At 36.2% G+C, this 67,147-nt stretch overlaps 5 protein-coding genes across 9 annotated transcripts in view; 3 read left to right on the top strand and 2 right to left on the bottom strand.

The window, feature by feature from the left end:
- The window catches only part of LOC132304416 (transcriptional corepressor LEUNIG-like), a 15,523-nt gene extending 6,066 nt beyond the window's left edge, over positions 1–9,457 (top strand). Inside the window, exons 9-19 of one of the 2 annotated variants that reach the window (XM_059802083.1) lie at positions 72–121; positions 1,948–2,259; positions 2,410–2,631; positions 3,105–3,350; positions 3,450–3,582; positions 4,407–4,516; positions 4,673–4,822; positions 6,731–6,886; positions 7,024–7,140; positions 8,449–8,655; positions 8,986–9,457. In XM_059802083.1, coding sequence (XP_059658066.1) covers positions 72–121; positions 1,948–2,259; positions 2,410–2,631; positions 3,105–3,350; positions 3,450–3,582; positions 4,407–4,516; positions 4,673–4,822; positions 6,731–6,886; positions 7,024–7,140; positions 8,449–8,655; positions 8,986–9,129 — 1,847 coding nt within the window. In that variant the 3' untranslated portion in view covers positions 9,130–9,457. The remainder of the gene's footprint in view (positions 1–71; positions 122–1,947; positions 2,260–2,409; positions 2,632–3,104; positions 3,351–3,449; positions 3,583–4,406; positions 4,517–4,672; positions 4,823–6,730; positions 6,887–7,023; positions 7,141–8,448; positions 8,656–8,985) is intronic. The other variant, XM_059802084.1, reaches the window with a different exon arrangement.
- Positions 9,458–24,229: 14,772 nt separating this feature from the next.
- LOC132304415 (pentatricopeptide repeat-containing protein At5g11310, mitochondrial) lies at positions 24,230–28,856 on the bottom strand. 3 transcript variants are annotated; one of them, XM_059802081.1, is made up of 4 exons: positions 27,948–28,856; positions 25,893–27,155; positions 25,584–25,706; positions 24,230–24,793 (listed from the first exon to the last, which is right to left on the bottom strand). In XM_059802081.1, the coding sequence occupies exons 1-2, from the start codon at positions 28,570–28,572 to the stop codon at positions 25,927–25,929; spliced, it is 1,854 nt and encodes a 617-aa protein (XP_059658064.1). In that variant the 5' UTR covers positions 28,573–28,856; the 3' UTR covers positions 24,230–24,793; positions 25,584–25,706; positions 25,893–25,926. The 3 variants fall into 3 exon arrangements, with proteins under 3 accessions (XP_059658064.1, XP_059658065.1, XP_059658063.1); XM_059802082.1 differs by having other exon boundaries at positions 24,230–24,790; XM_059802080.1 differs by having other exon boundaries at positions 24,230–24,765.
- Positions 28,857–35,202: 6,346 nt separating this feature from the next.
- LOC132304414 (photosynthetic NDH subunit of subcomplex B 3, chloroplastic) lies at positions 35,203–39,636 on the top strand. Its single transcript, XM_059802079.1, has 6 exons — positions 35,203–35,465; positions 35,693–35,806; positions 37,348–37,401; positions 38,237–38,299; positions 38,577–38,639; positions 39,362–39,636. The coding sequence occupies exons 1-6, from the start codon at positions 35,286–35,288 to the stop codon at positions 39,395–39,397; spliced, it is 510 nt and encodes a 169-aa protein (XP_059658062.1). The 5' UTR covers positions 35,203–35,285; the 3' UTR covers positions 39,398–39,636.
- Positions 39,637–40,029: 393 nt separating this feature from the next.
- On the bottom strand, positions 40,030–49,161 carry LOC132304413 (aromatic aminotransferase ISS1-like). Its single transcript, XM_059802078.1, has 9 exons — positions 48,781–49,161; positions 48,547–48,594; positions 46,155–46,283; positions 45,775–45,834; positions 44,252–44,408; positions 43,659–43,765; positions 43,418–43,476; positions 41,991–42,099; positions 40,030–40,915 (listed from the first exon to the last, which is right to left on the bottom strand). The coding sequence occupies exons 1-9, from the start codon at positions 48,841–48,843 to the stop codon at positions 40,463–40,465; spliced, it is 1,185 nt and encodes a 394-aa protein (XP_059658061.1). The 5' UTR covers positions 48,844–49,161; the 3' UTR covers positions 40,030–40,462.
- Positions 49,162–54,963: 5,802 nt separating this feature from the next.
- LOC132304412 (cyclin-A2-2) lies at positions 54,964–65,413 on the top strand. 2 transcript variants are annotated; one of them, XM_059802076.1, is made up of 13 exons: positions 54,964–55,144; positions 56,300–56,427; positions 57,433–57,779; positions 58,011–58,296; positions 59,309–59,439; positions 59,850–59,942; positions 60,703–60,836; positions 61,461–61,536; positions 63,162–63,238; positions 63,336–63,369; positions 63,463–63,612; positions 63,699–63,833; positions 64,953–65,413. In XM_059802076.1, the coding sequence occupies exons 3-13, from the start codon at positions 57,483–57,485 to the stop codon at positions 65,004–65,006; spliced, it is 1,467 nt and encodes a 488-aa protein (XP_059658059.1). In that variant the 5' UTR covers positions 54,964–55,144; positions 56,300–56,427; positions 57,433–57,482; the 3' UTR covers positions 65,007–65,413. The 2 variants fall into 2 exon arrangements, with proteins under 2 accessions (XP_059658059.1, XP_059658060.1); XM_059802077.1 differs by having other exon boundaries at positions 57,425–57,779.
- The last annotated feature ends 1,734 nt before the right edge of the window (positions 65,414–67,147 follow it).

Below are 67,147 nucleotides of genomic sequence, written 5' to 3'. Positions count from 1 at the left end.
AGATGGTGGAACTTAATGGCTAACGTTTAGTTGTTCCTTGCTTGTGGCTGACAAGGTGCTTGTTGTTTTAGGATCAAATCAAGGTGGTAATAATTTGACATTGAAAGGATGGCCCCTCACTGTAAGTGTATTATGCTTCCTTGCATCACTATCTTCCTTTCCTTTACCATGACAATCTTGACGTACCTGGTCTAATGCTTTATTAAATTATTTTTTTAAATATAGGGTTAGAATGTGGTTTGCTTAGAATTTCATGCTATGGGTATGTGTCAGTTTATTGCATTTGTGATGCAATAATTTTTAGGGAATAAAAAATATTCCGCACTTACTCTACACTCTTGACTTCAGCATAATAATTAAATAAATTTAGTAGGAACAAAGATAACTTAGTGGAGTTTTTCTAGCTGAATTGAGGTACAGGCTTCAGAATATTTGTCTTCTTTAAAAAATGGTCTTCCTTTGTTGGCAAACTACCTGTCATGGTTAATGAGTACATGAGTGAACAGATCTTAGTACATGAGTAAACAGGTCTGGGGCCTCTAGATCTCTTTCTTTAACTCTGAACTTTATGTAACCGGGGGGGGGGGGGGGGGGGGGGGCTTCGCTGAAAACTGTTATAACAGAGTTTCTCAATGTAACAGTTGGTAAGATTGGTGTCTACCTGAAGTTTTTAATTTCAAAAGGCAGCTTGAAATTCACCTTCTTCATCTCCTGTCCCTCAACCTCAGAATTTCCTAATTTTACGATTCCTGTTGGGAACAAAGGTAGCATTTCAAGTATTCAATGTCTCATCTTAGAGCTGGAGAACTTTGTGAGGTTTGAAAAAGTGAAATTCTGCTACAGGGTTCTTGGATGGAATATGAAATCGTTGTTTTAATTTAGAACTTGATTGAGAATGCATCGTAGAATCAGAATCTTCCTGTCCCGTAAAGTGGTGGGTGTTCTTCGCTGTTCATTGATTCTTTGGTTTTGTTTTCAAAGTACAATGGTTGTTCTTCATGGGCAACCTTTTATGTGTATAATGCAAAACATTATCACAGACATTTTTGATCTTTCTGGTTCTAGTTCTAGAACTTCTACCAACTTCTTTTTTTTTTTTTTTTTGGGTGATAGGTTCAGTATGGCCTTGTTATCATTTTTTCTTTTGAGATCTGGATTGAATTGCTGCCATGTAAAGTAAGATATGGAAATCATTTTTTGTTGGGTGTTTGGTTGCCTTACAGGATCGGGCTTTGCCTTGTGTTATGTTTTGAATTGGCCTAGTCATGGTGGAGGATATTGTCGTTTGTTTGGGCTTCACTTGTAATGCAATAATCAGTTTGCCCCATTATTTTTTATAACACATTGTTCATTTGGTCTTGGTGAAGGCCTTTTTCTTTTTCCTTCTCCTTTTTTGGAAACCTGGGACAGAATTTTATAGCTTTGCAGGTTGATAAGTTCTAGGTAATGTTTTTATTTTGTTTATTATTTTTATTTTTATTTTTTTATCATTTGGTCTTGGAGACGGTGTAGTCATGATTCATGTTGCCAACATTGTTGCAAGACTTGACAGGCCTACAAAAATTTCTTGCTGTATCCAAATTCAATTATTTAAAGAGCAGGCAGGAGAAGCACAGATCTCTGAATTAAATGTTAAAACACCCTGCTAAGTATTTTCTATGAGCTTGATATTCTGTTCTTATTTTTATTGACCCCAAGGCGGTTTTTGGACTATTACCTCATTCTTTCACCTATTGTTGATACCCAAGGCAATCACATGCATTTTTGTTTTGCATCTGAAGTAATTCATTGTCAGTAATTTTTCATGTTCGCTGGGTAATGCGTTATGCAAACTTACTAACTTGGCCTTGCAGATCATGCTTTTCATGGCTTTGAATATGTGATGTTGAAGTTTGTTTCCGCATTTTTATTTACTCTCTGTCTTTCTATTTAATCATTCGCCACTAGGGTCTCGATCAGATTCGCTCTGGGCTTCTGCAGCAGCCAAAATCATTTATGCAAGGTCCTCAGCCTTTTCATCAGCTTCAAATGCTGACACCACAGACCCAGCAACTTATGCTTGCACAGCAGAATTTGACCTCCCCATCTGCCAATGACGTGGAAAGCAGAAGGCTGAGAATGCTTCTAAATAGCAGAAGCATGGGTGTCGGAAAGGATGGCATTTCAAATTCTGTTGGTGATGTAGTTCCAAATGTTGGATCACCTCTGCAAGCTGGTTGTCCTGTTTTACCTCGTGGAGATCCAGATATGTTTCTTAAGGTTCTCTTTTCCCCCCATCAATAACCCCTCTATGCCGTTGAAGTTGTTGCATCTCTGGGGTTTCTTCCTTTCATAATTTACCTTGTTTACCTTGTATTCAACATAGGTCCAATATTTTTTGTGTTTCTAAATGTTCTGATTTATGTGTAGTTAAAAATGGGCCAAATGGCTCAGCTACAGCAGCAGCAGCAGCAGCAGCAACAACAACAGAACAGTAATCAACAACAGCAGCAGCAGCTTCAGCAGCATGCTCTTTCTGGTCAGCAATCCCAGAGTTCAAATCACAATCTTCACCAGCAAGATAAAATTGTTGGGGCTGGTAGTGTCACTGCAGATGGTAGCATGTCAAACTCCTTTCGTGGAAATGATCAGGTCTGTTAAATTCTGGTTACTCATAAAAAAATTATAAAGACAATCTGTTGAAAGTAGATTCATGCTCTTGGCATTCTCTCCACTCCATGTGGCCCTATCATGATTCATGGGCGAGTTCCTTTTTTTTTTTTAAAAAAAAGAAAAACTGTGGAGAATGAGAATGAAGTTGAAAGGGACAATAAATGGCAGTTATGGCATATTTTTGAAAATTCACATTAACAACTCTCCCTATTGTTTAAATATCCATCATAATTCTTGAATTACCCAAAATCAAGACACTGTAATATTTTCAACTTAAATATATTATAGAATATGTCGAGGTTGATGAACACTTGGCATTACAATCTTGGGAGTTGGGCAATGATATCTCTGGTGTTTTGGGTTGGGGATATTATTGTAAACTTCATAATTCATATGTTAGGTCTATATAATTGTTAAGTTGATTCCTAACATGGTTTCTAATGCATTTTAAGGCTTCAAAAAACCAGACTGGAAGGAAGAGAAAGCAACCAGTGTCATCTTCAGGTCCTGCCAATAGCACAGGAACTGCAAACACAGCAGGACCTTCCCCAAGTTCAGCACCCTCGTCGCCTTCAACTCACACACCTGGAGATGTGATCTCAATGCCTGTTTTGCCACATAGTGGTAGTTCTTCGAAGCCTTTGATGATGTTTGGCACCGATGGTGCTGGTTCTCTGACATCACCATCAAATCAATTGGTGAGCTATCTTTTCATTTTCTTTGTATTGGTGGAATTATTATTATTATTATTATTTTGTTTACTTGCATGATTTCACATTGACATTCCATTTTGACAGTGGGATGATAAAGATCTTGGGCAGGCTGATTTTGTGGAGGATGGATCTCTTGATGATAATGTTGAGTCTTTTTTATCACATGATGATACAGATCCCAGAGATACAGTTGGTCGTTGTATGGATGTTAGCAAAGGTCAGTTAGATGCTATCTTTTTACTTGGCTTGAGCATCGTGACAAAATCTTCAAAATATGGAAAATTTTGGAAACTATTACATTTCTAATCTAACTAGTATATCCTTTTTCTATTGTATTATACTATAGTGTTCAAAAAATTATAAAAATATGCCTAGGATTGCCCCGTCGATCATCTGGTAACTTCCATCACCACTCTAGCATAATAGTGTAGGCTTTGTCACCATATTCTTCTTAGATGTGGTATTTCCTAGAACAGAGATCTTAAATTATTTTTGTGATTATTCTGAACTTTCTGTTTAGAATCGCCCGAGTAGTTTTGACATTTTCAATTCTTTTTGGAAGCTAACATAATATATAGTTACTCTTGCATGTCAGTGTTTTTCTTTAAATTTCTTTCTCTGTTTGATTTTATTTCCATCTTTTCTAGGAAAGGAAAATTTTGCTGTAAAAATACAAGCAGACTGATAAACCAGCTGCTCTCTATGCACTGTTGTATGCAATATAATAATGATTATTCTACTTTTATATATTTTAAGGATAATTATGCTTAATATTTATCTATATAAGCTATAATGTTGAATTTTTTTCTTCGTTTACAATTTGCACATTTCATGCAGTTTTCAATTATTATTCTCTCTTCAGATACGATTTTTATCAAGTAAATCCTGAGAAAATCAGTACCAATATCATAAGGCATAAACTTCAACTAAATTCAGAACATGTAATAACTGAGTCTCATTCACGCAACAACTGAGAGTCCAGAATTAGTGATCAATAGTCCGTGTTTGGTCTTAATGGTACTGCTTCTGTATTTAATTCAGGTTTCACGTTTACGGAAGTCAATTCTGTTCGAGCTAGCACAAGCAAAGTTATCTGTTGCCACTTTTCATCAGACGGGAAACTGCTTGCAAGTGGTGGCCATGATAAAAAGGTGAGTAACAAGAGGCTGGATGGAATATTGTAAATGAGTATGAGAATGAATGTTCCGAAGAAACAAACTATGGCAAATTTAAATGCTTCTTAATTTTTACAGAATTTTTTTGGGAAGAATATTTTGAAATAATTTGACTGATGGTTTGTGTTACAGGCTGTATTGTGGTACACAGATACTTTGAAGCAAAAAACAACACTTGAAGAACATATAGCACTAATTACTGATGTCCGTTTCAGTCCCAGCATACCCCGTCTTGCAACTTCTTCTTTTGATAAAACAGTCAGGGTTTGGGATGCTGACAATGTTAGTATACGTTTTCTTTCCTTTCTTGGCTCAACTAATTGTGTATATATCTGCTCTGAAATATTCCTTTTTCGGACTTTGTATATTATTTTTCATCTGAATCTCCTTTCTGGAAATATCTCTGTTATTATCATTATATTTGTGATTTGACCTTGTCACCTCAGATCATTGACCTAACTGTGGTAACTTTGGTGGAGCTGGTAACACATTATATTTTTATGTTATTGTGGGAAGATTTGTTCATTACGGTGTCCACTTGAATGTTGTTTTTACCCCCCCTCCCTTCCACCCAAAAAAAAAATTATTTACTTGGGTTGGGGGAGGGAATCTGGACGTGTTTAAATGCTATTTCAGCATTTGGGGTTTTCTTTTCTGGGGGACACAACTTACCTCTTTCCTTCTGGTTTAAAAATGCATTGTGGCACACCATTTGTTTGGCACATAGATAAACAAGGAGCAGCATATGCATTTTTTTCCACTTGCTTTTTTCTTGTTAGATACATGAGTGCGCTTCCAGTGCCAAGGGTGGTTTTACCTCACAACCTTCATTGTGGGTCATATGGTAATAGTTAAATGACTTCTGAACACATATATTTGTGCTTTTTGCATAATGATGCAGTAAAAACGAGGGACTTGCTCTCTTATTTAAGATGCAAGCTACGGTCATAAACAGCCCTTCTCTCTTTCATATTCTTTGAAAATGCTGCTATCTGAAGATTTGGAAAGTTTGATAATTTATATTTTCAACCACAAAATTTGTGCACAAACTATTCGATATTGTTGGCTTGTGAATTATTGTCATCAAACCACGTGGTTTACAAATAAGTTATCAGATTCCAAAGCCTGGAATCACCAAGCACCTCTTGAGTCAGACCTTACGCAAGATCTTCTCAGATCATTCTGCAGATTCGTCAACAAATCCCTTTCCTACGCTATCTGCTTCTCCTTGGACTTTTCATCTCCATGATTAGTGAGGCCCATGCAATTTGTTCTTTCCAAACTTTCCAGTTGATGCTCTGTCTAGTAGTTTTCAATTTTGTTCCTTGCTTTGATTCTCTCAATCACATATAGTATGGCATTCTGTGAGGAATTGTAGATTTATTCTCAAGCTTTGCCCCACTAGAAGATTTAGATTCTCTCAATAATATGTAGAGTTAAAGCCCCAGTGAGAGATGCGTAGAATGACTATAATATCATATTTATAGCCATTATTGGAGTCCTATGTAAAATTGGAAAATAAATCCTTGTTAAATTTTGATTTGAGAGTGTTTCCAAAAACCAGGTTCTCAAAAGGTTCAATCGAGTCCTTGATCAAGCAAAAAAATTTCCTCCAAAATTTCAATCATTGGCCATTCAATTGATTCTCTCTGTTTTGGAAATTTTGATTAAATCATTTGATCAAAACCCTAATTTTGAAGACATAATTAAAAACCATACTTTGAGTCTTTGAGCCTTCTAAAGATCATACCTGAGTCATAATTGATCTCTAGGGTCTCAACTTGCCTTAACCTAGATATGTAATTAAGTAAAGATTTGTGATGTGTTCTATAATGATTTCATCTTCATCTTACAAAGAATTTATGACACTTTGACACGTTATAAACGAAGATTTGAGTAGGAAATTGCCAGTTCTTTTTGCCAACATTGAATTAATAAACATAGAATTAATTCTTGAAATTGTCAAACTAATATTTTCCTTTTCTCATTGTTCGTTCTGGTGCTAGAGTTTTGAATGACTTTTTTGTTTTTGTATGTGTACTTTATTTGTCTCCTTGAATTATTTGATTTTGATTGTCTCTGTTTATCTCCTTTTTGCTGTGGAGGCCCAATTCTTTTAGATAATTTTTGACTTGATTTGAATTCGTATTCTAGATATACTCTTAACTTCATTTATAAATTAAACTGCAGCCTGGATATTCACTTCGTACTTTTACTGGACATTCAAACTCTGTTATGTCACTAGACTTCCATCCAGTTAAAGATGACCTCATCTGCTCTTGTGATGGGGATGGTGAGATAAGATACTGGAGTATTAACAATGGTAGCTGCGCAAGAGTGTTCAAGGTAAAAATTATTGTTCTTGTTCTTTTGCATTTTATATATTTATGTGAATGCATCATTTTCGATTTTAATTTTTCCTTTTTTCCCCCTTGAGAAAGAGGGACGGGGATAATCAATCTTATAATATCTTTTTGTATTAGGGTGGCACGGCCCAGATGAGATTCCAACCCCGTCTTGGAAGATATCTTGCTGCCGCCGCCGAAAATATTGTATCTATACTGGATGTGGAGACTCAAGCTTGTCGGCATTCACTACAGGTCAGATTTTAGTTTTATCTCGCTAGAGAAATCCAAGGTTTGTATGCTAGTATTTAGCACATAATTATTGGTTTTGAATTCCATGAGTAGCAGTGAATTAAGTGTTACATGAAGTTGTAGAGATAAATGCTTTATAGAAGGGGGAAAAAAAAGAAAGAAGAAAAAGGACCCTAAGGTATGCCTCATAAACACCCGAAGTTATAGGATGTGATTAGGACTTATTATTGATGCGTATAATTCATCTGTGCCTCAGACTAGGAATGTGGAGAACAAAAAGGTGAGTACAAATGAACATCTAATGAAGTCCAATAAATGATGTGGGACAATAACATATGAAAAACAAAAAACAGTAATTGTCTTTTAAGTAATATTCTTGAATGCATAATAATATATGTTTCCACTGTGATTGAAAATTAAGGAGTGCATTCTTCTTGATCTGACCATTTTTGCCTTTGACATATTTCACCAATTCATCCCTCTATGGCATTTCAACAAAGTAATTCAGTAGATAATTGAAGGGTAAAAATGTTAGTTCTTATTTTTGCAACAATTATTCCTTTTTTCCCTCCTCTCTTCTGCCCATTTTTGGAGGGATGACAAGAGATTGGCCTCCCTCCTTTCTTCCTCTCTCTTCCATTCCTTCCAACCAAACAATGGAAGCATCCTCCTTCCTTTCTTCCATCCTTCCAACCAAACATAGCATAAAAGACTTTGTTGGCAATGATATACGCCCACTAACTGGAGCAGTCCACATTGATCCCTAATCTGTTAGTCTCTCTGATACAATGCTTCCCCCCACCACCTGGGGAAAGGAAAAAAAAACATTTGTATAAAGGTCAACTGTTTGTTGAAATCGAACAGTAGATCCATGTTGCTGCAGGTAGGTTGATCGGTGGCATAGTATACACGTCCTATTATGTTAGCCCTAGTCCAATGGAATTTTAATGTCGCGGCCACACAAAACTATGATATGCCTTTTGGATTTTCTTTTCCTAATTAGAGCCTTATTCCTTAGAAGTTTTATATGAGTCTTAATACTTTACCTGGTGCTTGAAGCAGAAGGCTTTTGTTTCAAAGAACAGTTGCACTTGAACAATACGAAAGTGGATACTTCTATGATTGTATATTTTATAGCATACGAGTCAGATGTAGTTCTTTGGGAAACTATTACTGATTCTATAATTCTTGATACATGTATTCTCGATGTTTATTCCATTTTACCTGCAAGGGTTTTACATCTAATTTTTGCTTTCTTAGTCTCTTTATGTGGCATTACTCCCTTGATTGATCTTGGATCCGTTATTACAGGGGCATACAAAACCGGTTCATTCTGTTTGCTGGGATCCTTCTGGCGAGTTCCTGGCATCTGTCAGTGAGGATTCTGTTAGAGTTTGGACACTTGGATCAGGGAACGAAGGGGAGTGTGTTCATGAGCTAAGTTGTAATGGCAACAAATTCCACTCCTGTGTTTTCCACCCTACATATTCTTCATTGCTGGTCATTGGCTGTTACCAGGCAAGTCACTCTGCTCTACTGTATTGTTTATTGTGAAATTGCACTTTTTCTTGTTTGTGTTGTCAATCTAAATCCACTTGAAGTTGGTTTTTATACAACACATAAAAAGTCAGATATTGCAATAATGTCACAGCCTTCGGAAGCTGAATGCGGCCTTTCAACTTCTACCTTGTTAACATCATTTTGGAAAAGAGAACTATTTCTTATTCAAAATTGATCATCTAAACCATTTCTTCTAATTTATTTTTCTCCCTCAATAATTTCTATACAATACACTGACATGGTTTTACATTACTGATGTGCTTAAATTCTTCCCGGCATTTGCTACAGTCACTGGAGCTTTGGAACATGACCGAGAACAAGACAATGACTCTTTCAGCCCACGAAGGACTGATTGCTGCCTTGGCTGTATCAACTGTGACGGGTTTGGTTGCTTCTGCTAGCCATGACAGAATTGTTAAGCTATGGAAATGAGACATTACTCTTGTTGTGTGCTACTAGCAAAACTGTTTTTTTGCATTAGGAATAGTTTTTTTTTTTTTTTTGCAGGTTCTTATCAAATGTTAGTAGCTTGTGCCTATTTTGATAGCTCAATCTTTGGTTCCTTGTAACCAAAAAAACTTAGAAACTAAACTTGTATTATGGCCGTCGCTGTTGTCGTCGTTTATCCGTTAACGTCAACGTTATGACGATCATTAGGAACTGTTTGTAATATCATGTACCTACAAAATGGACATCCTATGTTTTCTCTGTGTTGGCTGTCTTAAGGATTAGGATCAAGTATGATACCTGTTTTCTTCTCCATATGGGTATTATTTTCCTTGTCATTTCAGGTTACTGATTTTGTTGCTGGGATTTGTTTATTCAGTGTTCAGCTTCACATTAATTTTAGATTCTCTATTTTGATATTTAATAATTTGCCTGAATGAAACGCCATTACTGGAGGTAGAAGATACGATTTTTTTTTCTTTCTTTTTATTCGTAAGTGCAGATACGATAGAAAGATAAACTCTAGAAAAGTTTATTCACATTGATTGTGAATGTCTTATCTTCTTTAAATGTCCATAATTTGCAAAAATTGACGGAAACAACGGACTCTTCCTTGATCAACCCTGATTTCAGTTTCAAGAAAACAAACCCAACAATTTAAATCTTGTTTAAAATAAATCTTTCAACTGCAGAATTTTCTTTTTCTTTTCACACGCACACATATTTAACTCTTGTACTGTTTTTCACATCACCACCACTTTCAATTTTAACACTCACTTGGTCTAATATTCCCTAGCTACATAACTATTTTCCTAAAAAAGATACATGATATATCTATATATTTTCTTACGAAACTATTACTAGTAGATACCCTATAGTAAAGTTCCCCTATATTATAACCTCTAAAAACAAAAATATGATTGTATTTGCAAGGTGAACCCTGCAACCAGACGCTTTTTTGTTCCAATTCAGGTGCTTAATTTTGTGTTCTGTAAGAGTCGAATCACCAATTGGACTATGACATGCAATCAAATTGTCTACTTTATTCAATTTTTTTAATTACATGACTTTTCGTGATTAACGGGAATCACATGGTCTTAGACCACCTTATAATTTTTCGAACCATCCAAGTTTCCCAGAAATTCCTTAGTCACTGTGCCACGATTACCCTTTCTCTATATTTCTTTAAAATTGGTTAGGGTTAGGGTTAGAGTTAGGGTTGTGAACTTGTGATTAGAAAAAGGTCAAAACTAAATAAAGCCAAAAGTTCCTATCTGTTAATCAAGGATGTTGTGGATACTCATATCTCAAAAATGTGAAATATATAAATATAAGCATCAATTTAAAATTAGTGAAAATGCATATATAGCTCACTAGCATGTCCACAAAATTGATGTAGCCACGGTACATCTTCAAATTGCATTTATTTTGGCGCGCAGTAAAAAAAACGAAATCGTATTGGATGAATGAAATGTCAAGATTTTGGCATCAATCTGAAAATTATATTTTTTATTGTTCCCAACCAAACAACAAATTGAAAAAGGTAAAATTATGTAACAAAGCCAGGACTATTTTTGGGAAGGTCTATTAACTGAATTTTATTTTCTTTTCACACACATATATATAAAAAGTGGTTGTGTGTGGGGAGGCCATCCGGTGGGTACGCAAGGCAGGATGCCCATTCAACTCTCTTGCAACCATGGGCCTTCCCCCTGACTGGGCTGGCCCATGGCTGTTGGGCCCTTCCATTTAACCCCATTAACCTCCATTTTGCACATTTTTGTTTTTTGCATATTGGCCAACCCATGGTGGGTTGGGTTCCTCTCTGACCCGGAGGCTACACCCATCAGGGTTCGGGTGCGCACCTATTTTTGTCATGGAAGCGAGAGAGCGGTGCATTTGCCTGCACCGGTGGCCGAACAACAAGAACCACATCCAACCACTTTAATGCCCCACTTGGTCACAAGTCCACGTTACTGGGCTCGGCAATGTTAGAGTACAATAAAATTAATTATTAAGAAGAAGGTTATAGTGTATTTTAACAATGTGGGATTTTGTTAATATTAATATTCCCTACACAATGGTTCATTTGTCTTTGCTTTTTGTATGCCTATGTATATATATTAATTAGTTATTGGGAAAAAAAAAGTGCTGAAAATAACAAATCAATGAGAATACTTTGTTTCAAAAGGCGTAGAATTTAATCAAACAGATAATATGATCATCTCATAGTGAGTTGAACAACAAACAAAGAAGAATAAAATATAAAGAAAGAGATAACAAATATTGAAGACTATTAAGTCAAATATTATATGCAATGTAAAGGTTTACATTAATGATGTGTTTAGAAGCACCAAAATCGAAACTTTAAAATTACAATTCATGAAAAGTTTAGTTCAAAGAAACCCTTAAAATATATATATATATATATATATATTATTAGTACTCCATATGGGTGCTGCTTCAATAGTCTGCAAATTATCTTCATTAATCAGTTTGATCCTCTGTAAATCAAACCTGCCCATGTCATGACCTCGATCCATACATGTAATTTGAATTCCCAATATTCATCCGTGAAGTGATTAAGTTGAGTTCGGAGAACTCTTTGCTGAGAGCGATACTAATTCATTTCCAACCCAAAAACAGCACCAATCACCATCCCATAATGATTCCATTCAAGAAAACAAACCCTGATTTCAGTTTCAAGAAAACAAACTAACCCAAAAACTTATTTCAAATGCATCTTTTAATTTCTTTTTTATATATAATTATCCATGATATATACATATATATAAAGAAAACAGAAAACTGAATGTATAATTTTAATGTAGGACCAACGTACGTACCTTGATTGAGGCATGTTTAGGATGGTGTTTTGATGATGAGTGAGAGGTGAAGAAGACAAGATTAGCCTCTGAAGCAATTGCAATATATATATAAAAGCATTAATTTAAAATTAGTGAAAATGCATAGCTCACCAGCTTGTACATCTTCAAATTGTATTTATTTTGGCTCGCAGTAAAGAAAAGAAATCGTATTGGATGAATAGAATGTCAAGATTTTGGCATCAATCTGAAAATTATATTTTTTAGGGATAATTATACTGGCTTCCTTGAGGTTTCATCAACATACACTGACCTCCCTTTTTGTTTATCAAATTACACTGACCTCCCTCGATATTTGTATTCTAAAAACATGGACCTCCCCTCCATTACTGAAAATGATGATGTCATCAATTTTTTAATTCTCAAATTCCCATTTTAGACATGTAAATAAATTATTATCCTAACTAAATCATATGAAATTACTTAAATATCACATCTTCTTTCTTCAAGGCCAAACCAATCAAACCGGTTCGTTGTTGCTTGGGGGTCGCCGGACAGTGTAAGCTTCTGTACACTTCACTGAGTTTGGGTCTGCCCAAACCATCACCATCAGTCATTGCAACTCACCCAGGCCATGAGTGGGATTGCATAAGATAATGCAACAAAGCTTAGTTAAACCAGAAGCAGAGGATAACAGAAAAAGTAGAAATTGGAGCTCAAGCGTCTCTCTAATGGCAGACTCTAAGCTCACCCTCTTCATCATCTCACTGTCTTTAATTACATCCACATTCTTACCAGGTAAAAAACCACAAGCCCACTTCAGAAAAATCAATCTTTAATAGATTGATATACTAAAAAGTCTTACAAACATATATGTATATGTATAGATTTGTATACTAAATTAGCATTGTTTCCACAAACCCATTTCTAAAAAATCAGTCTTTACATACCCATTTATGTATATATGTAGAATTGTATACTGAATTTGTATTGATTGCAGATATTAAAGTGCAACAAGATGAAGATGAGCCATATGTTGGAGTCAACATAGGTACAGATATATAAAATTTGCTATCACCAAAGGACTTGGTTTTGTTTTAGAGATGGGTTTTTTGGTCTTTTCATAATTTATCATTTTTGCAATAAAATACAATTAAATATAATGAGGGCAAATTAGTAACTTCACTCTTACAAGGGAGGTCATTATAATTTGACAAATAAGAGGAGAGGTCTATGTATGTTAACGAAACCTCAGGTCACTATAATTATCCCTATTTTTTGTTGTCCCCAACCAAACAACAAATTGAAAAGGAAATTAACTCTTGCTTTTGAAAGCTGAAAGAAATATATATATATATATATATATAGATGTATGTATATGTATATGTATATGTATATGTATATGTAAAAAAAGAAAAAGAAAAAAGAAAAAAATATATATGTGCCTGTGTATATATATAAAAAGTGGTTTGCGCGGGGAGGCCGTCCAGTGCGCACTTATTGTTGTCAGGGAAGCAAGAGAGCGGTGCATTTGCTTGCACCGGTGGCTAAACAACAAGAACCGCATCGAACCACTTTAGTGCCCCCCTTGGTCACAAGTCCACGTTACTGGGCTCGGCAATATTAGAGTACAATAAAGTTAATTATTAAGAAGAAAATTATATTATATTTTATCAATGTGGGATTTTGTTAATATTAACTAAACTTGTATTATGGCCATCGCTGTTGTCGTCGTTTATCCGTTAACGTCAACGTTATGACGATCATTAGGAACTGTTCGTAATATTATGTACCCTACAAAATGGACATCCTATGTTTTCTCTGTGTTGGCTCTGTCTTAAGGATTAGGATCAAGTATGATATCTATTTTCTTCTCCATATGGGTATTATTTTCCTTGTCATTTCAGGTTACTGATTTTGTTGCTGGGATTTGTGTATTCAGTGTTCAGCTTCACATTAATTTTAGATTCTCCATTTTGATATTTGATGATTTGCCTGAATGAAACGCCATTACTGGAGGTAGAAGATATGATTCTTTTTTTTTTTTTTTTTCATAATTGCAGATATGATTCTTTATGAAAAGCAACATTAAAATTTATGTCAAGTCTCAAAACATTTGGGCCAAATTAGACTGATGGCCCATGTGGCTAAAGTGTAAAGGGTAGTCCAAAGTCACACAGAGCAAGTTCAAGAGCGAAAATTCGAATGCGTGCGGCGGCAAAATATGTCGCATTCAATGGGAATAGGAGCGAGAGTGAGCAAAGCAACATCCATTTAGAATTCAATGGGAATAGGAGCAAGAGTGCCCAGAGCAACATCCATTTAGAATTGAATGCGAATAGAAGTAAGAGCACACTCGGAGCATCAACATCCATTTATAATTGAATGCGAAGAGGAGCGAGAACACACTCGGAGCATCGCTTTAAAAGAATTGTATGACTTAGAGGAAGTCTAGACATAGCAGCACTTGAAGATGAATTGGGTGACTTAGAGGTAGTTTAGACATAGCAGCACTTGAAGATGCATGTATCAATATATTAACAAGTCAAGACCCTTGGCAAGTCAACGTCATACCGTATGAACCGAGTTGGATTGACCCCATCATTACTTATATTCGAGATGGCGTTTTGCCTATGCAAAGGGATGAAGCTAGGAAACTCAAAAAGAATGCCGCAAAATACGCCATCGTGCATAACCAACTGTACAAAAGATCCTACTCTGGCCCATACTTGAAGTGTGTCACCCCCGCAGAGTCGCAGCAGGTATTGCGAGCTATTCATGAAGGTGTGTGTGGCAATCATTCTGGGGGAAGATCGTTAGCGCATAAAGCAATGACACAAGGGTATTTCTGGCCGAACATGTCAAGAGATGCGGAGGAGTTCTCTCGAAGGTGCGATAAATGCCAACGATATGGACCATTGATCCACCAACCACCTGAGGAATTGCACGTAATGGCCTCGCCATGGCCTTTCGCGCAATGGGGGATGGATGTGGTCGGTCCTCTGCCAACGGCAAGAGCTCAGAACAAGTATGTGTTACTGGCCACGGATTACTTCACTAAGTGGGTGGAAGCAGAACCATATCCTAGCGTGACTCAGACTCATGTGAGACGATTTATTTGGAACAATATTATCTGCCGTTTCGGCGTTCCAAGATCAATAGTCATGGATAATGGCACGAACCTCGACAACAAGCAAGTAAGAGAGCTGCTGGAGGAGTATGGAATTAACCAGAAGTTGGCTGCAGTAAGTCATCCTCAGGCCAATGGACAAGCAGAAATTACAAACAGAACCATTTTTGCCTGCATTAAGAAGAAGCTGGAGGACCATAAAGGGAAGTGGTTGGATGAGCTCCCGAACATCCTATGGGCTTACAGAACCACCCCAAGGCGGCCGACTGGGGAGAGCCCGTTTGCAATGGCATATGGTACTGAGGCAGTTATACCGGTTGAGCACTTGGTCCCAACTATCAGAAGCTTAGCATGGAGTCGAGATCAGAATGACAAGATGTTAAGATTGAACCTCGATATGATAGACGAAAGTAGGGACGCTGCAGCAATAAGGTTAGCATCATACCAGCAAGTATTGGCGAATAGTCACAACAAAAGAGTGAAACACAGAGATTTTGCCCCTGGCGATCTGGTTCTGAAAAGAAAGGTGGGGATAGTAAAAAAAATGATGCCACCTTGGGAAGGCCCATATAGAATTGCAGAAGTCATAGGCAAGGGAGCATATACGTTAGAAACCATGGCGGGAAGGTTGGTCAGCAAGCCCTGGAATGCCACGTCTCTGAAGAGGTACTACCAATAAAAGCTAAGTTTCGGCTTTATTGGGTGTTGTTTGTTGTCAATCAAGTACGTATGAATGTGCAAATTCCTGAAATTTATAAAAATAACTTTCTTCTTCAATGGGTTGCTAAAAATAAAAAAAAAAATGAAAATCCAAGTGGCAAGTGGCATTTTAGCCGAGCGCCAGACACTTAAGCAAGATAAGTGGCAGCTGGCACCATTAGCCGAACGTCAGACACTTGCTAAAAAATGAAAAGCCAAGTGGCAAGTGGCATTCTAGCCGAGCGTCAGGCACTTAAGCAAGATAAGTGGCAGCTGGCACCATAAGCCGAACGCCAGACACTTGCTAAAAAATGAAAAGCCAAGTGGCAAGTGGCATTCTAGCAGAGCGCCAGACATTTAAGCAAGATAAGTGGCAGCTGGCACCATAAGCCGAACGCCAGACACTTGCTAAAAAATGAAAAGCCAAGTGGCAAGTGGCATTCTAGCCGAGCGCCAGGCACTTAAGCAAGATAAGTGGCAGCTGGCACCATAAGCCGAACGCCAGACACTTGCTAAAAAATGAAAAGCCAAGTGGCATTCTAGCCGAGCGCCAGGCACTTAAGCAAGATAAGTGGCAGCTGGCACCATAAGCCGAACGCCAGGCACTTGCTAAAAAAATGGAAAGCCAAGTGGCAAGTGACATTCTAGCCGAGCGCCAGGCACTTAAGCAAGATAAGTGACAGCTGGCACCACAAGCCGAACGCCAAGCACTTGCCATAAACAAGCACGCGACAAAGTTAATACAAAAAAAAAAGAAAAGAAAAGGTATATATATATTGAAAATGGGTTTGAACAGAGCGTAACACAAAGGAAAAAGAGAAAAAGAGTTCTGTCATCTCATTCATGATAAGCATTGGATTTACAAAAAAAAAAAAAAATGAAGTATTCAAGTCACATTGTTACAAAAAAGTATAGAATCGGAGAGTCCTAGCTAGCTGCCCCAGTACCGACAGCCTCCTGGTTGTGCCGGTCCGCCTCTTCAGTCCCATCAGCCATCTCACCCTTACGAGGTGGGGAATCAAGATGAATAACAGAGTCATTCTGCTGGGGGCCAACGTCAGCAGTGGCTATGGGAGATACCACAGTTGACGATTGAGGAGCGGTTAGAGGCAGAGCGGTAGGAGGAGCTGTAGTGATCCTAGAGGAAGCAATGTCCTGGCATTCATCAAATATGTGCTCCGCTTCGGTGGGTTCTGGGTCAACATAGACCCCAAGAGGGTCAATCCCTAAATCCTTATCGACCTCATCTGGAGTTGAGCTGGTCTGTCCCTCATCCGGAACTCGGTCGGAGAAACCTTCTCGGAATCCTTGAGCATATCTAAGAGCGCCGACCCTTGAGAACCGAGCATGAAGAGCTAGCATCCCACCGTTCACTCTGCTGATGGTATCAATCAGAGCAGTACGCTCATCCAGAGCTCTCTTCTCAAAAGCCATCCGAGCAGACTGTTCATCAGCCAGAAGGCACTGGAGCTCTGCCTTTTCGTCTCTGATTGAATCACGCTCAGTCTGCCAGACACTCTTTTCAAGCTGGAGGGCATCCTTCTCATCCTGAAGAGAGTCGTTTTCCTTCTTCAAGACATCTCTTTCTTGTTCGGTTTTTTCAAGCCGAGCCAATACCTCGGTATTCTTGCTGGCGAGAAGGTCGTTTTCCTTATTGGCCACCTCTAGGCTATCAGAAAACTTACGAGCCCTGGCGTTCCCCATTTCAACCTGCTTCTGCATAGCCATCATTCCGAACAAAGTCTGCATAGATATACATTAAAAATGGTTAAACCGATAGTCTGGTCGGACGAAGGCAAGATCAAATAATATGAAAGGATTCATGAGTTGGAAAATAAAAGTCACCTCCATGGCAGATTGGGGAAAACGGCTGAACACATCCTTCTGGGATAAACCTTTCGCCGCCTCAAGGTTTTTCGGAGTCCACATGCTCCTATAATACGCCATGGCGGTCTGGCCATCCTTTAGCATGGTCTCGTTCGGCTTCACGAACGTCCCATCCGTTCGGGTGTACCGAGGAGCCCATGGTGGTAAAGTGGGAAGAGAAGGGGAGGCTGAAGCAGAAACAGAGGCACCAGCTGCAACAGGCCCGGAGGGGGCAGGAGCTCTGACTGGGCGATGCAAGAGAGCACCCGGCCCAGAGAACCGGGTCCTTCTTATAAGAGGTTCCTCCTCAGGGTCGACTCCACTGTCAGGATGAGGCCTTTTGCCTCGTTCTTTGTCCCGAGCGCCCCCAGCGGCAGCAGGGGCTGTAGTGATTTGTGGAGACGCGCTCGGGTTGGTAGCAGGGGTGCTGACAACAGAATCAATAGCCACCGTGCTCGGGATGGTGTCAGAGATGGTGGCTGAGGAAGAGGCTGATGCAGGAGAGGAAGTTGCCCAGCAGCAGAAGTGGCTGGGGGAGTATTTTTCTTCCTGCCAAAGGATGGAATCTGAAGCCTGCTCATGGTATAGCCGAGGGATGAGAGCGCTAGAAGGTTGTCTGAAGTGAGGAGGTCTGAGCAGGAAGGAATATCGTTCAGAACGTATTTCTTCAAGTAATTACTCCTATCCCTGCAAACACTGTAACTCAAGTCATCACAAGGTATTCCTAAGGAGCGGCATAAGAAAGTACAAAAGCGAGGAACACATGTTTCGCAGGGACAATCGTTTTTGTGAGATTTGAATTTCTTATATGAGGAAACAGAACAGACGCCAAAGGCGCTCAGGATCGGGTAATCCTCTGCAGCCGGCGAAGACCAAGCCCCACTAATGCCCACGATGTTATCCCTCCAACCCTTTTCAGATTTGATCGTGTCCGTACATATGGACATCTTGTCGATCGGGTAGAGGTGGTAGAAGGGCTCGTTAGTTCGGATCTTACTGACCTTATAACACAGAAGAAGATCTATGAGGTCAAGGTCCAGACTTCTGTCACGAATCAACAGTAGCATAACGGATATGATTCTAAAGAAATTGGGGTTTACCTGCAGGGGGGATATCCCCAGTCTATTGAAGACATAATTAAAGAAGGGGTGCAGAGGGAACCTAACGATATTCAGTTGAAGGTTTGAAAATAAAACTTCGTCGGGAAGGAGGCCGGCACCGGTCATAATATTAACATCCTTAGGGCAAACCCTAACTTGGATGTTGTCAGGAAGTCTAAGTCTCATACGAAGAACATCTAGATCTACAACCATGGTGGAAGTGTTTGAAGGATCTAAAAGGGTAAAAAGAAGCCTGCCGAAAGTAAAAAGGAACAAAACTAACCTCTGAGGTAGAAAGCAACAAAGAGCACTGCAAGACCGCTGGAAGAATGACTCTTGAAGGATTTCACCGGAAAAAGCTTAGCACTGTTCTAAAAAGAGAGAGATTTGACTGATGATGGAGACGGTAAAAAGGCATGAAGTGGTATTCTAGAGCCTTATAAAGGCGAGGGGGACCCGAGGGCCGAAGCGTCAGGAAGGCGAGAAATTCATCGAGCCCCGGAACATCGATTCTGGATCTGACCGTCCGTTCCCCCATGTGGGTTTCTCGAGCCGTCAACGTCATGATGAGACGCCTTTAATAATTACCCCCTTATTAAACAAGGGGTAATTATGGGGGCAGTTGAGGAGGCCCGAGATGACATGGGCCGGATATGACTTGCAAACGCGACATTCGGTCAGTACAGATGGGTCAGGCCCATAGAAAGACACTGCCATATGGGCCGAACGCAAATAAGCCCACCAAAGATGACCAGGACTCATGGAGGAACGGGCCTAGATCCAGCAGTCCATCAACATTTGTAAATATCTATAAATAGGAGAAGTAATGGAAAGAAAGGGGAGATTTTTTTTTTTTAGTTGAAATATAAGAATTCTAGAGAGAGAAAGAGGGAAAGAATTTCTTGTATTTTCATATACATATAATAAAAAAGGAAAAAGTGAACATATAATTTTAGTGGAGGAGTACCTGATTGATTGTTAGAATTGTTTGTTTATGATGAGTGGGTGAAGAAGGTTCTTCAAGATTAGGATCTGAAGCAGTTGTAGAGAAAAAAAGATGGCTTTATAATCGTGTGTGTATATATATATATATATACTGTACATATATATATATATAATAAAAACTCCTGATTTTAAAAATGATATATATATATATATATATATATATATATATATATATATATATAAAGAAAACCAAAAAACTGAATATATAATTTTAATGGAGGACTGGCGTACCTTGATTGATGCATGTTTAGAATGGTGTTTTGATGATGAGTGAGGGGTGAAGAAGACAAGATTAGCCTCTGAAGCAATTGCAATGAGAAAAAGATGGTTTCCCATCCATTGCATACACCCAGATCGAGCAAGATATTGAAAACATCTTTTTCCCCTTGAATTGCTTCGCAGATTGTGTCTCGCAGTTTGTATATTATAGAGATATGGTGCGTGCACATATATATATATATAGATATATGGTGATTTATTAATCGTTTGGCTTGGGATCACGCCAGCCATGGCTTGGCTTGGCTTTTACGCGAGGGCATTTACATCCTTGGGTATAAGGGGTATGATCAAGATAAGGGTTGGGGTTATGACAAGTGTGTACAAAAATATGCTCGTATTTACAAGGTAAACCCTAGAACCCCGCATATATAGAAGTATTTTTGTGTGAGCATCGAATTAGAATTAGGTAGTTTGAAATCATATTAGTCAGGAATAATTTGAAGAAGCTATTGGCACTCCATTTTCATTTATGGATTGCTTGGTTAGTGATAAGTTTTAATTAGTCATTAATAGTCTTGTATTGACCTTATGCACGGGTGTGTATGAGCGTGTGCAGGTGGTACTAATAGACTATCATACTGGGCGAGTTATAGGTGCACAATCCCACTGGGTGTAGATGGAGCAAGTGTTATATATAGATTCAACACCCTTCTATGACACAACGCGTTTTAAATGCATGATGACCGTGAATCTATTAGAACTCCGAATTTAAGGGTGTTTAACTTGAAGTAGTATCAGGATAGGTAAAAAGCCAACAATATAAGGTGAGGGTCGTTACAAATCTTAATTAACCCAATTTAAAAAATAAGTCAAAGTATACACTTTATTAGTGCCAGATGGCAGAAAATTTAGTTTAAAATTTGTAATAAATTTATTTCAATCATAAAAACAAAGGGCGGATTAGAAAGGAAGAGGTTGATCAAGCAATGAACACTATAGTGATGAAATTGTGGCTTTTGTAAGAGAGTACCAAGGATGTTTTCTGACACGAAGCGATTAAATCAGTATGAAGACCAGACCAATCTTGAAATTAATAATCATGAAAAAACAATAAACAGAGCAGAACACCAAATTTATTACCATCATTATAATAAATAAACAAATAAGAAAAACACTTGGATGGAAAATCATTTGGGATGGTAAGAAGAATGCTGATTTCAGTAAAAAATTTAAGTTCAAATTGGATAGTTCAGGGGATTACTGATTTTAACCCTTAAAAGTTATCAAGAGGTTAAAAGAGCATTTTGGTTATATAATATTTTAAGAATAAATTGCATTCACATCTCCAAGTTTGGGTTAAAGAATTGGAGCTATACAACTTGGACACTTCGAACAATGACACCTCCTAGTTTTGGTTAAGTTAACAAAGACACCCCAACATATGTAAATTGACATTATTACTCTTTAACTTATGAATTGACTAATTTAAATTATCCAACTACAACCATTTTAACATTTCTAAACTTATAAAATAACAAATTTTGCTACCAATTTTCCCTCACCTTTCCCTTTTCTCTCCATTCCCCCACCTACCAGTATACCACTCCCACTACCTCTTGACCACCATCTTGACCACCATCGCAACCACCTCTTCCTCCTTCCATTTCTTCTCTTTTATACACACACACATATGTATAAACAGGCACATACATATATACAGGCGGAGCCAGTGTATGCCCAAGTGCCCCTGGCTTGCCCCCACCCATTAAACATATATGGTAAAAAAAAATAAAAAATTATACATAAACACCCCACTAAAATTATTAGTTTCTAAAATTATCTATTAATTTTTTAAGTTTTTTTTCACTTTTACTCTTTAAATTTCTTAGAAAAAGTTCCTTTTTAAATTAAACTTTAATTTTTTTCCTTCTAAATTCTGTCATTTTTTTTTTCCTTCTACTTCTTTAAATTCTTCTTCTTTTTTTTTTGGTTTTTTTTTTCCTTAACATTGTGCCCCCCTTGAGTGAAGCCTGGCTTCGCCCCTACATATACGCACATCCATTTCTTTTCCAAAGCTATCCATACCTTCGTCCGAATCGCATCATTGCTAGTCCTAGGCGAATTACTTCTTGCTTTGGAATCTTTTGCTCATCGATTAGGGCTCAACAATATCGTACTACCCCAAAGGTCACCACGACGACGGCGAGAATGTCACTGACTTCGACGAGTTCAATCCCAATCCTTATGGCAGCAAATACGAAATTTCCATCACCTATAGTTGCCCTCTTAAGCTGTCAAAAGGTATCTGTTACCCCATCATTGACCTCCGATGACTTCGACTACGACCAAGGGCGAATCCAGAAATTGTTAATGGGGTGGGCTAATATTTTTTTTGGGCGAGCTAATTCTAGTAATTTTATTTATTTATTTATTTTTTGAGCTAGGCTAAAATTGCCTATACTAAAAAATAAAATAAAAAAATAAAATTGGGTGGGCTCAAGTCCATCTCTACATCCGCCCTTGACTATGACCACCCACAGTACACTTCCTATACCAAGCCAACTATAAGGTTCAGTCAGGGATGAATTGGCTCGGTGGGTTCGGTAGAAAAGGCAAGTTTGGTGGTCTCGGGTCCGTGCCTGACCAGCATCCTTTCCTCCCTTGTTGCATGCGATTGTGGTGTGTGCGTGATGGTGGTGGTGAAATGCGCATGTGCATATGTGCATATATGTGTGTGCGCGTAAAAGAAAGGGAATAGGCCTAATTTGGGGGTGGTTGTGGCATTGGCTATGGACAGTGGTGGTGGTGGTGGGCCTAATTTAGGGGTCATTGTGTGAAGGTGGGTGGGGGTGGAGATTGCGGTGGTTAATGGAGAAAGAAGGGGCTGGGCGGTGGTGGGTGATGGTGGTGATGGTAGGTGGTGTTGGGATTAGACATAAGAAGGTTAGAGAGAGAAAAAATGTATGCATGTGGTGTGGTGTATATTGATTGAGGGTAGTTTGGTGATTTTAGGTGAACTGATATTTTGGATGAAAATACTCCCTCTGCCCAATAACACATATCGTGCGTGGGGAATTCACATATCCTGCGTGGGGAATTCAACTTTTTATGGTAGTGGAGTTTTAATAGTTTTTTATTTTATTTATAAGAGTGAAGTTTCAAATATGCCCTTACTAAAAGACAAAATAGTGTTTCGTAATTAGTGTAGTTGTTTAGTTAAAAGGATAGTTTGGAAATGTTATAAAAAATAATACATTCAATTTTGGAATAGGACATGTTTTTTTGGGACATCTCAAAATGAAAAGATGGACAAGTATTTTATTGCGAGGAATATTACTATATTAGACATTTCATGTCACTCAAGGCTGTGTTTGGATCTCATTTATGAAACAAGGTATCATTATTCAAGAAGTGCCTAAATTATAACTGCCCAAACTTAGGGGTGTGAGTGAAATTTACCAATATTTTAAAAGTTGACATTCACTTACTTTTTGAGTGCAAATACATGGGATGAGGGTGATATTATGGTTTTTTCAAAAGTAATGGAGTTTTAAGATATCTTTTTTTAGTATTATACGACTTTTTGAAATAGTACAGGGAGTTGTATGATTTTAATCCCCAAACCCAAAAAAAAAAAAATAAATAAAATAAAATAACACTCCAACTTACCCAAAAAAAAAAAAAATTAATAATAAAAAATTTACATTCCATCACTCACCACCAAATTATGTTTTACAAATTTAAAGTTGATCAAATTTAATATATATTACAGAAAAAACATTATCATATATATATATATATCATTGAACAAAAATCAAATTTACTGTCTGGTAAGAATCCTAGAAATCAAATTTACTGTCTTATAAGAATCCTAGGATGTAGTTGGAGTAGTTTCTTTCAGATGGGAAGGAAGGAGAGAGAGTAAACTGGATTCTAATTTATTTATTTAGCATTCTTGCATGACATTGGTGTCACAACTTTTTCACCTATATGTATTGCATTTCATTTGAATGAAGATTATTAACTTACTATCATGAAGCCTCCATAGCTTTCTTATGAATTGATAGGGGCAGAACTTCCACTTGAATCAGATCATTGCAAAATAAAAATTGATACTGCCATGGATTATGTAACAATTCAAATAGGTGCTGGTTCAATCTTTCTGTGAATCATCTTCGTTAATTAGTTGATCAGTAGATAATATTATATTTTTGCTTATTTAAGAAATAAAGCATACTAAATTTAATTTAAAACTATTATTTCACTATGCTAGTATATATAAAACAATATTAATACAAATAAAACAAATATAAAAGCACCTAGTGGACTGAGACTAGTATTTGATACTATGTCCATAAGACAAAATTCTCCCTGCTAGATTCTCTCATAATACAATGGTCTCCTTTTGACTGTAGCAACATGACACACCAATAGAACAGCAAACCATCTCTCTTTTGATCCTATGCACTAGACTTGAACCTTAGAACACTTGGGTTCAGACCGGAACTTACTAGGCCAACTTGACCACGAACAATTGGGTTAAATCACTATGACTTGGATTTGGTTTTTAGAGAAAGGAGAGAAGAAATATCTTTTATGGATGTCTGATTTCGAGTCTTCCAGTTTTGCGTCAAACAATCATCTTTTCCCATAAGCACTCAGTCACAGTGTGCCTCAATTCAAATCAGAACATCCTTATTTGAATCCATGCATTGATGTGGTTCTCTCAGACCAAAAATCCGCTTGACCTAACCCTTTCTCGGATACTCATACATCACTGCATCAAAACACACGTAATGTACCTTCTTCGAATCAAAGAAGAACAATTAGCTTATGACTATAAAAACACATCCTGAAAAGCTCTAGGATTACATGTATAAAACAAATGAAAAGCAGCATAGAGACTTTCATATGTAACCTTATCTGATTACTACAACCATGTGAATTTCAAAAAGGAACAATTTGAGCAGAGGGTCCATATTTTTTTTAAAAAAAAATTAATCTGTTTTTATGTTATTTTGTACTGTACAATTCTTTTTTGTGGGATCATTTTCCCACGAGAGCAAATAGTAAGAGATATGATAACAGAATTATGTAGAAGAACAAATAGTAATCAAAAGCAGCATTGATTTTTTTATCGCATGATTACAGTATTCATCATAATTAATGTCAAGTTAAGTAATGATAGAAACTGATAAAGTTGCAAATCCTTAAAGATTGGAGAGACTTATCTGACAATCTGAGAAACATTAAGATGCACCAAGAAATAAAAAAGTGACAAGTAGTTTGCTTGTAAAGGCCTCAAAAATGTCCAAGACTGATGCAAACGAAGTAAATCCTAACTGAACTTTATTATTCTTCAGTTATCAACATTTCTATAGGCGAAACCATTTATTAGGTTTATATAAGATTAAAAGTCATACAAGTTGGAATGAGGCACAGACTAAAAGGTAGGCCAACAAATGAGGTCCAACCATGAATAATAGAACTGGGAAGGGACAACAACAGTAAAATTGGAAAGAAACATTCTACTACTTGCTAATTCAGCAATTGGAGAATCATTAATAATGTACAAACTATTCAAAAAAATCATACCTGCCACATAAGCATGCATTCAACTCTGTGTGAGAGATCTAGTGGTCAATGCTTCGTGTAATGGTAAAAGCCCGGATTGATAAAGTGTTGGGACACAAAGCTCAAATCTGAGAGCAGCATACTCTGCAAAAATAATATCGAATGTCATGTCTATTTCCTTCGCCTCCCAGCATCCCGCAAAAGAGGGCCCACCCTTTTATGTAATTATTTGTCGAGCACACGAAATAGAAGCCCATAACAGATTTCCATCAAGTTTTCACAGTTAACCTGAAGTCATCCAATTGGAAAAGCATATAGAATGACACATACCTAAGTTGGTCACAAATTTCAAAATTCCAGAGCTTCATGTTGAGTTATTTCTTCTCCTGATTTTCTCTATTAACCGATTTGCACTTGATACAGAAGTCTCAGGTTCACTTCTACGCTTCACAAGCTCCCTTGGATCTTTACATGTCTTTATAATATTTGACATAACTTCCGCTCTACTAATTATAGATGTTCTCCTTGCACGTGATTTATCTCTATCTACACAATATGTATCTGGCAACTTTGTTGAGTGAGGGACACGAGCCATCATATCCCTTAATTTTCGAACCATTTCATTCATTCCCTGTTTCTTTAGCTCATCATTCATTCTCTGATATGTAAGGTACTGAGGAACAATTCCCCTCCGGATCATGTCCTCAAACACTCCAAAAGCCTCTTCAAATCTATGCCTTTCACTCAGCAAATGGATCAACATGGTGCTTGAAGCCAAGTCCAAATCACATCCCCTGGCTCTCATTTCCTTGCTAACTTGCAATGCTATGTCCAATCTCTCCTGCTCACATAGCATCTTTATTAATAGATGGTAAGTGAGCCGATCAGGAGTGTATCCAGATTCGATCATCTTGGTATATAGATTCATTCCCTCTTCAATCTTCCCAAACTTTGAGAAGTACCTAAAGAAGTAATTGTAAGTTGTAGGAGTAGGAATAAACCCTCTACTGATCATCATCTTAAGGATCTTACTAGCCCCAACAAGATCCCCAGCCTTGCAGAAACCCTTCACTAGAGAATTATAGGTAGAAATAGTGGGACCTGATTCCAAAACTGAAAAACGTTCCATCATCCCTGATGCCTCTTTAAACCTTCCGGCTTCTGCTAATGCATCAATTATTGGATTATACACAATTGCATTGGGTTCAATTCCATCTCTCTTCATCTCCCCCACCAATTCAATTGCCATCTCAACACGACGCATTCGACAATACCCTTCAACAAGGGTACCATAAGTTACAACACTAGGTTTCACATTTTCCTTTTTCATTTCCAACCAAAGTCGTTCTGCATGTTTAAGCTTTCTTGACCTAAACCAGCCATTCAACAGTATATTATAAACCCGAACAGAAGGAATCCAAGTTTGTTCAGAACCCCTTTTCTTATCAAAATATTCAGAAGCAACCCTAACTTGCCTCTCCTTACAAAGGGAGTCCAATAAAATTTCAAACAAACTCAGTTTTGAATCTGAACAACAAATCGAGCTTAAAGTACATGCAAATTCAAACGTCCTAAATGCAGGTAGAGGCATACCTGCACAGCCAAGGCCACAATTGAGATCTAAATTAAATGCAAAATCAGATGTCCAAAACAGTGTGTGGACTTTTTTTAGCGGGTATCACAAAATGTCATGTTATCTGATTTCAGGTTGACTATAAAATGCATGCAATGCAAATTCAAATCTTTGAATTGCAGGTAGTGGCATGTATTCATATTTCATACATACATAAAATAAAATATATATATATATATATATATATATATATATAATATACACACATATACATATAGCCAAAAAAAAAAAAAAAACAGCTAGATTTCTCTAAATCAATTGAGCTTGAAAAAATGGTTGAATATTAATACATGCAATGCAAATTCAAATCTTTGAATTGCAGGTAGTGGCATATGTCCATAGTTCATACATATATAAAAATAAAATATACACACACATACATATAGCGAAAAAAAAAAAAACCTAAATTTCTCTAAATCAATTGGGCTGAAATAAAATGTTAAATGTTCCCATTACTGATATCTGACATACATGTACAGGTACAGAACTCAGTCAATTCTGTAACTGATGAATTAGGTTTACCTACACAGAACATCTTTTTTTTCCCTTTTTCAAAGTGAATTGCATGCAACATACTACTCAATCCCAACAGAAAAAAGTCCTTTTCCAATTACTTAGGTCAGCTTCATTAAATCCTATTTCTCCATTATCTAAGGTCACAGCCTCAATCAATCCACATGCTATAGTATCTATAGTATTTGAATTACATGCATATACAAACATAAATCTATGCGTCAAGGATAGAAGTATACCTGCACGAGCATACCGTCTAATGAGAATTACAAATGTATCCATATTAGGTCCCTCATTGACGCCAAGCCGATCGAGCAACAGAGACCAAGCAGAATCGAACTCTCTTGCCTTGGCAAGGACATTGATCATGGAATTGAATAGGGTCACGGAGGATCTGTATCCGGGTTGCTTCTCGGCCCAGAGGAAAAGACTGTACAAGGGTTTTGGAGACGAATCGAAATGGTCAAAAACTGCTTCTAACAGAGCTGAACCCGGTTCGATTCCAGTCCTGTCCAATGCCGTTTCGAGAGCTGGACCAGGTGCGAGGCTAGGATTTTTGATAAGGTCACGAATGGTGGAGAAGTCATTATCACTAAAATTAGGATTAGGGTTAGGGTTTTGGGGAGGTTGCGAGGAGGAAGAGGGAGGTGGAGAGCAATGGGGTTCGGGGTTGGGGTTGGGGTTGGGCAGTTGGGGCCACTTGATGAGGGGGTTACCGGGGATGGAGAGCCATGATTGATCGGAGAAGAGTCTGTAATTGTGAACTCTTGGAGAATTATGATTAGGGTTTATGGGGGTTCGGAGGAGGAGGCTTTTTAGAGAGAGAAAGTAACGACGTTTGTGGGAGGAAGAGAGGGTATTCATTTCCTGTATGTTAGATCGGTAGTTTAGAGAGAGAAAAAAGACAACAAGTTTAGCAAATTTGTATCTGCTAATATGATTAGAATGTTTCAAAATCAAAACACAGGTCGTGATTGCTTATGAGAATCGGTGGTTGTAGTTGGGATTGAGAGAGAAGTGAGGATGGATGTGGAAGAGCTTTCGATTATGCATCAAGTCTGATTATTATGCTCTCTTTTTTTCTCTAAACTAAAGTATGATTTGTGTAAATGACCAAATCGAATGGCACATAGAGATGGTGGTGTGACAGACACTGTCACTGGTATGGTGACCGGCGAGGATAGAGAAAAAGGGTATTTTTGTCTTTTCATTATTTTCTTTTTCGGGTAAATTACACCGATAACCCATGAGATTTAGATATGCAAATTAAAGACGCATAGATGGTCAGATTTCTCAGCGACACCCCTAGAAAATTTTTTTTATTGGGTAATTTGCACTCACACCCTCTAAGGTTTGGGTCAACACCACTCAACGGCCAATCAACTCACTAGTTTACATTGATACCCCCTGAAGTTTCAAAAGTGATCATAAACTAAGACGCATAGATGGTCAGATTTCTCAGCGACCCCCCTAGAAATTTTTTTTAATTGGGTAATTTGCACTCACACCCTCTAAGGTTTGGGTCAACACCACTCAGTGGCCAGTCAACGCATTATTTTACATTGATACCCCCTGAAGTTTCAAAAGTGATCATAAACACCCCATTTACCTGAAAAAATGACTATCACCGTTGACTTGGTCAACAAATACATAAAAAGTATAAATTACTAATATAACCCTATAAACTAAATTTTGAAGGATCAAAATACCTTTTATTTTATAGTATTCTGAAATACCAAACCCAGATCCCCACCTTTTCTCTCTCTGCACCCGCCACTCAATTTCCTCAACCACATCCGCGGCCACCAAAGCATGCCACGAGATCAGATCGGAGCCGTTGAAAGATTGAATGTTGTTCGATGACCGTCACGCCGCGAGATCAGATCATAGCCGTTGAAGGATTGAATGCTTGGAGATCGGGGATGATGGACTCTCTGGTTCGAATCGGGCAAGTCCGGAGGCGTGTTTGGTGCGGCGAGTCCGAAGGCGTGTTTGTTATGGCGGTGGTTGTGGTGCTATGTATGTGTGTGTGGCGATGAAGGTGGCGACGTTTGTGGTGTTGTGTGTGTGTGTATCGGTGGTTGTGGTACTCTGTGTGTGTGGCGGTATGTGTGTGTGTGTGTGGCAATGGCGACATTTAGGGTGTTGTGTTGTGTGTCTGTGTGTGGGTGTGACGGTGGTTGTGGTGCGACGAGTTCGACGGTGGTTGTGGTACAACGAGTCCGACTACCATTATGGTGTTTTGTGTGTGTGTGGCGGTGGTAGCTATGATGCTCTGTGTGTGTGTGGCGATGGCAGTGTGTATGTGTGTCGATGGTAGTGTGTATATGTGTGTGGCGGTGGCGGCGTTTGGGGTGCGGTGCTATGTATGTGTGGCGGTGGCAGCATTTGGGGTGCTGCCGGCGGTGTATGTGTATGGGGGGGGCGGTGGCGACGGTGTGTACAAAATAATGATGGGTAATGATGGGTTATTTTTGTCAATTTACAAGCATGAGGGGGTAAATATAACTTTTGAAATCTCATGGGCTGTTAATGTAAACTAGTGCGTTGATTGTGATACCCCTCGATTCTAGAACCACGGGTGATCAAGTCCGGGCACAGATCCAAAGGATACCAGACAATCAATATATAAACAAGCAGGAATAAAATTTGAATTAAGAATAAAATAACAAAACGCTGAAAGAATTCTAAAATAAAAATCCCCAACTTAAAATAATAAATTAATAACATTTAAATCCTTCAAATCTGTACAACTCGGAAATCCAACTAGTGGACCCCTAATAATCCCAACTGATAAAACTTTACAGAATAAAATCCAAAACTAAAACCAGAAAGAAAAATCCTATTTAGTCGGAAGAGTGAGTGACTGTATCTGCATCACTACGATCAAACCCTAAGCCTGGTACTCACGAACACCTGAAAAATAAAGGTGGATCAGGCCCACATGCAAGTTCCATCCTATTACAATCCGTACATAAACCCGATACGCAGATACATCCTAGATAGCTCGGCAATAGCTAAGATAGTCCATATAGATATAAGTACACACTATAGGACGTTCACCAGCCCACATAATCCGTCTCAACCCGAGTAGAACAACCAAGGAAACATCATCAGGCCTGGTTATCAATCCTAGGCGATATACGCACCCTAACCATGATCAGGAGACTCAAGCTCGTATCACGGCACTTAAGTATATATTTAAATCTCTTCCTAATACAGAAAAGTAAAGCAACCATCCATTATGTCGTTCAACTGTTTTAGTTAATAGGACATGCATCCATGTAGAAATTAACAGTTTGAGTTAATCCATTCCATATGTATGAAAGGGGTAGGACTTAGCTTTTTGATCTAATCCATCCCTGATATGTCACCGTCCCATACCGATACATATAATACAAATGATTCACAAATGATGCACATCCATTAGAACATCAAGTATATCCAGAAATCAGCATAGTAGAAAGCAGATATTGATAAGATCCTATCATGCATCCAGTATATATTTATAATCATAGATCCTCCTTTTAAATTGTTAAAATAAGAATAAACAATTTAAAACATCCATTTTCATGTAATTGACAGAACCAAAATTAAGACAGTTCAGCAATTATCCTCCATAACATAATATAATGAATATCAGAATTTTAAACTGCACATTATACTAGAATTCCAAATCAACACATCCATACTAGTTCGTTTTAAATGTTAAAATGATGACTAGCATTTACATCCTCCCATATCCTTTACGGCATGCAAATTTATAATTAAATCTCATGGCATCTATGTAATTCCCCATTATAAATTCTGTGTCGGATATATAATGACACTCCAAAGTTTAAGTACATCATATGAAACTTCAAAAGTATTTTATACCAGTTTCATTTAATTTGCTAACACGAAGCTAGCAACTAACCTTCCACTACTCCCGACAATATACAACTTATTAGACACGAGTACATGACGTCATAACCAACATTCCTGGAACTGAACTATGCTAAATATATCATTGATATAAATTCTAACAATAATTACAATGTCAGTCCAAATTAAGTTGTCAAAATAACTTAGCAAAACAAGCATTCCTCCTTCCTTGACAGTAGGCCTATTATAAGCTTATGTTTTATGACATGCATTTAGGTTTAGCACCTTAGCATAAACCAACTATTTGAAGGCTTTAACAAGTTAATTTTAATCATTTAAAACCCCCCATCACTTTCCAGTAATTACCTTTAAGCCCCTGAACTTCAGAAAAATTGCAGAAAACACCCGTAGGGGTTTTTTTTTCCCATGGGAGCCGGCTCCCCTTTATTGGAGCCCGCTCCTAGGCTTCTAGAGCCGGCTCCCCCTCATGGAGAACCGGCTCTCTCTTCATGGGAGCCGGCTCCCACCATTTAGGAGCCGGCTCTCACCCCTGAGAGCCCCTCTCTGTTTCACTGCTTTATCTTTGCTTTCGGCAGAAGTTCCAACTGTCTGTCCTAAGTTTCTTAAGGATTTTAAGAGTTCAATTTAAGCCCTAATACTCCTAGAAACTCCTTTGATTTCCCTAAGAATAGTTTGGCAAAAATCTAATTTGAAGACAAAAACAATTTATGCAATAACTAATTCAGTTCTTCTTCGCTTCCGGCGAAGTCCAGTGTCATATCCCAAACTTTTGTAGCATTCTTTGGATTCTATTTAAGTTCTTATAGTCCTAGAACCTCTCATACTCCAGTGTAAATCAAACGACAGAAATTAAACTCACAACAGAATAGTTTAAGCAACAACGGGTTTAAACTTTAAAAACACAGAACAGATTTCAGAAATCCTCTAGCAATGCATAAAATCCGTTTTTAATAGTTTAATAAAGTTCCTGGAGTCTATATAAGATGCACAGAACACAAGTTTATGGGAAAAGAGATAGTCTGAAACTTGGCTCACGATTCCGGTTTGAAACCTTCATAGACGTCTCTAAGTTTCAGAATGTTTTCCAAGACCTTCCTTCCTCTACTCACTGCTCTAGTTCTATCTTTCCATCAACCTCTTCCTTCCTCCTAGACATGAGCTTAAAACCATAGCCAAAGCCCTTTCCCAGTGCCCTTCACGTTTTTCCCTCACCTCTCTGTTTCTCTGTTTTCTAATACGCGAATAAGGTGTCTCACAAGAACCCTTGCTGACATATAATGTTCTATATATATATACCTATGAACAACCCTAATCCTAAGTCCATCCCAACTACAAGTCGGCTATCCTATCTACATCAATTAAAACCCTAAACCTAAAATATACACAAACACAGTATTAAACCAAAGACGTCCACTACAATAAAAATAAAAAATTAAATAATAACATTTAAAACAAATAAACAAAAGGGAAGCAAATAAATAAATCAAATACATCATTCAAAACATATAAACAATTTCCAATAAACACCATTAAATAAACATAATTAAACAATTAACAAAACAAAACAACTAGGTCATATAATTAAATAAATTAATCAACGAAAAACAAAAAGTAAATTTTCCATTCTATCCTTTTTGAAAACTAGGGGTATTATTCAAAATTAAATCCCCATTTTATCCTTTTGAAAACTAGGGGTATTACATTGATCGACCGCTAAGTTGTGTTGACCCAAACCTCAGAAGGTGTGAGTGCAAATTACCTTTTTTATTTTATAGACTTTTCAAACCTAAATTTTATTATTTTGTATTTTTATGTATAAAATATAATATAATATAGGGTAAAATGCAAAAAAAAAAAAAAAAAAAAAAAAAAAAAAAAAAAAAAAGAACTATGAGGGTTTTGCAACTAACCCCCCTGAACTTTTAATTTGTTGCAATTTGCCCACGCCGCCATAAAAGAAAAAAGATGAAATTGCCCTCCCTACAAAACGACACAGTTTGCTTATAATCTCAATTTCACTTATTGACGCCCTAACTCGTATGGCACCATTACAGTTCTGTCGCTAACGCCGTCGATCCAACCTAACCTTCTTTCCTCATTGAACGTATCCGCTGCGGACGTTTTCTCCCGACTCCATCATCGCCTCCCACCCAATCTCCCTCCCTACTCTCCGCTCACTACCACCACCCACCACCTCTCCTCCCCTCCCCTCATCTCTCTCTCCGACCCAAACCTAACTCTTTTAACCAATCTTCTATCTGCTTCTTCTCAACTCGGTTTCTTCCAACTTAACCACCACTCAATACCCTCCCAACTCACTCACTCAGGTGAATCCGATTCACTCTCTCTCTTTCTTCAACCTCCCTTACGATTAAAAACAGTTGTTTGTCCCCAAAAACTGGCCTATCGGCTATGACGACAAAGATGACGGTGGAACGGGTGACTTGTTCTGTTTCGACTCATCTTGTTCTATGAGTCAACCGAGTTGTCTTTAGCTTCTCTCATAGAGTTCGCATATGAAATGCAGAGAGTGGGATTGGAGGTTATCGGAGCGCTATCCTGCGTAGTGGGTTTTGAGAACCTGTTTCGGATTCTGACAACGGAACATTGAAGGACCCACCACCATCACCACCACCCACCACAACCAAGCCACCGCTTCATAGCCCCGCCACGACCTCCTATTGCCAGATCCCTACCAAGACTAGCACTTGAAACCACCGGATTCCGGCGACGCAATTGGGATTTTTTTGGAAATTGGATGGAACATTGAAGAAACTAGAAAGATTGAAGAACCCATAAAGGGAGATAGGGGCTCCATGGAAATTAAGGGCATTCTTATCATTTCATGCTTCTAAGGGCAGTATGGTCTTTTAAAAAAATTCAACCAAATTTAACAGCTAATTCTCACCGGACCTTGGGCGGATAGGATGACTTGCAACTTTTTTGCATTTTTGATAGTTCAAGGAGTTTGTTGCAGGTTTCCACGTAGCTCAGGGATTTTTTTGCATTTTATCCTATAATATATTATTATAATATAAAAGCGTCATTGATTTTTTCATACTCAAATTCATTTTTCATTTTCGAGCGTCAAAGTAAATAAATAATGGTGGGTAATTTGTCCAAATTTTTATAATTTTAAAAATTAGTATAATTACCCTACTTTTCCTTTTAATTGAAATTTTTTTGGACATCAATTCACAATTTGAAATAATTACCATAAGTATTGATTAGTTCTTGAGAAAGTTTTTTTATATAGCATTTGACAAAAGACTCAACAATACTTTTTGAAAAATATAAATTTGAGAGAAGATATCACTTCAGCGCATGCCTTAATTTTACTATTAAATACTTTTGTTTATTTTACTTATCATTTAGTTAATTTAGTTATTTAGTCATATTTATAATTGTTTCTTAGAAAATATGGTTTAATTTTGTAAAAATAGTTCAAAATAAAAATTGTACAAAAATTATTTTATGAAATTCAATTAAAATAAGTCTATTTTCTGAATGTAATTTTTTATTTTGTGAGAAATTATTTTAGAAATTTGAAAATGAGTATATATAACTGAAGATTACATGTACACGTCCACATATATATATATATACACACACACACACACACACACACACTCGTACATGTAAAATGAGAGCCAGACTCGAGAAGTAGTGTGCGTTTGTGAGAGACAGAGAGAATGGCTGCGATGAATTTTGCCCCCATATCTCTCCGGCCACCGGAATTCACCTTCGGAAACTCAAATTACAGAAATTCGGTTACATTTATTGGCAAAAGGAGGACCATCTCAGTCTCATTGGCAGTGAATTCGCAGGAATCTGCACCTGTAAAGCCCGAAATTGAGCTCGAATTCATAGGGGTATGTATATATTCATCTAAACATTTGCTTGCTTCTAATTTATTCACTTCCTTCTTCTTCTTTTCCTTCTTTTTTTGGTGTAAATATATATATATATATATGTGTGTGTGTGTGTGTGTGTGTGTGTGTGTGTGTGTGTGTGTGTGTGTGTGAGATAGTGTGTACAATAGCATAGTTATACAAATGTGTATGTATATATATATAATTGTATTTTGTTTGGGTTGTAGCCTGAAGCAGGAGGTGATGGGGTATATCCGGTGGAGAGAGCTACGGAGATAAGTGGAGAGAAGCTTCTCAGGAACATCATGTTGGATAACAAGATTGAGCTCTACGCCACCTATGTAAGATAGCTTTTTCCCCTGCGCACTTTAGAATTTCCCTGATTTTGTTTTCTATTACGCGCATGCTGCTCCTCTAAGCGTCATCGTTTCATCCTCTTATTAGAGAGAGAAAAATAACTCTTCGGAATTGAGCATTACCTCGGACCACATAGTGCCCAACTCCCCGAAGTCCGTGTTCGAGTCCTCTTAGTCTATTAAAATAAAAATAAATAAATAAATAGGGATGTGGTTATTGTATTCTTGTAATTATAATTTGCAACTATTTATTAACATCAACACCCCAATTTGCATCAATTAGTAATTGAACATAACAGTAGCATAACTGCTGCAATTAGTAATTGAACAATAGCAATTATAATTTGCCAATTACTGCGCACATAACAATCATATGAAGCCTGGTGCCTATGAAGCCTGGTGTGTATTTATATATAATGCGGATCGGTTCAGATTGGATTTTTTTACTCTTAACATGTGAACTGAACCGATTTGCCCTGTTCCATTAAAAATCAACTCGTAACCAAATCAATTTGCCTTCAAAACCGAACCAATCTGTGTGGATAGTATGTGAACAAGATTCGTGTGCACCCCTATGTCCAATGCTAGCTTCCAAAGTATGGTGCACAATTTAAATGTGCCGGCTAGCTTAGCTCGTAGATTTTGAGAGGGTATAGGTAGTTTGAATCCTCTTTAGTCTTTAACATGAATGAGTTCTCACTTGTGGCCCTACTGGAGAAACAAATGCATCAATTATAATTGTTGACAGTGAGATAACTTTAAACCTTATATGCTCGGCAAACAAATGCATCAATTATAATTGTCACAGTGACGGTCAAACGAGGAAGACTAGTTGTAATAAGAGGAAAGAGATGGTCAGGGCGACCAAAAATGACATGGGAAGATATTATTAAAAATGACTTTAAGAAATTAATATAATAGATGAAATGTCATGTAATAAAAAAGATTGGAGAGAGAGAATTCATGTGGCCGACCCCATTCATATGAGATTAAGACAAGGATGATGACGACGACTGTGACAATGAGGCAACTTTGAACTTACGTGCTCTTATATGATGTTAAGACATTGGTTATTCCAAAAGATTAAGCTTAGAGAGATTATAATGTTATTAATAGCTGAAAATGTTTAACCTTTATATGTCAAAATGTACATCTTTTTGATTCATTTTAGAAATGGAACCCACTCGAGTTACCGGCAGAGTTTCTAATTACCAGTTTGATAATCCCCCCAAGCACACACACACACACACAAGAAAATATGGTACTCCTTCTGTCCCAAAAAGAATGTCTCTTTTGGGGAACTGTTGTCAGTTCCCCAAAAGAGACATTCTTTTTGGGACAGAGGTAGTATATTACAGTCCCTCATAATGATGGTATATTTATCCCAAACTAAATTGAAGTGGCAAATTTAAATTTTGTTGACAACTGAATGAAGTAGTTTTATTTATACCATATGATACTTAATGAACTTTATTTGTTTGTATGTCTACTTTTAACATGAAAGTTGGATTTGGCCTTTTCAATAGGGAAAGGTGATGAACTGTGGAGGTGGCGGAAGCTGTGGGACTTGTATTGTCGAGGTATGATTTTAAGAATTTAATTTTTTCAGCTTTCTTGAATTTATAAGTTAATATTTTTGTTGTTCTTGGTATGATCCCATGGACAAAATTTTCAATATGGAATTATTTTGGACTTGGTCTAGCAAAAACTATATTCAACATTTCTCCGAGAGATGATTGAGCCACTGAAATTCCACCATTAAAACGGAATAGAGTGATTTGTCTAAATGCCTTGCCCAATAAATAGACTCCCAAAATATCAATACTGTCCATTTGAAGTCAACTCTCTACAACATTAGAAAGTCTGTGCTTGATGTGTGGACATGAATGCAAGTGTTTAACCGGAAATTATGAAGCAAATACATTTTATAAACATATTCATTGTTTATCACGTCATATTTAAAGACGACTTTGGATTAGAACATGTAGACATCACAACAGTGAGATAGAACATGTAGACATCACAACAGTGAGATCATATATTGAAACTGGAAATTTTAACAAAACAAGGGATACAAATTTTAAATGCTATAAGAAGCTCCATTTTCAAATGTGATGGACTACTTTCTCATCCCATGTAAATCAGAATGGATTAACTCCATATTTAGAGGATATCCGAACACTCCATTTGAGTTTTATTGAAATGTGTTACGTCTTGTTATTATTTTGCAACTAATTTGACTTTATTGTTCTCGACATATTTATCGAATTCTCAGTATGACTAAAGCTTTTACATGATAATGTATACCTAACAATGGGACTTCTTTGTTTGGTAACCGTCACATCAAAGTTAAGCCATTATTGGTAGTCAGTTTGTATGTTCTCTAATTGTATGCATCATCCCTCATTGATGCAGATTATAGATGGAAAGGATCTCTTGAATGAAAGAACGAATGCTGAGCTTCGGTATCTAAAGAAGGCATGTACAGCTTCCCATCTCCCTCTCTCTTTAAATACACTGAAACGAAATTTATTGAGAAATGAAGGTGACCATGAAAAGTTGCTGAGAAAAGTTAATTACGGCTTACTTGTAAGATTAATGAAGGTGGTAAGATCTGCTAATGAAAGCAGCCATCTTTCACACCTCGTGTTTGAATGCTCAATTATATTTAAAATTACATTTCAGTAACTTTCTCATACGAAGTTCATTTCGTCAAAAATTGGCTTGTCTTTTGAGATTTGGTTGAACTGTACAGAAACCAGAATCTTGGAGGCTGGCTTGCCAAACTATTGTTGGAAATAAGGAGAACTCTGGAAAGGTATTTTACTATCATTTCAATTTTCTTTAATCAGTTCTCTGCCATTTCTAAGTACACTGAACGTTCTTTGTATGATGTAATTAAGATAAATATAGTCTTTGATGCATTTTTCACAAAAATGAATTCAATTTAATTACTCATGGTCTGGGAATCATACCGGTATGATAAATATAGTCTTTGTATGATCTATATGGATTGCTAGAGGAAAACTGTTTCTAGAGAAATGATATCCAGAAAATGTTGATCTAGGATATTGTATTGGAAAACCTTGAGGACCCATGTGTATTTTGTGGTAGTAGTGAAATAATATAGATACTTGGTTGTAATAATTCTTCTCCCTCGACTAGTCAGAGTTGCTCAGATGGACGGTCTCAAGGGTACTACCTTGAGGTCTCAAATAGTCAAGTTTGAGTCCCGGTTTAAGTAGTAATGTGGTTTGCAGATATCCGAGTTTTACACTGTAGCCATGAGTTCAGAGGGTGTCTGGTTGGAACAGCTCCTTGTTACCAAAATAAATAATTCTACTCCCTCAAAATACTAGAGTGGCTTGGCTTTTTATAAAGAAAAAAAAAAGGATTAATTGACCGATTTTACTCCGGATCAGGGAAATTTGTAAATGATTTACGTTAGCAGCTTTCTAGCATGGACTTCTGAAACTGATGAATGCAGATTCTGCATTCGTTGCTTCTAATGGATCTCTATTGTTGTAACGTTGGCGACAGGTTGTGGTTCAAAGATTGCCTCAGTGGAAGAAGTGATTACAAACTGAACAATTTATATCAGTGGAGCTGATGATTTGCCCAAACAAATACAATGAAGCAACACATTACAGACATTCCATATATGTAATATATGCATTCATCACATGTTAGTCACTGTACCCTGCTTTTGTATGTGCACATAATATAATATGATTTGCAATTTGAAGCTGTCTACTGACTTAGCCTATTATGTATCTCTCTCTCCAAATAATTGAAAACAATGACATTTTTATTCATGCTTTGTTCTACAGTGAGGAAACTGAAGAAAATGAAAGAAAAGAATTGAAAGCTTAAACTACAAAATGAAAATTAACTTTGAATATGTTTTCTATTGAAACAAATTCATCATGCTCCATTTTGTTTTTGTGAAGTCAAATTGAAAAATAAATTAGATTCCTTTTAGGGACAGATTTACTTGGAACTCTGTTATAGTTAAATCCCATTCTTCTTTACTTTTCCACTATTGTCTCTGCAACAAAAATAAGATACAACTTTCTTCAAGAGTAATTAGATGACTATTATGAATCTATTGCATGTTAAGTCAAGTACTCATGGACCACCAAATTTGGCAAACTGAAGCCATGTGCATGCTTGACTAGTTCAAAAGCAACAACTGCAAGCTCAGGGGAAAAGCGCGCACACAGAGAGAGAGAGAGAGTAGACAGATTTTCACCTATTTATGTCTGCACCATTTTTTTTTTTTTTTGTTTGTTTTTTTCGGTAATCAGGCTTTCATTAGCAAAGAAACAAACTACAAGAGGAGTTCAAGCAAATGGAAAAAACAGAGCATATTAACTGATCCCAAAAACAGAAGCAACCATTGGGACTCCTAAAAACAACACTCCTATGAATACAAACAAGAAGGAGAAAGATCTTCAAAGAAACCCATGCAGAAGAGAAGCTTCAAAGCACCAAAAAGCCTCCGAGTTGAGGTGAAACCGAGAGCAAGGGGCATCTGAAGTCCAGTCTACTAGCAGGGCAGAATAATCGAAGAGAGACATGACCTCAATAAGAAACAAACACCCAATAGTCATGGAAATTTGGTGAAACCGGTGAGAGCAATTACTCCACCATGCCATCTCTGATAAGTTCTTCCAACCCTCTTCTTAGTCTATCTGCAGCAATTACGCAATCCGCCTCTCTCAGCATTCCATATGTGATTCGGACACACCCAGGTGCACCGCATGCACTTCCTGGAAGTAGCAACACACCATGTCTGCGTGCAAACCAACACACAACTTCGAAATCATTTGGGTATTTGTTCGGAAGCTTTGCCCATAGGTAGATTGCTCCTTCTCCACCTTTCACTGTATCTTCTCCAAGAGGTGAAAGAGCCTCAACAAGGAGTTTTTTGTTTTTAGCAAGGCTTTCGACTTGGCTTTTGACCCACTCCCGTCCGGCTTCTAAGCAGTAGAGAGCCACTTTCTGTGAAATCATCGGAGTGCAGATTGCCACATTATCTTGAACCTTGAGAAGCTGAGTTAGAAGACCCTCAACCTCTAATGAGTAAGCTATCTGCATGGAAGAAAATACAAGTATATATTTAATACCCTTCCAGCCAAATATATATATATATATATATATTATATGTAATTATTCAGCCTTCCTGCCAAATATATAATTTAGTATGATGCTTATTATATGAAGTTTAAATATACAGCTATTATTTGAAATTTGAAAGAGAAATGTTTCAGTCGGGATGATTATAACATGTCCTGCTCAAAAAACAGCTAAGTTAGGACTTGCATACTACCAAAGCAAACACTTTCATGCTGTTGGAAAGACTTCAGAAATGCTTTTGAGAGCAAAAAGTGGGTGTTGCTTGTTGGTAATCGATGCAAAACCAATATACTGTCCTAATGCCATGCTGACTTTCATATTTTAACAGGAACATTTAAAAATTGATAGACTTTTTTTTTCCCCTTTTTTTTTGTTTGTTTGTTGTGGAAGCTGCGGGCGTGCTAGAACTCATTGAAAGTCCAATGAGACATGTCAAACAATATTCCACATATTGTTGGTGGAAAATTGAATTCAAGCAATTGTGTAGAGAGTCTGGAATGACCACTCTCAAGAATTCATTTTTGCCTTTTTGCAAAGGACTTCGGAGTTGCAATGGAATGGAAGAATTAACTAAGGAAAGCAAATAAGGAATTGAAAGGCTAAATGTAACTGAACTGGAAGATAAATTAACTAAAGAAAGGAAAGACACCGCTGGAATTGAAAGCTAACTAAATGCTTAAAGTAAAGTGCTGAATTAAAAGGAATTCAAAGTGCAAATTACACTCAAGGAATGTAAAGTCAATGACAAGTAATGTATAGAAGAATAAAAATGCTGTTGATGTGTTGTGTGAACAGGCCTACAAATGTCTAAAGTTCTGCTATTTATGGAGTCCCAAGCAGGTAGCTACTGGAAGTTGCAACTACACGATCTTCCAACAACGACCTTCCATGTGTTCTGAACAACAATCTTCCACGGGTAATTGGCCATATGTCAATCTTCCACCGGCAATCAGCCGATAATTTAGATGTAAACACGAGGATAGCATTTTTCCAGATTAAATGAATCAATGGAAGTGAAGGTACTACTTACATATCCAACTCGCCATCCCATCATACCATATGCTTTTGAGAATGAAAAGAGATTAATAACATGATTCCCCTCCACACAAGAATGCTTAAAACCATCATATACGAAGTACCTAACAGCAAAAATGATATGATCAGTGTGTATCATGTGGTTCAAGCATCAACGATAGTATATAATTACTCCATTAGATGCAAGAACTGTGGCATCCCTTAAATTAGTGTAAACTGAAACGGCCCAATTTTGATCGGTGAATAACAGTCACTAATAAGGTTGCGAGGACAATATTATGCAATATCATTACATCAACTTCAACATGATAAAGGATCTGATAACTGAGATTTTGTTGTTGTATCATACATCCTGAATATAAATATCAGGCTAAGGTGTACAATACCTTGTGCCAAGGATGGTAGATCACTTCATGTGAGTCCCAAGGAATATTATTATTATGTTTATTTTTTAATTATCCTACCCACTTTTCATTTTTGCCATTTATGCATACATCAATCTACTTGGTTTCCGAATACAATGATGTGATATTATGGCCCGAATTTGGTGCCGGTTCGCGTTGCGACCTGCTTATAACCCGACGACCCGTTGGATGTGCTTTGTGTGGGCCCATGCCGTTTTTTGCTCATGGGTCATGGACCCTAATTATTCTCTTGTAGCCCGATATATAAGGGCGCTTAGGGTTTGAAGTGGAGGAAGAGAGAGACTCTAAAATTCATACAGAAATAGAGTGAGGGGTTGAAAATTTGTAATCTCCGATTTTACACATGGTGAAAACTTTCGCCAGATCCCAACCATGGGCGTAGGCTGTTGCCGAACCACGTATAAATCTTTGTGTTTTTTGTGTGGCGTTTTTACTTTTCTGTCATAATTCTTGATTCAACTTGGGTTCGTTGCGTTTGTCAAAACAATTGATTTTATTAAGCAAAAAGACTATGGAATATAAATCTAAAGAAAACTCACTGTTTCATGTATATTATTCAACAAACTCGTGAAATTTGAAATTTGCAGTTGTTCTAGTGTCTCAGATTGTATTGTTCATAGTTAGACTATAACAACCATGCATATTACTAATTTGTGGTTTCTGCAGAAACTTCTGTAACGTTTGCTTAGTGATAACAAGAAGATCACCATTTGAATATGTGTTTTGGTATAACTAGAGATTCCCACCAAAACAAAAAAGTGCATTTTCCAGAAACAGTGAACAAATGAATAGAAGATACCAGAACAGGTTATGAGAGAAGGCATGCAGCCTTTTGCTTAATAGAAGATATGGCTTTAAAGAATAATGGCAAACACAAGTCATGTGATCAATCCAAGCAATTGGCCTATGGATTTGTAAGTTTAATTTCTATGACATCGTGTTAGAAGCAGAATATCGTTAGTTCACATGATCCAGAGGCAAACCTTTATGTACTTACTCATATGCATTATCTACCACAAGCCAAGAGCCAGAACTTCTGCAGATATCCGAAATTCTCTAATAAAAAAACAAGGGAAAAACTTGTCACAGAATTTTAAGAAATTCAAGACGACGATATCATATATCTACCTATAAGACTCAATATCACCATGAAGTGAAAAATGATACCTACCAAGGGTGTGGTGGGTATTTGTGGGTTTGTGTGTTTAATATATATATATATAGAGAGAGAGAGAGACCTTGAGCAGAGACTCTGGAATGCAGACTCCTGATGGATTTCCAGGATTAACAATAGAAACAAGCTTTGGAACTGGTTTAGTTTCTGACATAACCTTCTTTAACCAATCTACAAGAAAAATTCCAGAAATAAATTATAAATCTGTAAGAGTCACTTGATTTCATGAGGAAAAGAAGGAACAATTAATATAAATAAATTGAGTTTGAATCCTATGTTTCCCATTCTTTCCGTTTCTTCAAAATGGAAGACTTAGACTCAAGTCAAACAGTCATGTTAGTCTCAACTTGGAGGAGTTTCTTCTGATTTAAGATTTCAATTCCTTTTCTTTTCATGAATGCTACAGGCAAACCATAATATAATGAAAATTGTGAAACTATATAAACTATAAGGACAAGAATCCTTATAAGCCTAATTTTTGCATGAGCCTTCATCAGATGACATGCACTAAACCACTTGATGGTATGGCATTCATATGCTGTCTGACGAATACCCTCGCAAGAAGGGGCTCATAGAGGATCCAAGTCCGAGAGAGAGAGACCATGGAGTTGAATTATCAGTAGTGGAAGTTAAGCTGTATCATACTCTACTCCAAACCTGCATCTGGCAGAAGTGTCATGGGATTACTTGGACCCACCAGTATGTTATTGATGCCTGTCATCTGGAAGGACATGTACGCATTGAAGAAGTACGGAGCAAACAGTACCACAGAATCCGTAACATCACAGAGCGTAAGCACAAGATTCAGAAATCCCTGTTATCCAAAAATCCACTTAAAATCCTAGCAAAGAGGTTTGGGGATTGGAAAAATTGGTTAGCACAAACTGATAAGCATATAAGTAGATCACTGTTCATGCCATCATCAGCTAAATTACTAATAAAAAAATAATAAAATGTATGTAAGATCCAAGTTCCAAGAGCACAGCTTTTGTTACTTCTGATTCAAATTCAATTGTGCTCTACTAAATACTAAATCGATGTTTTGAAACATGAATATGTGACTATTGTACTCTCTCTCATAAATTTTCTTTATGCCATCCTCCCAACACCCAAAGAACAAATTTAAGTGTACATTGACAAGACCAGCAAAGAAAAATATTATCAAAATGGTACAAGCACAAGAGGAATGCCAAAAAGATAGATGGTGGAGGGCTGGAGGCAGAGAGAAAGGAAAGGATGCCTAAGATTGAACAGTGAATATGTCCGTCAATTGAGCTGAATGGGGAAGAAGGTTTTATCTATTGGACCCTGACTAGTTCAGATTTTTTAGGGTTTTTTTTTTTTAAATTCAGTCTATTGTCATGTCAACTTTCCAACCAACTTCAATTTCCTTTTTGCCTCATTTCGGCGAAGAGATATATAGTTCTGAAAAGAGTGGAAATAATATAAATCAAATGTACCCTAAGTGACCACCAAGGGTTGTAGTCTAGTACCACCTCCTCTACCTCTCAAAGTGGAATGTTGTTCAAGTCCCCATAAGGGCAAAAGTGGGTGTGTGAGTTATTTGCCAAATACACCCTTAGTGTAGTCTCCTCAATAGAATGTTACTTCTAGTTCTTCAGAGTCCTTCATACCAGAGATTCTAATTTATGCTATTTACAATGGAGAAGTTGCCCTCATGGAGGAGATTATAAAGCTGTAACTATTGGACAAATCATGGGCCTTGGATAACAGCAATATGGCAAACATCTAAATTAAAACACAATAAATGCCTAGCAAATCTAGTTTAGAATTCAACATCTAATGTCAAAGACTAAGGATAATTTTATCCATCATGTTGTAAGCTTCTTGATGAAATTGGGCTCCTATTTTAACATAATCATAAAAAGAATATGTTTACCCATGAAAATAATTTAAGTCCCAGTTTTTATCATGATATAAAAGCTTCAGAAAAGATTAATAAAAAATTGCAGGTATTATTTGTGTTATGTCCAACATTTCCATTAATTATCCTGCTGGAATTTTTTATGTACTCAGGATGACTACACTAATCAATGTATATGAAATGGATATTAAATAGAATTGTACTTCTGAATAATTGTCAAGAAATAATTGAGGAACCACATAGAATCCAAAAGCCCTCAAATCTCAGCAAATGAACGAGAAGTTGCCCGACTCACCTGATTTGAACCGGCTGTGACCATGACAGAAGATTTGATCAACTTATTCTCCTGGCACAACTGCAGATTTAAAGTTCAAAGAGAAAAGAGAGAAATAAATTTAGTAAGAATGAAAAACACATTCCATATGCAAATTCTCTATCAGTTTTTTTTTTTTTTTTTTCTTTTCTTTTTTCATTTTTGGTAGGAAAGCTAACCAGCAGGAAATCAAGAACAGGACACCGTAAAACGGTGAACTTGACATAGAGAACTTTCAAAAACGGCAGAACTTTTTATCCTTCATAACAACAAGAAGATTTTCCAGTTCTGATGCATCTGCTAATCGACAAAAAATTTGGCATTTACACTTTCAAAATGTCATCTGTACTAAAAATTGTTACCTTCTTTAATAATGCCTCTTTGAGTTCTGGAAGACCTTCGTGAGTGCCATATCGACTAGTTGAAGGCTCCCATGCTATATGTTTAACCCTCTCAAGAGCCAGCTCAGGTGGCTGCCAATAAACTGCCCCCTAAATCATAGTAGCATGAATGAATGAAATATAGTCCAAATGATTGCAATAAGAATTTAATCAATCAAAAATATGAATTATATTGTTTGATTTACTGATAGGTTTCATATTCCATTCAGTATATCCAAAAATATAAAGATTCAACAATTTGACTTGCACATAATAGATTGACATGACAAGTGTAATTCCTATCTGGCATGTAAGAGGGAAATCATCCCAGCTATCTCTTCTACAGTAAAAGTCTCCACAAGGTGTCTGGTTGACAATAAAAGTGTATCACGTCAAGGTATGGATGGTAACTTGGAAGTTGTGTCAAAAGTACTAAAATTAAGTCATATTTAAGAGATCAGTTCCATGGAAGAGCAACATAAACTGTCTGAGCAAGCACACATGTAAACTTGTGTGTGTATGCCTGAGAGAGAGAGAGCCCAAATGTCTGTTTGGGCTCTAAACGTATTATACATTGTGATGGCAAGGCTAATTAAGGCCACTACATCATTAGAACCAATTCATCATCATCATCTTTGCCTTAATCCCATATTAATTGGGGTCAGACACATTAAATTCTCTTTTTCCATTCTTTTCTATCACACGCCATCTCCCCTATTATATTTAACTTCTTCAAATCATTTCTCATAACTTCTTCCCACGTTAATTTTGAACACCCTCTCCATGTCTTACCTTCTATTTAAACTAATCTTCCTCTTTTTACTCGTGCATATATAGGTCTTCATTGTATGTGTCCATACCATCTAATTCTATACTCTCCTATTTCTCACCAATGGGTATCCCTTACACATTGAACCATTTAGTAGAAGAATTTAATGTGGGTAGTTAAAGCAGTTCGTTTGAGTGCCAAAGTATTTTAATCCCTTTTACAGCCAGACGGTGAAACAATTTAAAAAAAAAAAAAGAGATTGTTATTAAATTCCATCCTCAATTTGAAGATCAGTTGCTCTTGGATTTTATTTTCTGCCATGGAACTTTGGTGGATGAGCGTATGAAGCTCTCGCTCAAGTGTTCACCGCAAATACACACAAAGAGGGCTAGGACCATTTCAGCATCTCATCCTTCATTGAGTATAGAAGAAACAAAGTAAAATGAGGGAGAAGATACTTTTTGTTGGTTCCATTAAGGGGTCCTGAAGTTTTGGGTAAAATATCACACTTCCACTTTTTTCGTGCCTTATCAAAACATTAGTATCCAGTAGTGTTCCATTTCTTCTACTTCTCAACAACTAAATCTAGTGAAGGTTTGTTTTACAATATCCAGTAGTTAGTGTGGCCTCTTGGTAAATGTATCCTCTTGTGTTTACCTGAGGAAGCATTGCATTCACCACTCTTTTAGATCCAGTAGTTAGTGTGGCCTCTTGGTAAATGTATCCTCTTGTGTTTACCTGAGGAAGCATTGCATTCACCACTCTTTTAGATCCAGTAGTTAGTGTGGCCTCTTGGTAAATGTATCCTCTTGTGTTTCCTGAGGAAGCATTGCATTCACCACTCTTTTAGATACTGGAAATACTTATAGAAAGACTCCTTTTTTCATCTCATGTGAAGTGTGGCATGGCTAATGTCTTGTTTATTGGAATCCTTCCATTATTTTTCATATGAGCAGCGTTCCACAAAAGGGCCATGAAATTTGCAAAGAGAACAAGATGGTTAATGTTCTAAACTACCAATTCAAAATCCAATAACCACCATTGTGCCTTTTAGATCAAAAGTGCTCCAAATCCATATGCAGTAAATCCATTGCAAATAGTGGTGGTTTCTTCCTTTTATTAATGATCTATCTGCAACTTTGGTTCTCCATTTGGAGACTTCCCCAACTAAGAATGGCACCATTTAAGATGGATTTGGGATGCCCAACTGAACCTGAACCAAAATTTCGGATTTCAATCAGGACATGTAATTGAACTAATTAAGTACATTCTAATTCCATATCACTGGGGCCAAGGCAGAGCAGCCTCTTTATTTTTCAATTTTGAAGCTCACATCCAAGTGAATTACGCATGCTTATATGTATAATGAACAATGACAGCAAAGAACATGTTAACAACTAAATAACAAGCTGTATTCGAACCCAATTCCTGCCTAATTTAGCTTGGATTTCAAGACCATCTCTCTAACCTAGCCCTAAAAGTACAAAAATCCCAAATTATCCCAGTAAGTCCCCCCATTGCCATCTATGTTTTTTTAGCATTTGATGTCATCTAACAAGAGACTTTAACAGTAAACTAGAACAAGAAGAAGAAGAAAAAGTAAACCTGACCCAGTGGCATTGCATCGTTAGAATTCCTATTCAGTTCTGCTAACTGCAAAAGAACAGATAAATCTCACTCAACTTCAAAATATACAAATAAACAACGGACACCCAAAAATAAAAGACCATAAACGGACCATTTAGTATCAACCAGCAATTACAAAATCCCAATAAAGTATATTTTTACACACACACACACAAAAACTCCTCTTCAGTAAAACCCAATTGTTAGATATACCTTAACCATGACAGGAACATCGGTCTCGAGTGCCCGAGTCGAAAGCCTTCCATACGAACCCATTTTAACTTTCCCTTTTCTTCTCTGCTACTGAACAATGGAAAGGTGTTGGAGAGAAATGATGAATATTGAAGATGATGTAAGTGGAAATGAGTGATAATTCTTTTTACCATTCATTGTTAACAGTCAAGTGAGTTACAGCAGAGAGAGAAAGACAGGGGGAGAGATGTTTTTCAAGCTCTGTTCTGAATGTTGGAGAAAGTTAGGTATGATACAGCTCGTGATAATGAAAACACAAGAGTAGAAACTGTAACTTTGTTTGTTTTGAAAGAAAAACTTTCCAGGAAAGTCCATTTGAGGTATCTCTTTTCAAAAAGAGGAGGAGGACATGGACGCGCATTTATAGTGAGTTTTGCCATCTGTCAAAAATAAAAAGGCTAATTCCATATACACCCCTGACCTTTGACCATATCCCACTTACACCCCTCTAGGTTTCAATATTTCACCTACCTCCCTTCACTACGATGGCGGTTAACTTTACTAACGGAGTTGTGTAATTTTACAATTTTGCCCATCAATGATATAATACTAATATTTATAAAAATTTAGAGTTTAATACACACATTACGTACAAATATACAAATATATACACATATACAACAACTACAGGTGATGCAGTTTCGGTGAGCATATGCCTTGGACGGACTGAACTTCGTGTACAGGTAATGTTGGTCGGATCCATTCGCTGAAGCTCGACACCGATTGGGTCCATGTTGGCTCAGAGCTTCTTCACAGTTGGGACTCTGTGCTCCACCTCAAGGGAACTTCAGTCCGGCGAGTGCGGCGAAGCTGTCAGATGTCGGCAATATCTTTCCCAACGGATCCGTCGGCTATGGTGACAAGGTTTTCCCGTCACTCGAGAAATAAACCGAGGAGCGTCGCCGCCGTATAGAAGCTCAGAGAGCAGCGGCTTCTGCCTCACATGACGAAAAGGAATTCACTCGCCGGAGCACCCGCCAGAAGCCGGTCACACCCCAAACGGCCACCGCCGGTGATATTAACAAACCCAATTGCTCCAAACTTGTAACAGACCCACGGCGCAACAGAGACAGATCCACTGGCGCCGTCCACCTCTGCAAAATTGCTGAAGACAGCCCCGTAATCCATCGAAGTAGTCATCAACCGGGGACTGGCAGAATCCGGCGACTTCGCACGTTGGGAGGCACGGAGGTGGACCCAGGCGGAGCCGGCAGATGAAGATCCGAACGAGTGACCTCGACGCCGGCGATGAAGATCTTGAATGAATTTTTTTCTAACATGATGGAAAGGAGTAAACCCTCCCCCCCCCCCCCTTCTCTCTCTCTCTCTAAAAGATATGAAACTTGTAATTGCTATTAGGATGATGCCAATTAACATGAAATGACTATTAAGCTTGGATATTAGTAGGAAATGACCTCTGAAGCTAATCATTGTATCTCTTCAAACAACGAGGTTTGCGAATTGGATTTTGTATGATTAGGTAACTGATGGATGTATCATGATTTGTATTTGATAATAAGCATATTTGAAATCTAGGGTTTTGGTTTGAGCTTACTTTATCTGCTATATATGTCTCTTGCTCTTGATCGATCTGAATTCAAATGGAAGGATCACGAAGAAGGAGATAATTCGATTAGTTCAATTTTTGTCTGACATTTCACAGATGGAAAAGCCTAAGACCCCTTTTCACAATTTGATACTAACAGCAGAAACTTTAACTGTATTCATTCTCTGATTAGGGCTTTGATCACCCTTTGTTTCCAGAAATCAGCATTTCCTTAATTTTTTTGTACTGGTGTCTTGAATCTTGATGTGATCATATTTACCTTAACTCAATTTTAGAACTAGTTCATTTTTGTTGTTTTTTTGTATAGTTCAAATGATAGCTTTCTTTCTACACTAATCAGAAATCATAATGCTGATACAAATGCTTGAACTCAAAAATATAAACTCTTTATTCAAGGAACTACATCCTGTTATAGTTTTTTATTTTTTAAAAAAAACATAATATATGAATGTAAATATTGATGTATATATAGTGAAAAGAAGGGTATTCTTAAACATTTGAGTTAACAAATTAGGAGTAGTTTTGTAATTGTGTATAGGTAAATGAGGTTAAAGATGTCAATTTACATATTGGAAGGGTAAAATTGACCATTTGATAATTTTGTCATGCTGACATCAGCAGCTGTTTAACTGGAGGGGGTAACTTGATACGAATAGTCAAAGGTTAAGGGGTGTGTGCAGAATATTGAAACTTAGAGGGGGTGCAAGTAGGATATGGTCAAAGATCAGGGGGTATAGATGAAATTAACCCAAAATAAAAAACGAAGAAAATATGTTTTAAAAAACACTTTAATATTTTAATGAAATTTTTTTAATATCAATTTTGTCTAGACAAAATTAAAATATGAATATAAAGGAGCTTTCTCTGACTGGTGGGTGTGCAATCACTGAACTACTGTATTTGTCGAGATAAATAAAAAAAATTTAATTCTGTCTCTTGGTATACGAAGGTGGAATCATATATATATATATACACACACACATATATTTGAAAGCAACATTTTATTAGATTTTCATATTGTTTAGTGGTTTTGATTAGATTGTGTTTCTCACAATAAAAATTTATTTGTGCTTATTGTGAGTCAGGATTGGGCTAAGATGGAGAGTAATATTGTATACAGACATAGTTAAGAGAAAAAGTAATATTGTATATGAGTTGGACTGTAAACTAATGTACAATAATACTTTTTTCTTTTTTTATTTTTTATTTTGGGACCTAGATTATAGCCCGCGTTAGTCCTTCAGTAACTCTGCCCCTGTCGTGTCGTTATACCGTGTAACGAACACATTCAAATCGTTCTTGACACGTATATCGTACACTTGTGATAATAACAATGTACCCATTTTTACCTTTTTGGATATATCTACCCCTCTTATCGTGTGAGTCGTGATAAAATTTTTGGACATTGCCTTTTTGTTTATGCAGGGGACCATTGCTTAAATATTGGTCTTATGTGAGTGAAATAGATTCCAATTTAGGTTTAGATATTTTGTATGTACTTATTGCTAAAGCTCAGTCTTAACAATGACTTTGATTTAGACTTGCCTTCTGCCTTTTGGATGTCGATTAAGAAACTTTATTATGGATAATGAAGCAATCATTCTTCCAATTGGTAGATGTTTAATTTTTTTTTTTTTGGCGAGAGACGCCCAGTTTTTCAAACAGGTAGGCTCCTGCCGAAAGTTTCTTTAAATGAATAATTACAAAAATATCCACCACTATTACAATTTTTTAGTCCGCACAAAATGCTATTGTCGTTTTTGTAACATTTTTATTAGGGATGTCAATTTTTATCGCCCCGCCGGGACCCGTCCCGTTAATAACGGATATGGAAACAGTTTTTATATCGTTCGGGCAGGTATGGATACAAATTTTGTACCCGTCACGGGTCACGGGGTGGGTGAGGGTTCAGTGTACATATCCTACAGGCCCCGCCCCACCCCGCCCCACCCCGCTAAGCATATAACTATATAATATATATATATATATATATATATATATATAATATTAATAACTTATTTTAGCAGCTTACTCAGTTACCCATTTCTTATAATTCTAATTTGAAATGTAAACTTGGTATTAAATTTACTTTTGTTTTGATTATGGTAGAAGTTGGATCTTATAATTTCTTGTGATTTGGTTGTATTAAACTTTTATTTTTGTTTATTGTATTCTCTGAATTATGTTATATGCATGTTATTTTTTTATTTTTGTTGGGATACATAATTTCATTTATGTTGTGCCATTTTCAGGCTTTCCACATTGAAATAGCAGGAATTTAAGTTTCAAAAAGTGGGAGAAAAAAATTTGTTAGCGGGGCAGGCACGGGGGCATAGTATTCCCCAACGGGGCGGGGCTGGACATGAAAATCTAACCCGTCGTGGATCTCGGAGCGGATATAGACTTGACAAAAATTAAAAAGGGCAGGACGGGATTTAGGGAAACCCGCTCCAAACCCGCCCCGTTGCCATTCCTAATTTTTTTCTTCTCATTTGATCCCCCCCTTTTTTTTTTTTCCTGTGAATACTAGTGTGGGTGTGTGTGTGTGTGTGTTATATATCAAAGAACTGTACAAAGACAAGAAGACAGGATGGCTAGAACAGAGGCCACACAAAAAATGCCTAAAGTGGCACAAGCATTCAAATTCATAGTTTTGATTACTTTTAAGCCCAAATCCAGATATACTAATCAAACTAGCTCCATTGAGGGGCTAATCTGAATTCATACGGGAATTCAACTCATGAGTGTGGCCGTAACCCTCCACAAATATGAATTGATTGTTTCTCAGTACTTTCAAATGCATCAAGACAACGACATTTTGATACATACAACACTTGATATCAGAATACAACAATTATCATATACAATATATACCGACATTAAATCGAGAATGAAACACACATAACACTATTACACCAACAAAAAGGCACCTATTCTAAATTAAATTTTTAATGGAAATAGAGCATAAAATGAAATTTTGAATTTTGAAGGGTAGACAGATGTATATGGAGAGGGGGTAAATTATCACCTACACAAGATAACTAATCCCTTTTCAGGACAAATGGCAATTATGATACAATCATGTCCATAAGATTCAATTTGGGTTCAAATTCAAATATGAATTTGGCACTAAAATATCGATGTGTATTTGAATTTACATTTGATTTGCTCCACATCCTTCTCTACAATAACTATTGACTTTATTTTAAGGATTATTAATATAAAGCTACTACATTTTTTCCTTTTATTTTTTGTGTTCTTTTTCTTTTTCTGGTACATTTGTATTTAGGGTATTGTGTGCAATTAAGTTGAGAAATGAAGTCTGATAGAAAATGTTTTCACAAGAACACAACATGTTTTGAGAAGGAACACAGCTTGTCTTTTTACCTATAAGGAAGCACAAGATAATTGATATGCGAAAATAATATTGGATCATGTGTTCTTTTATAATATTAAATAAAAAATTAGCATATTTTTAGGTGGATCAAATTGATATCAAATTTATTGATGTAGTCTAATCATATCAATGAATGAGTGTTGATTTTTCCATTCTTGTAAGATTTCTTGAGATTCACTGTACACAACAAAAATAGTTGAAATTTGGAAACGAATATGAACCAAGCTTAATCGATACTTTACTATAACCTGCTACTCCTCCGTTTCAAGGATTGGTTCTGATTCCAATCCCACAATTAAGGAACTGTTCTATTATGGTTCAATTCTAATTTCAAGTCCTTTAGGACTAGACCAAATAAAACCGGTTAATCGAACAAAACCATTCCTAATTATATACCATTTTTTTTATTACTTATTATTTTATTCATGTTAAAGCAAGTTTTAAGTCAAGGCATTATTATACATTATGTTTTTTATTAGCTATTATTATTCATGTCAATGTAAGTTTCAAGGCAAATTATATTATTGTCCAATATCGTATAAAGTTTATACTTATATTAGCTTGGTATCAAATTCACAATTAGTTTGTTTTACAATATATATATATATATATTGGAAAAGTAAAGAGAAATGTGATTTGGAACAAAATTAAAATGATATTTCACGAGTTGATTTTATGTACCAATTTTGATTCCTATTTCAATTTTTAAGGAACCATTGAAAACCATTCAATACTAAATTAGCCTAAAATTAAATCTATCAATAATTAATAAAAAATAATAATTTGATTGATCAATAATAGCTAACTTATTTTGACAGAGTTAAAGATAAAAGATCAATTAAATATATATTTTCAAAATGTTGGAGCCCAATACCTCAAATTCCATTAAAAATAAAATTGACAACCAATCAATCTAATAGAATAGACTTTACCCAAAAATATATATATATATATTTCAAATAGATTTGTCATGTCTAATACTAATAGAATTAATTTAAGTAATTGTTTATTTTTATGGTTGACTTGTAAATTGGACTCTATTATGTTACACTCCAGTCAACCACTCTATTCCACGTGGCAGATGCGTTGATATTTTTAATCACTTGCGACAAAATACATTGGCATACTGGAAAAAGTAATATGAGGAGCGGAAACAGAAAAATATTATTTTTGGATTTTGGAAGTTTGAACTGTGCCTCTGTCCCGCTCTCTCAAGCTCCGCTTTTATTATTAAAACACTAGACTTCTCTCTACACTCAACACTTTCTCTCTCTACTGTCTATCGCATGATCTGTCTAAATCTAACCCTATCTCTTCTCTCCGGACCGCCATTGACAGGTCTCGGAGCTTCTGAATGTAGAGTAAGCTCAGCTTTTACAATGCGCTCTCTCGAGATATATATATTATATTTGTATATATGAATATTTACATATGTATCATATATATGGACTTTATTGTGCTGCGTTATTTTCCTTTTAATCGATTATGATTCGCCAATATGTATTAATGCTGTTGCAGATTATGGTTGTTTAGTTTCTCGACACAGATCTGTGATGCATTTTCTCTTTTTTCTTTATTTTCGATTCACTTTGTTTTTCTGAAAAATTTGACATAGATTTTCGCGTCATTGACTTGAATTGTTTGGAAATTTTATTTTTGCAATTTTATTTTTCTGGCACAATTTGTTTTTCTTCTGTTGATTATATAGTCAGAGCAAATAATGCGTAGTCGGAACAATTTATGGGAGGAACTTGGATTAGATTGTGCAAAGAAGCTTTAGCTTGTTTGATTTTTATTGCATATTTGGTTGTTGATAAGATTGATGAAGCCTTAGATATATAATTCATGGAAATTTGGAGGAAATTAGGGTTTTGAAATGTCTTTTAAATGTTGTTATTTTTTATTTTTGTCTCACTGATGGAAATGTCTGTCTATGTTTCTTTCTTTTTTTTACCATCTAAATGTCTGTGTTTCATGTTGAAAAGGACTAGATCTTTCAACAATAAATAAATTCTCTAACATTGTAGAAAAATCTTGTACCTAATTGGAATATATTTTTTTTATTTTTCATCTTTCTCCTTTTGATGCTAGTTTACTGACTTCTTGTTCAGTTGAATTCTGCAATTATGTTGGTTGGAACTCCGTTTTGTTGGGAAATGTACTGATGAAAACTAAGAATCGACTATTAAATATGAATTTTACAGAACATTTAGACTTCTAGAATTGGAACTTAAATTTTATTTTTATTTGTTTTTTATTATTATTATAATATATATATATATTATTTTTGTTCTCAAAAAAAAAAAAAAAAAAGGCAAAAAAAGGATTAAGGTCAAACAACTCATAGATAGGCCAGTCTTGATTTTGCAGCATGTTTCCTATATGTGCCTGGGCATATTTGTTTACTCAATCACCTATTTTGTCAGCATTTGACTGCGCAAACAATGTTCTTGCATATGCATTTTTTATATACAAACTGAAAAGCAAATGAAAATGATGGAGGACTATCATCGTAGGTTTCCCAAGAAGAGCAGAGAAATTGGAATTTTCTTTGTTAAATCTGATCTAGAACTATGAAGAAATTTTGCAGACAGCAATCATCTCTGCCACAACAACATGAAGACAGCTCTAGAGGAAAATGAAGGTGAAAATCTCAAATTATATTTGTTTATATCAGCATGACAAATTAGACAAGACTTTTTCAATTACATAATATCATGATCAATGCAAAACTAATAGCGATTTTTTATAAATGGTAGTCTAAACTTTTATTCATGACAACAGTGCATGGCATATTGTAGTTGGGACAAACAGAGAAGCACAAGTCTTTGTGTGATCCTTGGTTGCAAAATAAACGTAATCCATTCTTATTTATTTGCCCATTGGTCGGAAGTGCTAGGCAACTCGAAAGCCATATGAAATGTAGCAAGAGATACTACCTCATTAGTAATAAGCTAGGCAATAAGGGAAGAACTATCAGAAAACTCAGTGATTCATTGCACAATTAAGAGGTACTAATAAAAAATTGCACAATTAAGAGGTGTTTATCAAATGTAAAATAGCTTCCTACTTGCCAAAAAATGAAAGAAAAGAGTCCCATTGAATCTGAAGTCGGAAATATGTTATATTACTCATGCAGTCCCCAAATGATTTATATGTATCCATACTCTTGTTTTGAGGAAGTTTTTTGTTGGTCTATAATCACTTATGATCAGATCCCTGATGCTCTATTTCTTTGTAGTCATCTTCAATTTTCTTGTTGACTAGGTGAAACTATTGGATGGTTAAACTGTGATTAGTTGAATAACATGTGCAAGGATTTAAACTGTGATTCGTTGAATAACATGTGTAAATATTTATATGTATCTATGTTCTTGTTTTTCAAAGTAAGGATTCAAAGTAACGATTTTCTGTAAGATGGCTGTAACCTAGCCATGCTTTATGGTAGAAATTGTTGGGTGTAAAGAAACAGTTTTGGAGGGTTTTGTTAGTGCTGAGTTGAAATTTGAAAGCCAGTTGAGTTGTTTTCTTTACTTTTATCATGACTTAAAGGTACTATTCATTGATTATTGCATCTCTGACTATTGCTTTTTGCCAATTTAAAGTTCTTCCTTTCACTTCTAAACTTAAATTGGTCATAGAAGTGCAGGTTTTATGAAGAGCCTTTAAGTGAATTGGCAGTGTACAGGGCATGCAAATATGAATAAGGAAAATATGACTGCTGCTAAATTTGAAGACGCCACTGTTCGAATGACACGAGCACGGGCTAAAGCCTTGGGCTTACCAGAAGGATTACCAACCTCAAAACTCTTGAAAAAACAGGATCATAAGCAAGTTCTTCGACCAAGATCAAAACGAGCAGCGTCTGATGAGAACAAACCAGCTGTTAGTGTTACTGCTTGCCTTCAGAATAAGAAAAGGTCTGTTCTTAAGGATGTCACTAATGTTTTCTGCGATAAATCGTATATAAACTGCATCAATGCTGCCAAAATTGAGGTAAGATTATGATCATCACATTGTTTATCAATCTAATGTGCATTTTTCCAGTTCAAATCCCAGATTCTTTTCCACATATATTGTCTATCAATTTTTTGTTCATGCTATCAAAATATGGAACTTAAAAAAATATTTTTGAAATACTTTTTATCCCAAAATGCAAAGTGAAGCTTCTTGTTTTTATCTGCTTAATATATAAATTTATTGGCCACTGATGTTGCTGATTTTCAGCCTGGCAAGAAGGCTAAAAAAGGTACTATCAAGAAGAATGCAAAGGTGGTGCCGACTGTTTTGGCAGAAAACGCTCAGGTTCAAGCGAAAGCAGAGAAAACTGAAGAAATATCTAGACTATGGATGGAGGAACCACGAGAAATTGCTATACCAATGCACTTAAAAGAAAATGTGACAATTCAACAAAGGAAGTGTATTAGCATAGGAGAATGTGGTGCAGCAGATCTGATGTTTGTACAGCAAACTTCCACAAATCATGCACAATTCCAAAGCCCTACGAAGAAAGGTTAGACTATTTGTTTCAACCCCTCCACCAGGCTGCATGTGAAAATATGGTTTCACTTGCTATTTTCACAGTGACTGGCATAAGATGCTGAATACCTTTCATGAGTAACAGGGTTCTGTTTCAACTGTTTAATTAATGCTTTCTTGTAGTAAAGTTGGAGATTTAAGCAAACTGTTTAAAGTAATTGTATGAAATATCTGGGTATATGCTAACCAATATGCTGTATACCTTCATGCATGATTTTTTTTTTTTTTAAGGTTCTCAACAAAGTGAGATAAATGTATAACAGCTTTAAATTGATCAATAAATTATCACAAATCATTTGGTATCTTGAGTTGTAAAACTGTTGTGTGAAAGTGTATCTCAAAGAGTCAGGTGATGAAGCATGCATGTTTAAATAAAAATATTGGAGTTTGTTTAGTGGAAGACTATTACCTACACACTTAATGTTTCTGAACCAAAATTTAGGATGCCTTGAACATAATACTCAAAGCTAACTGGGAATATGGTAGCAATAGGTTCTACAGTTCTGATTTCTGAACTCGGAGCAACTGTCTAGTTGCTTCAACTACTGAGTTAAGTTGCAAATTTAAGCAGACTAGTTTACCCAAAAAAACAGGAAAAAAGAAAGGCTCTTAGCAGTTAATAATCATTCAAATACATTTTTAACTTAAAGCTTTCTATTCTAGTTACTGTATTTGTTCATGTCTTGAATGTCCTTATGGGTTCTGGCAAAACCTTGCTTGAAATTTATTTTATTTTTGTAAGTGAAAGTATTGTTATCTTTTATAGCTATTAAGTGTTACTGTGTAAGTGAAGAACCGGATCATGAACCTTGTTTTCTTAATAATTTATAGTCATATTAGAGGAACAGGCTTATCTGCTTGTTGCTTTCAAAATTAAACTATGCTGTGAAGTTAAAGGAGAAAATCATGTGGCAGTCTCAGAAAATTGTATGTTATTTACTTATCTGCTTGGTAAGGTTTAATGCTGTTTTAGTTGCATTATGCAGAAGGCAAGATTTGCGATAAACTGGAAGGCTCAAATGATCTAAGCATTGCAAATATTGATTTGAACCACAAGGATCCTCAAATGTGCAGCCTGTATGCCTCTGATATATATGATAATTTACATGTTATGGAGGTCTGTATAGCCTGCTGATCTGCCGTCTTTTCTTGTTTGTCCGTTCTGTTGTTCTTCCTAATGTCTATGACTACTGCATTACTAGAACTCCTCCCGGACATAGTAATTATGCAAAAAAGTATTTGAATTTCTATTGCTTCAACAACATAAATATATTGGAAAATCATCCTCAGATCCTAAATGCAAAATGGCATGACTTCACCATCACAGAATTCTTACACAATCTGCTATCAACTTGCAAGTGTTCCACTTTTTGGTAGGAGTAGAAAAGAAAATAATTTTATGTTATTCATATTTTGTTTCTCTGAAACAAATTATCATGTTGGTACCAAAATAAAACTTTTGTATTCTTACAGAATGCTTATATATATATATATGTTCACTTATCGTAAACTCCTGTCTTTTCGCAGCTTGACCGAAGGCTTTCAGTTAATTATATGGAAATATTGCAGCGAGATATCACTCAGAGCATGCGAGGAATTCTGATTGATTGGCTTGTGGAGGTTAGTTTATTCACTTGAACTTTTATAAGTGCAGTGTTCTTGACAAAGTGATATGTATTTCTCTGTTTGGGAAGAGTCTTTGTTGTTTGTGAGAGGGTATCTTTACCTTTTCTTCTATATTCTTCCTTCTTCTTTTTTTCTCTCCTGGATTGGTATTTTTTCTTTTCTCATCTTCAAAAACGTTATTTAGTTGTTATTAAACCCTTTTTGTCAAGTATTCAATTCTTATTTCCTCTATAAGATGAGATTTCCTTCTCACTAATTGTGCTGCCTTATTTTTTATTTTTTATTAGTCATTAACATTATTTGAGGACGGCCTTGATCCAACGGTAAGGTTGATCCATTGTGACCAGGAGGTCATGGGTTCAAACAGAAAACAGCCTCTCCGCATGCGGAGGTAGGATTGTGTACAATTGTCCCTCCCTAGACCCTACAATGGCGAGAGCTTCGTGCATTTGGCTAGCCCTTTTCTTATTAACATTATTTGTCAAAGAGCATCCTGCACATTGTTGCATTTAAGTATTCGATGATGTAAGGTTCAGATCACTTTCTGCTTGGAAGTAATTTTCCAGTCCTGTGGTCTCAAAATACAACATTTGTGTTTCTGATATTATATTGGGGCTGTAAATATCCGGGTGTCTTGAATCAGACTTGCACCATCCAAGAATCATCTTGCACCTTTTACGATGCACAAAATCTTGGCTTCTTTAGATTGATAGTGGATGATGAAAACACTAATTAATCTTTATTCTCCATTCAGGTTTTGGAAGAATATAGGCTTGTTCCAGACACACTTTACCTGACTGTGAGCCTCATTGATCGATATCTCTCTCAAAATTACATTGAAAAGCAAAGACTCCAACTGCTTGGAGTTACTTGTATGCTTATTGCCTCGTAAGTTCTAGCTTTTGTTGTGCTCGTACTATTTTTAATTGTCTGAAAACATCATCAAAAGTACTTTCTCATTGATAATGTTCCAGATTTGGAAATATACTAATGATAAAGCTTTGATGATGGTAATGGTGATTTTAACAAAAACATTATTTATCATCAATAAAATACGATGTATGTTCTTGTTCTGTTTTTGTTTTAGTTCAGTTACTGGTAGATGGCAAGCCCTGGTATTATTGCCTTTAAACTTGCTGATCCCAATGAACATGCACCCAACATCTTTATTTTAAGTGTAATTCCTCGTCTAATTCTTAGATGATTTTAAGTGAAGTGAGATTATACAGAAGTTTTGATAGCTGCCTTGTTGGTATCAGCCATCTTCCCCCCTCTCTCTCTCTCTCTGTGTTTGTGCATATATAGATGCATGCTCTGTGTGTCCAAGGAAGGAGGTTCTAATCTCTTCCTTAAATTGTCATTGATTTTTTTAAAAATTCATGTGCTTGGGTTTTATATATTCCAAAAGCTCTTGCATGAATTTCTTTGTTGTTGCAATGATTTATATAGCAGGACCATTTTCCTTTTCCACTAATGGAATTTATGGTTTGCTACTATTGTTATGTTTTGAAGAAAGTATGAAGAAGTTTGTGCACCCCGTGTGGAAGAGTTTTGCTTTGTCACAGACAACACTTACACAAGAGCAGAGGTATGTCCTTAGCTACCTATTGTACCTTTTCTCTTCTGAATGCTTCCATAATTATGGTTGGATAGAAGTAATGGAGGAAATTTGGAAAGAGGGACATTATATTTCCTTTTAAATAATTTAATTCTATGGTCACTTCGAAACTTATGTAGTCTATGTTTTGCCTCCATGTTCAATCTACTCCTTTCTACACCATCCATTCCAAAAAATTTGTCCCATTTGAAGAGTCAATGTAAAAAGATTGTATATTTCCCATAATATTTTGAACTTTAGAAAACTTTTCCCAACTAACAATATGAACTTTTAAACTTTAAATAGGTAGTTTTGGAATTTCAAAAGTGGAAAATGTGTGCCCCTTTATAGAGTTAGAATCCCAAGAAGGAACAAGAATTTTTGACAAAGAATATATCAGGACTCTTGGTGCTTGAACTATTCTTCACATCAAGAGTATACCGAATGCTGACTTTAACAGTCAAACCATTTTTCCAGAGTGCTCATATCCCTTCAAATTTTAGATAAGCTCTAGGCCTTCTCCCATTTTTTCTGTTCTTTTTCTTTTATCCGCTCCATGGCCACATATTCTGTTGCCATACACATCATGCCAATTCTCATTACTTTTGACCAACCTCACCTTTTTTTTGTTAAGAATCATAATATATCAAATAAACAGAGTATAAAGAAGGGCATAACCCCCATATGTAATCAATAAACTCATCACACAGAAGAAACATTGGTCACAAAGAAGTCATATAAAGGGACCACCACTATTAAAACAACTTTGAGGAATAACCAAATGGTCCAAATGACAATATCCAAGACTATCACTCAATCATTTGCTGAGAGCTTGATATGCATCAGCGGTCACCTTCTCCCACAACTTAAGATTTTGGAGCAAGAGAGTGTCTAACACGAGTCACTTGGCATCAAATTCTAATTCTAGGAAGTTTACATTCAAGTCTCTCATGCAAATTCTCCCTCTTCTCTCTATCTGTGCAAGTTTGCATCATGTAATTTTAGTTGGCGGAGTGTGTTGAGAGTTTGATATGTATTGTTTGATCCTTTCTTTAACAGCTTAAGCTTCTAGAGTGAGTAGTTGTCTAACGTCCTCCTCTATCTTCATTAACCAGTTGGATATGCACATTCCATCCCGCAATAGTCTCTGGAGTATGAGATCTTGTCTTCTTCTTTTTTTTTTCTTTTTTTTTTTTTTTCCTGCTGGAGGTAAATAAACTGTGGCAGCCAAGCACCATTTCCAGATCATGCTGTTTAATGAATTGCATTCCGTGTACTGTTTGGCCCAGCCCATATCCTGATCCCATCTATGCACTGATCAATTTATCAAACATTTTGAAGCTATCGACTTCCATACTTTAACCTTGGCCTTCTCTTCACATTCCCATCAACCTGAATTGTGTCACTTGTTCTGGGTCCAGCAACTGATTGGCTTATATAAGATAAGGCATTGAATCTCATCTTGTACCCATCTGTTGCAGTGTTCCAATTCTCAGATTTTATGAAGTACCATTATTTCCACTAAAGTATTTTATAGGGTATTCTCCAAGAACTGTTTTAATGCTCCTCATCATGTATGTGGATGTATAGAGGCTCATTACTAGATTCCATGGCAGGTATTGAAAATGGAAAGTCAAGTTCTGAACTTTTTGGGTTTTCAACTGTCTGTTCCGACCACAAAAAAATTCCTTAGGTATTTTGCATATCTGTTATCTTTGTTGTTGGTATGATTCTGTCTGGTTGAATCCACTTATGGTTTTAATGTACACTTTCCCCATTTTGGTTTTCAGGAGATTCATTCAAGCAGCACAAGTTTCTTACAAGGTACATCAGATGGTGTTTGTTGTCCCATCTGCCTTCAAATATACTTAACGGGAAAGAGAATTAATTCATGTTTTAAAATGCTTCGATTTGCAGGTTTCTTCCGCTGAGCTGGAATTTTTGGCAAATTATTTAGCAGAACTAACTCTTGTTGAGTACAGCTTCCTGAAGATCCTTCCATCACTCATAGCTGCATCTGCTGTATTTCTAGCTAGATGGACGCTCAATCAGTCGGACCATCCATGGGTCTGCCTTATTTGTGCTTCTTAATTAGAATTAACTTCTTGCTTTGTTTCAAGCATAGAATGTGACACCGTGCATACTTATTACAGAATCCAACTCTAGAGCACTACACCAGTTACAAGGCATCAGATTTGGAAGGCACGGTTCTGTCATTGCAAGATTTGCAGCTGAACACTGGAGGATGCTCTCTTAATGCTATACGTGAAAAGTATAAGCAACAGAAGGTAACAAATGTAGACGACTCTCTTACCACCTGCTTTATATTTCCATTGGTTTATTTTTTCAACAGAAGGTAGCTAATTAGTAGTCCTATTCCATGCTAATTTACATCTCTCGATGCCTATAATGCTAAAGCCTAAAGGCCTATTTGTTATGTAGGAATTCAAGCTGCAAATTAACAAAGTACCTGGACATCTTAACTCGCATGAAATTTAGTAGTTTTAATTTCCACCTCAGTCAATAGGAATTGCCTTTCCTTTCAATCACGACTTTGTGAGAATTTTTTATCAAACAAAAAGGGTTAACCTTTTTACGAATAATCAATTCATAGTAAGTGGTATACTGAAAGTCCAAGTACTTACTAACAACATCTTAATTCTCAAGAATTCTAACTTTTAAAAATTTGAACTCTAGAAATCTCAAGAATTAGTAACCAAACAAATAGATCCCATTAATCATGCTTTTAGGTTTCCCGAACAGCCTTCAATTATTTAATTGATACTTATATTACATTTGGTAGTGTGAAATCCATGCTTTAAAACTAAATGTGACAAAAACTAGTTTAAATACAGTCGACGATTTCAATTACAAAGTATGATCTCCGTCATGCCAAACACTGCATTAGTTTTGCATTATCAATTTATATGCATAAAGTTAGTGATGGAAATGTAAATGTTAAAACGAATATACGGAAAAATAAGAAAAGAATAGAATTAGAAATGAACATGTCCGTGAGATGGTTGGAGCAGCACCATTGAACATAAAATGAGAGAAAATTGATTAAATGATTTGGGCATAGGCAAAGAAGACCACTAAGTGCACCATTTAGAAAGAGCGACATTTTCTACATTGAGGTAATAATAATACTAGGGAAGGGGAGAGTCGGGAGACCAAAATTAAAATGTGTAGAGTTAATAAGGAGAGATACGTTAACATATGGTTTGATTGAGGATATGAGTTTAGATAAAGCATAACGGAATAATAGTATTCATGTAACTAACCCTAAATAGTTGGGCGAAAAAATTGTTTTGTTTTGTTTTGTTCCCTGAGGTTATGACATAATGCTTTGTCGAGTTTTTTTCGAGTTCTGTTATTTCCTAATATAACTGTTGTAATCATGACAGTTCAAATCTGTGGCAACTATAACATCATCAAGACCTGTTCAGTCACTATTCTGAAGTTGAGATATCTATCGGTTGGAACTGCTTTCATGTTCTGGTATTTAGAAGGTGCTCCTGATCTGAATCCAATATATAATCTTCAATTGTCCATCTGTAGTTCTCATCCTTCGTTATTATTATTATTATTATTATTTCTGACCTCGTGTTGCTGTTGTATTATTTTTACACAGTTGTGCCACAAGAGGACCTGTGTTTTTGTAATGTAGAATTGTAAAAGCCAGAATAAACTGTGGCACTAAGTTTAAAACCCTAAATGCCTTTCAGCATAATTTTTAACCTTTCCAACCTATGGAATGTTAGTTCACCGGAAAGGAGAACTATTCGGGTTGCAATTGTAGATGATGGCATTTGTATTTAAAACCCTAATTATTATTCCCATTTTGTTGAACAATTTCCATTTTATATCCAATATCAGCACATGTTTGTTGGCTTTATTGTCTTTGATTGTGGCAATTGAAGTGTGTGCGCGCGCGCGCGCGCATACCAATCCAAGACTGAGGAATGCATCAGATGTTTTCCTCTAATTGGGATAGTAAAATGTTTCAACATGATATTGCATGATCCTTTGAGAACTTATTAGTGTTGTCCAATTTTGTACTCCGTAGTAGAATCTGTTTATTTTAAAAAGTGGTTTAATTAGTTAGGGTTAGAATTTACCTTGGATCTGAAGATATCGAGTATTTGACGATCAAAAGGGTAAAAAGATAAATTCAAGTACTAACTCACCAAATTAGGATTCTTGATTATACATTCTTATCATGCTACATATTAGAACATAATGTTTAAGTGGTTTGATTCACTAAAAAGATGTTCTGAATGTGTGAAAAAGAACATTTAAATTAAATTTAAGCAAGATATTTTTACAAAAAGAAAAATGCTTTGATTGATATCTTGATCAATTGAAAATAATATCCAAGTCGAGAATGGGAGACGGATCTCTACGGACATTATTGAGAGAGCATACAGAAAGATGTCATATATGTTTTCAAAAGAATATTTTCCATTTTATAATCTAGCAAGTTTATTAGTAGAATGTTAATTGTCTCACTTGATTTTGACCTACAATGTTCTGAGGACTGATTTGAAAGTAGAAGTTAAAAATGGAACATTGTGGACTGTAATGTAGACTTCATGCACGAAAAATGGAGTTGCTAGCGTGTTAAGTTAAGTTGAAATTTTTTTGGGTAAATTTCACTCACTCCCTCTCAGATGTGGTTCAAGACAGTTAGATACAATTTAGGTACTTTTTGGTTAATGACACCCCCAAATTTGGTAAATTGAACAATGACACCCCCAAATCAAGCTAAAAGTATATTATTGCCCTTTGACTTATGAATTGATTTATTTGAATTATAAAATTATCATTTTAACATTCTCAAAGCCTTTTTATTTTATCCATTAAAGTATTTATGAACAAGTTACATCCCACAATTTACACTATATCAAATTAATTAGGAAAAAATAAATTTAATTACAAATTATAGTTTGTAAAAAAAAAACCACCATGTTGGCAAAATGAACAAGTTATATTACTCATCAAAGAGGAATAAACAATTGCATTGGTTAGGTGCAAAATTTATAGAATTATTAAATATTAAATTTTATTTATGTCTGAATAGAAATAAAAATTTTGACATTGAGAAGTGATAACATCATCATTTTGGCACAACTTTCAATCACATATGTTTAATAATAGAAATCAAATCCTTAACAAACCCAAGAACCATATAAAAAATAGGCCATGAATATTTTCGTGAATATGTAGTCATACTTGTAGCAATATATAGTGTATACTAATTATAATAATATTATAATTTTGTTCTAAAGTTTAGGTGTATGAGTTTCTTGCCAAGATTAATAATAATAATAATAATAAAACACTATCTACAATCATGTGGTCCAAAGTCTATAGTTATTGGTCAATTATTATGGGTAATTTAGGACTTATGAGGGTTTATTGGCAAATAAAGATCACATAATCCTAAATAATCAAAAAAGTGTGGATATAGTGTCTCCACAAAGTCAATGATCATAATTGTCAAAATAAAGTTGTAGTGTGAAGATCAATTTTGTCCATTAAAATGCTTTTTAGAAGCTTAAAATTGTAAATACATAATTTAAATAAATCAATTCAGAAT

Source organism: Cornus florida, unplaced genomic scaffold (assembly GCF_030987335.1).
Source record: "Cornus florida cultivar Cherokee Brave unplaced genomic scaffold, ASM3098733v1 CherokeeBrave_3.0.0_Hap2_Chr04, whole genome shotgun sequence".
Classification (NCBI taxonomy): domain Eukaryota; kingdom Viridiplantae; phylum Streptophyta; class Magnoliopsida; order Cornales; family Cornaceae; genus Cornus; species Cornus florida.
This window is presented reverse-complemented; position numbering and strand designations above follow the sequence as displayed.

Coding starts and splice junctions, on each gene's coding strand:
- LOC132304415 (XM_059802081.1), bottom strand. CDS start 28,572: ATGAATACCCTCTCTTCCTCCCACAAACGTCGTTACTTTCTCTCTCTA. Junction 27,156..27,947: donor TAGACGGTATGCTCGTGCAG/GTATACTTCTAT, acceptor TTGGCTGTGCAG/GTATGCCTCTACCTGCATTT.
- LOC132304414 (XM_059802079.1), top strand. CDS start 35,286: ATGGCTGCGATGAATTTTGCCCCCATATCTCTCCGGCCACCGGAATTC. Junction 35,466..35,692: donor TTGAGCTCGAATTCATAGGG/GTATGTATATAT, acceptor TTTGGGTTGTAG/CCTGAAGCAGGAGGTGATGG. Junction 37,402..38,236: donor GTGGGACTTGTATTGTCGAG/GTATGATTTTAA, acceptor TCATTGATGCAG/ATTATAGATGGAAAGGATCT.
- LOC132304413 (XM_059802078.1), bottom strand. CDS start 48,843: ATGGGTTCGTATGGAAGGCTTTCGACTCGGGCACTCGAGACCGATGTT. Junction 45,835..46,154: donor AAGAGGCATTATTAAAGAAG/GTAACAATTTTT, acceptor TTAAATCTGCAG/TTGTGCCAGGAGAATAAGTT. Junction 44,409..45,774: donor TCACAGCCGGTTCAAATCAG/GTGAGTCGGGCA, acceptor TTTGGATAACAG/GGATTTCTGAATCTTGTGCT.
- LOC132304412 (XM_059802076.1), top strand. CDS start 57,483: ATGAATAAGGAAAATATGACTGCTGCTAAATTTGAAGACGCCACTGTT. Junction 60,837..61,460: donor ACTTGTATGCTTATTGCCTC/GTAAGTTCTAGC, acceptor TATGTTTTGAAG/AAAGTATGAAGAAGTTTGTG. Junction 63,834..64,952: donor AAAAGTATAAGCAACAGAAG/GTAACAAATGTA, acceptor TAATCATGACAG/TTCAAATCTGTGGCAACTAT.